At 41.5% G+C, this 72,089-nt stretch overlaps 1 protein-coding gene across 1 annotated transcript; it reads left to right on the top strand.

Annotated features, from left to right (window-relative positions):
* Window positions 1–33,748: 33,748 nt before the first annotated feature.
* Morc2 (MORC family CW-type zinc finger 2) lies at window positions 33,749–71,869 on the top strand. Its single transcript, XM_005068912.4, has 26 exons — window positions 33,749–34,746; window positions 41,395–41,448; window positions 43,829–43,863; window positions 50,493–50,561; window positions 51,064–51,154; window positions 54,159–54,267; window positions 56,602–56,761; window positions 56,873–56,984; window positions 57,456–57,581; window positions 58,112–58,191; window positions 59,370–59,452; window positions 59,651–59,736; window positions 60,949–61,089; window positions 61,178–61,332; window positions 61,472–61,600; window positions 62,110–62,215; window positions 62,766–62,898; window positions 64,818–64,892; window positions 64,979–65,359; window positions 65,815–65,946; window positions 66,310–66,364; window positions 66,869–67,010; window positions 67,137–67,388; window positions 67,486–67,579; window positions 69,428–69,616; window positions 70,368–71,869. Exons 1-26 carry the CDS (start codon window positions 34,679–34,681, stop codon window positions 70,434–70,436), a joined length of 3,126 nt encoding a protein of 1,041 aa, XP_005068969.1. The 5' UTR covers window positions 33,749–34,678; the 3' UTR covers window positions 70,437–71,869.
* Window positions 71,870–72,089: the final 220 nt, after the last annotated feature.

Raw genomic sequence — 72,089 nt, 5'->3', positions numbered from 1 at the left:
CCATTTCATATTTGTTCAAACAACAAAATCCTTGAAAACTCCGAACATACATGCTCCATCACTTCTGCTGATACCCAAGGCCTGGTGAGTCCTTTAGCTCTCATCACAGACCCTGTGTGAGGGACACAGACCTCGAGTCCCCCAGGCACCACACTCAGGCCGAGCCTTGGTCGGTATGCTTCTTTGCCCGCCCCCCCAACCAGCCTTTATCTATCTACAAACTTTTTGTCTGGACACAGCTCTCCCTTACCGAGAAGACAGGGTGGCAGCTTTGTTTTAGACTGCTACATGGCTATCTCTGCTTCTTATCCCTGGCTGTCTCACTCAAATCATGTGCATATCAGCTTGACCCTGACTTTCTTTCTTTTTTTCTTTTTTTCTTTTTTGGTTTTTCGAGACAGGATTTCTCTGTGGCTTTGGAGGCTGTCCTGGAACTCGCTTGGTAGTCCAGGCTGGTCTCGAACTCACAGAGATCCTCCTGCCTCTGCCTCCCGAGTGCTGGGATTAAAGGCGTGCACCACCAACGTCCGGTTTTGACCCTAACTTTCTATCACAATTTTCTCTCCGAGACTTTGCAAGTTTGCTCTTTTCTGGTAGTAAAAGTTCTGTCTTTATGTCATTTAAAGAATGGCTCGATGTAAACTGAATTTGTATAATCCTATTTACTGCCTTGAAGTTTTGGTCCTAGACCCTTCTAATTTCCAGGTGCAGTTTTGATAGATTTTAGTCTGTGTCTGCTGTACCACTGCAGGAGTTTTAGTTTAACAAAGGTTCTCACTATCCTGCCCAATTAGCCAGGAACTCTCAAACCTCTTGCATCTCCCTTCCCAGATTCCGAGGTTACAGGCAGGCATCACTGTGCTGTCTGTCCTCATCCTCTCCTCCTTTCGTTTTGATGCTTCGTATTTCCCACACCTTTTTTTTCTGGCTGCTTTTATCAGTTTTCTGGAGGACACACACCTCCCCCATTTGTTAGAGAAAATGCGGAGAAAGTTCTAGGGTTCCTGTTTACCTTCAAACGTCTTCTTTTGCCCCATAGCTGCTTGGCAGCATTTCTGGGATGGAATTTTTATTCAAACCTACTTTGTAAACAAAAAGCTTATGTGACTGCTCAAAACCAGGGACTTGTCTAAAGGATGCGGAGGATGCAGGGCTTGCTCTCATGGGCAGAAGGGCAGGGGAGAGATGAAGGGAGATGGGGAATCAATGGTTTTGGGGGAACAGAGGACTAGAGGTATAGCCATTGTTCCATAGGAAATAGATAATGTTGTTTTAAGTGTTTTTTAAAAAGTTCCCAAATTCTTTTAACACTACTCTTCAAATTAGAGCTGAATTCCTCATTTTTGGAATACAGACTTGGTGACTTATTTCTAATGAACAGAATAAAGCAGAAGTAATAATGTGTGACTTTGGGGACTAGGTCATACAAAGGTACCATGGCTTCCCTCTTGGTTGCCTTTAAGAGGTGTACTAGCTAGTTTTATGTCAACTTGACAGAAACTCAAATAAGAAAATACCTCCATAAGATGGGCTGTGGGCAGGTCTGTAGGGGTTTTCTTAATTAGTGACTAATGGGGTAGGGTCCAGCCCATTGGGCTGGTGGTCCTGGGTTCTATAAGAAAGCAGGTTGAGTAAGCCTAGAAAGAAAGCCAGTAAGCAGCACCCCTCCATGTCCTCCTGCCTCCAGGCACCTGCCCTGTTTGAGTTTCTGTTCCAACTTCCTTTGATGATGAACTGTGATGTAGAAGCATAAATTGAATGAACCCTTTCATCTCCAAGTTGCTTTGGTCATGGGGTTTCATCACAACAATAGAAACCCTAACTAAGACAAGTTGGTACCAGGAGTGGGCTATTGCTGTGACAGGCCTGACTTTGTGTTTTGAGGATTGTGAAAGGTCTCTGGAACTTTGGGCTAGAAAAGCCACTGAGTGTTGAGAGCTCAGTGGGGTTTTCTGTAAGAACTTGAAAGATACCACTGTTGAGGGCAATACAGATGATGGAGGTCTGGTTTATGAAGTTCCAGAAGGAAATTTAAAATCAGGACCATTTATTTTGAATTAAGATTCTATGGTTCTAGTCAGTTGGGATTGAAGAATCAGCTGTGATTAACAAGAGATCAGAACCACTAAAGTGAAACCATTGCTTTGCTGGGATACTTGACCCTGGTCATAGTTATCAGTTTCTATCTAGAGATACTAGCCATGTGGGGGTTCCAAAGACTTGCGAGACAGGTGGATAGGAAGTAGGTCAGATTACAATATAATTATGGTATAAAAAAGACAGTTAAAGGAAATTTCACAGAGCTCCAGACAGACACCGTGAAGTTGAGAAATTAGCAGCGATTTAGAAAAGACTAGTATCATTGAGGTGAAATCTTCCGGAAGTTGGGTTCCAGAGGCAATCAAGGTTGTATCTCATGCTGGCATCTGGACTTGCTAATGTGTAATCGTCACCCAGATGGTACTGGTTTTGAAGGCATTAAGGGGTCATGGAGAGCAGTTGATGCTTGTTCCTGTGAGAGGTCAGGGCATGCCATTGGTGAAGGTGCAGCCTTAGTGGCAGTTGAGGGCCCAGGATTGAAGGGGACAGGAAGAGAAGTTGAGGCTTGCCACCATGAGGAGAGCCTAGGTGTGGCCGTTAGTGAAGGTGCAGCCCGGTTGCAGCAGAAGCCCCCAGTATTTTGAAGATGCCAGTACCATGGGACAACCGCTAAGAAGAGCAGCAGCAGGGGAGAGGAATCGACCCAGCTTAGGAGAGGGCAGAGCCAGAGAAGTGACCCTTCAGAGGAGTCCAGAAGGTTGTGCATGAACCCTGGTATTGGACACGGAATCATTCACACTGTTGATTTGGCTTTGATCAATGTGTGGCTGTATGTTGGTGGTTTCTCCTCTTGAAGCAAGAAAGTATTTAACTTCATTTCTGTTTTTATGGGAGCCCACAGAGGAGAGAGACTTCGAACTTTTAAAAGAGATTTTGAGTTTTTAAAGAGACAGGATATTTTTAAAAGACTAAACTCTTTTCTTCTTCTTCTTTTTTTTTTTTTTTGAGATAGGGTTTCACTGTGTAGCTCTGGCTGTCCTATAACTCTCTCTGTAGACCAGGCTGGCCTGGAACTCACAGAGATCCTCTTGCTTTTTGCCTCCTGAGTGCTGAGATTAAACACATGCACCACCACAGCCAAGCTTGTAGGGCATTTTCTTAATTAGTGACTTATGAGGAAGGGCTCAGCCCATTGTGAGTGGTGCCATCCTTGGTCTGGTGATTCTGGGTTCTATAAGAAAGCAAACTGTGCCTGGCGTTGGTGGTGCACGCCTTTAATCCCAGCACTTGGGAGGCAGAGACAGGTGGAGCTCTGTGAGTTCGAGGCCAGTCTGGTCTACAGAGCGAGTTCCAGAGTTCCAGGACAGGTTCAAAGCTACACAGAGAAACCCAGTCTCAGGAAACCAAAAAAGGAAAAAAAAAGAAAGAAAAGAAAAAAGGAAGAAAGGAAGAGAGAAGGAAAGAAAGCAGGCTGAGCAAGCTCTCCGTGGCTTCTGCGTCAGCTCCTGCCTCCAGGTTCCCGCCCTGCTTGAGTTCCTGTCCTGACTTCCTTTGTTGATGAACTGTGATGTGGAAGCGTAAACTGAATAAACCCTTTCCTTCTCAACCTGCTTTGGTCATGATATTTCATCACAGCAGTACTAACCCTAAGACAGGATGTCTGATGGTTTCCATTTTTATTTTCTGGGGATAATTGCTTTAAGGGACAGTGCCATATAGAAGTCTGACCTTTTATTTTCAACTGAAAAACAGACTATTTGTGTGTGTACAAGCCTGGGTATTGGCACTTGAGTGCAGTTGCTGTGGGGCATTGGATCTCCTAGAGCTGGAGCTAGAGTTGCTATGAGCTGTGCGATGTGGATGCTCAGAACCAAGCTCAGGTCCTCTGTACGAGCAACACAGACTCAAACACTGAGCCATCTCTCTAGCTTCAAAGTCTGACTTCTTTGAGGCTACCATGTTTACTAGGAAGCCCATGCCAGCCATGTGGAAAAACAGAATCAGACACACTCAATCTGCGTCTGAAACCAACAATACCCAGCTACCCACAGACAGGGTGCCAGACAAAGAAGCGAGGGAACTATCTTGGTCAGTCTGTCCCGGGATTCATACTGGGAAGACATGTGGCCCCAGTGGTGCTCCCTGGTCACTCCATTGATGTCTTATTTGTTTATGCATGGAGATGAGTAATCCATACTGTGCTGTAACCAATGTCTGACTCACAGAATCCTAAGTATATGCTGCAGTTTATGTCTTGACTGTCATCAAAGGCTTGCATTATAGCCTTAGTACCTAACGTGGCAATATAGGGAGTGGCAGAAATCCTTAAGAGATGGGGCCTAGTAGGAGATCTTAGGCCCTACAAGTGGATAATGGGGTTCTAGTCCCTCTCCTATTCCCTGTTCCCTTCTATGAGGTGAACAGACCTCTACTGCCTGTTACTATGCCACCACAGACCCAAGAAACAGAACCTTTCAGCTATGGACTGAAACCTTCAGAATGGAGAGCCAAACAGAACCTTTCCCATGTGCAAGGCGATTCATCTCAGGTATCTGTTACAGTAAAGGAAAGCTTACACAGTCCATTAAATGGTTGTTACTTTATGCTAAGTTTTTGGAGTAGCTTTATATGTAGCTGTAGACAATTGCAACATACACACAGTTAAGTGTTTAACTCAAACATCTTTTTAAATTTTTATTTATTAGCATGCGCCTGCGTATGTACACATGCATGTGCATATGCTATGGTGTTGTATATGGAGGTCTGAGGACAACTTTTGGGAGTTGGTTCTCTCCTTCTACCATAGGTTCTGGGGATTGAACTCAGGTATAAAAAGCCCTTTGACATGCTGAACCATCTCTCCAGTCCTCAAACACCTTTTAAAAGTCTTTGCTAGACATATTTTAATTGCAAAAATAACATCTGTATATTGTATCTTATTCAGCATAGAAGTATTGTTTGACTGTTTGAACTGGGGCCTTCTCTCCCTATGTCTGTCTGTCTCTCTTCTGAGACAAGGTTTCCCTGTGCAGCCCTTGCTGTCCTTGAACTCACTCTGTAGCCTCAAACTCAGAGATCTGCCTGCCTCTTGAGTCCTGGGGTTAAAGGTATATGCCACCACCACCCAGCATCTTTCGTTTCTTTTTTTCCCTTCCCCTCTTCTCTCCCCTACCTCCCTGTCCTGTGCCTGTCTCTCTCATCTCAGCCCTTAGCCCACAGTAGCCTTGAACTCATGGCATCCCTCCTGCCCCAGCCTCAGAGTGCTGAGATCATAGGTGTGAGCCAGCAATGCCCTGTCTATCTTTTGCTATAGCTCCCCTAACAACCATAACTGTTCATAGACTTAGTGAAAATGTATTGAATAAATGATTCCTTCCTCCTTTCTTCCTTTACTTCCCTGATTGTCTATCCATTCACATTTCAACCCTAAACGTGCTGGTATGATGCTATAAGTCAGCAAACTTCTGCTTCTCTGGAGGCCAGGGAGAACAGGGCCTCGTGGATGGAGGGCTGGACAGGTCTCAGGCAAAAGGGCACTGGCTTCCTCTGGCCTCAAGTCCCTCAATTGAAGAAAGGCTGTGGCTTTATAAAAACCAAACTCCGAGAATAGCTCCAAGGCTAACAGCTTCAGGGCACTGTGTGGGCTTTGGGAACACAGCAGGTAAGCCACATGGTTAGGAGGAATTTGGAGAGGGAGAACCCTCTGGAAGCCAGCAGGTTATCTAGCTTTATGCATGCCCTCCCTTTCTTGCTCAGCATCCTTATGAGTCTCTTTAGCCAAAGCCCACAGTGGGAAACCTGAGGTCGTCAAAAGAGAGGTCTGGCAATGCCTCACAATGTCAGCAGTGAATGCACACCCCTCTCCCAATGCTTTAGATTCTTTAGAAAATGTGGGCTGACATTATGGAAAGAGCAAGTTACAAAACAGTCTGCACAGAGTGTTCCCTGTGTGTAACCTTATCCTACCTCTCTGCATGGACCAAGTTGGGGAAGGCTGTTTGCCAATGCATTATCTGTGGTTATCTGAGGGGGCAGGAAGAAATTATTCCCTGTAATTTTAATTTTCTTTCTGGTGTGTTTCCAAATTTGCTACAATGAACATCTATTACTTTTTATGAGCAAGAAATGAAGAAACTCTTTTTAAAAACAGGCAGTTTGACACATGCCCCTTGTCACACTTGGTAAGCATGTAAGCTATTTCTAGATAGTTTAAAAATCAGAACTCATCCAAGCAGCTCTGTAAATGGAGGCTATAGGGTTGTAGAACAAATCATAATTTATTAGCTTAAATCAGCACTCATTATCTCAGACTTAGCTGAATCTTCTGATTAGAATCTCACAGGGTATATCAAGGTGTTGGCCAGGGTGTATTCACATCTGGATTTCTAATAGTGTTTTTGTTTCTGTGGTGGTTTGAGTAAGAATGGCCCCCATCAGTTCATATATTTAAATGCTTAGTTATCACGAGTGAGTGGCACTAATTGAGAAGGATTTGGAGGTGTGGTCTTGTTGGAGTAAGCATGTCACTGGGGGCAGGCTTTGAGGTTTCCAAAGCCTAAGCCAGGCCTAGTGTTTCTCTCTTCCGACTGCCTGCAGATCTAGATGTAGAACTCTCAGCTACTGCTTCAGCACTGTGCCTGTGTGCCCCCATGCTCCCTGCCACGGTAATGGTGTAAGTCTCTTTAACTGTAAGTAAGTCCCCACTAAATGCTTTCTTTTATAGGAGTTGCTGTGGTCATGGCATCTTTCACATTAATAGAATGGTGACTAAGACGAAGTTGCTATCAGGAGCAGGGTATTGCTGTGTCAGGCCTAACCATACTATTTGTGGCAGAATGTAGACTTTGAGACTTTGGGTTAGGAAAGCAGTTGGACATTTTAAGTGGGGTTTAAAGGACCATACTAGTAGAAGTGTGGAATACAGTTCTGAGAGGAACATTGTTGATGATGGCCCAATTCAAGATGTTTCAAGACAGGGAGAATATTAATATATGGCCTAGGAACCACTCTTGTGATATTTTGGCAAAGAATGTGGCTGCCTTTTACCACTGTTTAAAACAATCTGCTTGAGGCTAAATTGAAGAGGCATTAGCAGAGGATATTTCAAAACAGCCTAGTATCGACAATGTCTTCTGGTTATTAGTTGTCATTGTTATGCAGATGTGTAATGAAAAAGAGCAAGCTAAGCCAAGAAAAAATACAAAATGTACAGTTTGAGGAGGAAAGGAGCACCAGGAAGTATAAAGGAACTAAATCATGTGTTCAAGGAGATAAAAAGTTTGAAGAAAAGCCTGTTGCTAAATGGAATAAAGGGAGTGGTGATTTCAGGGCAAGATCCCACCCAGATAAACTTCCAGCTTGTGTCTGCCTGTGTGCTGCCATGCTTCCTGCAATGATGATAATGGACTAAAAACTCCTGAAACTATAAGCCAGCCCCCATTAAATGCTTTCCTTTGTAAGCTTTGTTGTGGTCATGCTGTCTCTTCACAGCAATAGAACAATGACTAATACAGTTTCCATGCATTCCCCCAAAACATCCCACACTGGAAATTTAATTCACCAAGTCACAGGTTATTTAGAGATCATGCCTTTATAATGCAATGAAAGTTATATGAGGTGGGGACCCTCTGATGTATTAGTGATTTTATGATCTGAGACAGTATGATGTCCATGTAATACCCTCTGCCATACTCTGATGCATCAATTAGGTCCTGGCACCTTGCTCTTGGACTCTATAGTTTCCAGAACTAAAAGAAGTTTATTTTTTCCATATATATTACCTAGTCTCAGGTATTTTGTTATAGCACTAAGAAACAGACTAAGACAAATGGGGAAGAATCTACCCCATGTTCAGTCATCCCCAGTTTCTTGATGTCCATTGGTAGGAAGGTACTGTAAGCTCTTTGAAGCCACCCATTTCTTTTCCAACATGACCACTTTCTTCAATAAACAATCAAAGAAAACTTCTAGAGCAAGTATGCTAGTAAGATGTACTATAGAATAGAATGTGGTGACTTGTGATTATATGACTCACAAGAATGCTTCATATATATGGTCTGACATACTCATAGGGTGACATCTGATCACCTTCGCCAGACACTATTGGGTAAAACTAGCAGTGGCAAGTACCACTGTTCTTTTTTCTCTGGCACAGCGGCTACAGCTTAATTTATGGCTGTTTTAGCCAGCAATTGTGGCTTCGTAGTCACTGGCCCACTTCTTCAGTAGTGGCCCAGTAGGTCTTTTATGTCCTGCCAGATCTGCCTTCTGCCCTTGCCACCAGATGTAGGTTTAACTAAATCTCTATTATTCTATTTATCAATAAGACTCAGGAGCCTCTGGGTGGTAGTGACAGATGCCTTTAATCCCAGCACTCAGGGAGGCAGAGGCAGGAGAATCTCTGTGAACCTGGTCTACAGAGTGAGTTCCAGGACAGCCAGAGCCACACAGAGAAACCCTGTCTCAAAAAACAAAACAAAACAAAAAACAAAAGACTCAGTAGTCAGAGGCAGGGGTGAAAACCTGCTATCTCCGAGAGGTTGGGGAGGAACCAGCTGACCTTCTCTCTTCACTGCATCTTAAAGTGTGTGTCCTTCTGTTCTGCCAAACCAAAGAAAGACCACTGCTGTTTGCTGCAGCCGCCGCAGGGCGATGAAACAGGAGCCACAAAACTCAACAAAACCCACACAGAGTTTATTGGGAAAGGGAGTTTATTGGGAAAGGGGTAGATGTTGGCCATCCAGGAAAAGAGATGGAAGGGGGAAGGGAAGAGAAAAGAGGTAAAGAGACACAGAGACAGAGAGAGAGGACAGGAGAGAAGAGGGAGACAGGAAAAGTCTGGTCTGCCCCAGGGGAACAGTAAGAAAGAGGAATGCGGGAAAGAGAGAGTGGAAAGAGAGGAGTGGGAAAGAGAAGAGAAAGAGAAGAGAACGGAAAGAGAAGAGCAGGCAGAAAGACCGTTAAGTGGGCGGGGTCTTTTTCTTAAAGGGGTCCTTTGCACATCCATGGACAGACCAGGGTGCTGCCTGAGTGAATTCTGCCAGGTGACAGGGGTAGGCCAGCATAATGCCAGAATCCTTATAGCCACCACACTCAAAGTCCTTCCTTTCTACTTCCTGTGTCTCTCTAGCCACCTCCCAGACTCCCTCTGACTTTTTATGGCCTCTTTCTGTTAACTAGTTGCTAGCTCCACCTCCTGGCCCAATGCTGATTTTATTTAATGCAAACACAAACTTAGGGTTCACAGTGTTATCATATATTCTTTAACATACCACTTCAACAGAACAAGGATATTGTAAACTGCATGATTCCCAACATTCATGATGAAGGTCTAGTCCAGAATGACTGGATTTGAAGATGGTGCTTCAAGGAAGTAATAAAGGTTAACTGAGGAAGGTAGCGGTGAGGTCCTGATCCAGTAAGATTAGTGTCATTATAAAGAGAAGATGCCAAACAAGTCTTTCTTCATTTACATACACCAAGGAAAGTCACATTGAGATGGCAGTCCTCCACAAGCCAGGAAGAATATTTTTCCAGAAACCAAAGTGGCTTGGTCATCATCATCACAGGACTCCAGGCTCCAGAAATGTGAGAAATGAATTTCTGTTGTTTACACCATCCAGTGTGTATAATCTGTGCCATGACAAGTCTGAACAACAGAAAACACAGATGACTGGAGAGGAGACGGAACCTGTCTGCCACACTCAGTATTATGAGGTTGTTGGAATTCCACACAGAAATTCTAGAAGCTTCTGTGTAACATGCAATATTTGAAGTATGCAGATGCTCTGTATCATTCTGTAGGTCAGTGTGGGCCTGGGAATTGTTGAGTGTATTCTCCCACAGCGATTCTAAAAATGGTGTCTGATGGCCCATGAGGGAGGAATACGAGATAGGACCAGGCACATCTGAATCCTAACCTGGCCACTTCCTAGCTAGAGGACTTTAGGTTGGTGCCTCCTTTTCCCAGTCAGAATTTCTTTATCTACTGTAACAGAGAAAATATTAAAAGAAAATATAAGCCATACATAGTGGTGCATGCTTCTAATTCCAGCACTCAAGAAACGGAGGCAGGTGGATCTCTGTATTTCAAGGCCAGTCTAGTCTACAGAGCTAGCTCCAGGCCAGCCTTGGCTACACAGTAAGACCATGTCTCAAAAAATACTAAATACCCTCTGGCATTGGCAGCTTCTGTTTCCAGCCCCAGCAGAGGAGGTCAATATTGCTGCCTCCCATCCAGCCCAAGTCTTCAAGTGTTTAGTGTTTTAGGACAGTGGGAAAGCTTTAAATAAGAAGGGGGCAGAGACTGGGAGATATTAAGTATAAAAAGATTTGGGTCATGATTGTCTATATGGCTAGAGAAGATGAGGGTCCAGGTATAGATCTCAGGTCAATTGTAAGACTGAGGGAAGGGGGCAGTGAATTTTGACACCCAAAAGAAGAAGTAGTCATGGTGCCTAGGAACATGTAAAGCAGCCTCTACATGGTGGCCCTCATGGCAAGACACTTTTATGGCTTGGAGTTAGGAGAGTGAAGGATGCTATGTGAAGAAGTTGACCCTGAGTAGCATTAAATGACCTATAAATACAAATATGAGACTATGAGAAGCTTCCTATGATGTAGAAGAAAATCCACCCCAGAGACACAGAGAATGAGATGATGCATGGAAATTGCAGAGCACGGGGTCTGCATTGGAAGCTACTCATCAGAATCTCCTACTCATAGGGGCTAAAATGTCTTGTTCTTATTCATCCATCTTGATGGGTCCATCAACTTCCAGGGTGAAAGTGATCAATGACTCATTGAGAAATTTTGGCTAGAATCCTGGCAGATGATACATAAACAAGTCAATGGACTCCTTTCTTTTTTCTTGCAATACATTATTTTCATGTCCTTTTTTTGGAGATGATATAATTTATCCCTTCCATTTCCTCCCTCCAAACCCTCCCATTTACTCCTTGCTCTACTCCAATTTCATGGCCTCTTTTTACATAAATAATAATAATTATTATTTTGATTTTTGAGACAGAGTTTCTCTCTGTAGCTCTGGTTGTCCCAGAACTTGGTCTGTAAACCAGGCTGGCCTCAAACTCACAGAGATTCATCTGCCATTGCTTCCCAAGTACTGGGATTAAAGACATGCCACCACTACCTGGTTCATTAATAATTATTACACGCATGTGTATACACATATACTCCTAAATATAACCTACTCAGTCTGTATAATTGTCCCTGTGTGTGTTTTCAGTGCTGATCATCTGGAATTGTATAACCAATTGTGTGCTCTTCCTCAGGAAGGTTATTTCTCCTGCTCTCAGCATTCTTAAGTTGCCTGTAGTTCTTTGCACAGGGTTAGGCCACATGGGTTTCTGTGATCCACTCTGGTGTGTTTACTGTAATTGCTTCTGTTCGGCTCATGAGTAGGCTGTCATGTTGGTGAGACTTTATGGGTGTGGCTTCTGACACTACTAAGAGACAGTCTCACAGAAAACTACCTGGTTTGGCTCTTACAATCTTTCTGCCACCTCTTCCACAATACTCCCTAAGCCTTAGATGAGGGAATGTTTTGTAAATGTATTCAGTGGGACTTGGGGACTCATTTTCTTCCTCTAGAGTACTCTGAGTATTATCTGAGGTTAGCACATAGCCTTTGCCTAGCTTCAATGAGACTCATCTTCACATATTATAGTTATGACACCAAATGCTGGCCAGAAATAAAAGACTGGATCTCATGAGTGTGTTTTAAGTTGTTAGTCTTCAAGGGATAGCAGAGCAAAACATATAACTAGGGTTCGTTCCTGGACACTGGACCTGTGCACCTGTCTACCTAGACATGAGGAAGGGCCTCGTGTCTAGAAAGCACTTACATTTGGCTTAATTAATAATTTTTGAATAAAAAATCTTTTAAGTTTTCAGTGGGCTTCCCAACTTATGTATACATACAGTACAGCTTATTTTTATTTCAATTCTTAGTACTCTGCAAGTGGAGTCTTCAAATTCCTACAACTTTTGGGAGCCAGATCTCTCCTTCCATCTTGTTGAGGCATGGTCTCTCTTTTTATTGTTGCATTGCATATTGCAGGCTAGTAGGAGATTCCAGGAGATTCTCCTGTTTGTGCCTCCCACCCTGCACTAGGAATGCCAAGAGTGCTGATGTGTGCCACCACACTCAGCTTTTTATATAGTCCCAGCTGTCAATCTCAGGCCTCAAGTGCGTAAAACAGGTACTGTTATCTGCTGAGCCATCTCACTGGCCCTGTCTTTTGAGCTTTGGTGGATCTTGAATGCTTTTCCTTCATATGAAATTTCACTGGTCATGGGTATGAAACAGTGGACACTATAGGATTTGAGAAAAGAGCCAACAAAGGAGTATCCCCTCTGTGTAGACCTAGTACATAAATATATAGAAATGGCTTCTTGTCCCATGTAGGAGGCACATGGATGCTTAGCTCCAGTTTTGTAAGTAGAAGAAATATGAGGGAATGAGAGGGGCAAGCATTCTGTCCAATGGTTTGGACAGAAATGGATCCCAAAGCTTATGTTGAAAGTTTGATCCCCAGACAGGTGTTTTTTAAGAGATGATTGGATCATGAAGATTGCAACACCATTGATGAGTTCATAGCTCATGGGCTAATAGGAAATGGGGCTTAGCAGAAAGACATGGAGGGGGTCATCTTCTTGCTTCAGGCTAAGTGTGATGGGGGTCAAGGGACTATAGACTAAAACAAACATTTCTTCCTCATCTCTTTTGATTGATTTTAGTTTGAAGTCTAATTTGTCTGATACTAGGATAGCTACACCAGCTTGTTTCTTGGGACCATTTGATTGGAAAATCTTATCCCAACCTTTTATTCTGAGGTAATGTCTGTCTTTGAAGTTGAGGTATGTTTTTTGTATGCAGAAGAAGGATGGATTCTGTCTTTGTATCCATTCTGTTAGTCTTTGTCTTTTTATAGGCAAATTAAGACCATTAATATTGAGGGAGATTAAGGACCATTGAGTGTTAATTCTTGTTTGTTTTTGATTTATTGTTGGTGGTGTTATTGTTTGTGGATTCACCCCGCAGTTTCTTTTGGCTTTTGGTAAGGTTGGAGTATCTAGTGCCTGCTTTTGTGAACGTCATTACCTTCCTTATGTTGAAGTTTTCCTTCCAGTACTTTCTACAGGGCTAGATTAGTGGATATGTATTGTTTAAATCTGGTTTTGTCATGAGATATCTTGTTTCCTCCATCCATAGTGATTGAAAGCTTTGCTGGGTATAATAGTCTGGGCTGGCATCCATGGTCTCTTAGTGTTGGTAGGATATCTATCCAGGACCTTCTGGCTTTCAGAGTTTCCATGGAGAAGTCAGGTGTGATTCTGATAGGTTTGCCTTTATATGTTACTTGGCCTTTTTCCTTTGCTGCTCTTAATATTCCTTCTTTATTCTGTATGTTTGGGGTCTTTATTATTATGTGGCGAGGGGACTTTTTTTGTGGTCCACTCTATTCTGTAGGCTTCTTGTACTTTCATTGGCATGTCTTTCTTTAGGTTGGGAAAGTTTTCTTCTATGATTTTGTTGAATATGTTTTCTGCACTTTTGAGCGGGGTGTCTTCACCTTCTTCTATCCCTATTAGTCTTAGGTTTGGCCTTTTCACGGTGTCCCATATTTCCTGAATATTTTGTGTTAGGGATTTATTGGATTTAAGATTTTCTTTGGTCGATGAATCTATTTCTCCTAGTGAATGTTCAAGGCCTGAGATTCTCTCTCCTAACTCCTGTATTCTGTTAGTTAGGCTTGCATCTGTAGATCTTGATAGCTTACCCAGCTTTTCTACTTCCAGCATTCCCTCAGACTGTGGTTTTTTTCTTTTTGTTTCTATTTCAACTTTCAAACCTTGCACTGTTTGAATTGTTTCCTGTAATTTTTGGTTTGTCTTTTCCTCCATTTCTTGAATTTTTTGTTTTTTTTCCTTCCATTTCTTTAAAGGTTTTTCTCATTTCTTCTTTTAGGGTCTCTATCATCTTCATGAAGTTGTTTTTAAGTTCATTCTCTTCTGCTTCATCTGTGTTGTGATGTTCAGATCTTGCTGGTGTACAGTCCCTAGATTCTGGTGGTATCATATTGGTTTTTCTGTCGTTGATTTTGTTCTTACATTGTCCTCTTCCCATCCCTTCTTTCAGTAGGTACAGGTGGGGTCTCTTCCTTTCCTGGTGAGTACAGGTCCAAGGTTCTCTTCTGGTGGGTGCAAGCAGGTCCAATACACTGATGGTAGGTGCAGACAGGTCTGAGGCACTCACTCTCCCGGTGGATGGGAGCTCTGTCCTCTGCACTCTGCCTTGAGTGGGGGCGGGGTTAAATCTGCTCTCTCAGCAGACTCCTGGTCACTCAGTCCTCCCAGGGTGAGTCGAGCTGGCTGCAGTCTGCAGGCCCGGAGATCCCAGAGAGGGCAAGCAGAAGGAAGTAGGAACCAAGATCCATTTCTTCCTTTAGATTGTTTTTCTCATATTTTGTCACAGGGACAGAGAGCTAACACAGAGGCACAGGTGGACTCTGCCTGTCTCCTGTCTTCTCTTTCTTGAGATACAGTGTGTATTAGACATGGGTTCTCACAAATGCTAGACCTTGCATATGCTAGGCAAGTGTTCTCCTGAGCTGTATCCTCACTCTTTTATAACTTTGATTTTGTGACAGGGTCTCCCTAAGTTGCCTGCCCAAGCTGGTCTAGAACTCATGATCCTCCAGCCTCAGCCTCCCTAGTCATGAGTTTCAGGTCTGCCCTATTAGACTCTGCTTCTGAAAGTAACGCAAGAGTATCCAGCTATCATGGAATAAATAGGTGCACACTGGTGAGATGAGGTTCTGGGAGCCTGTTGGACAGAGTGCTTTTTGACTGGTGTTTGCCTTAAAAGATGGTCCTGGGAGAGGTCTCTAGTCTCCAGGCAGAGATATAAACACAGCCTGAGTCCGTGTTCCCTTTTTGGGTGTCCCAGTCATGAGGAAATAGCAATGCATTTGGCAAGGAGCTAAGAACAATTTGGTATCAATTTACTTTTCAGCAGAAGCTAAAGTTGCCTGCCATTGCAGACTTGAGGTTTTGTAAGACCTTTTCACATTCATTTTGTATCATTGTAAGTTTCCCATAGTTAGATGAATTGGAGAATCCCAAAGTGCCTGGGGACTGGGGGTGGGAGTGAACTCTTTGAGGCAGGAAAAACTGAGAGGCCATGTGACTCAACCCATTTTCTCTAGAGTGTGTGCATGATCTCTTCCTCTCACTACAGGCTGCCTTCTTCAAAACCCCAAGCTGATCCTGCAGCTGTCTTAGATTAGTGGTGTGTGACATGTGCATGCACATACGAGCATGTTTATATAGTACACCTTAAATGATCACATTGGAAAATGAATGATGTAGAGTCTACAGAGAACACGCTGAAGTGTAATTATGCTAGTCGCATGGCAATTTGATTTTAAATGCTGATTCGGGGTACCTCAGATGTGGTTCTAAAGACCATCATCATCTTTTAGCATGTCAGCGAGTACTTGTGACTGAAGTCATTTTATGTGGCCTCAGCATGGAGAGAATGAGCCTATGCATCTCTGTGCTCTCAATGTTTGACACTTGATGAGATCAGTGGTGTGTCATCATCCCTTTTCCTGGATCAATGACTAGATCTAATTTCATCTACTGCAGTGGTCATCAATTTGTGGACTGCAACCCCTCAACACGCCTCTATCTTCAAAAATTTTACATTACGATTCATAACAGTAGCAAAATTACAGTTATGAAGCAGTAGCAAAAATATTCTTATGGTTGGGGGTCACCATAAAATGAAAAACTGTAAAAGGGTCACAGCATTAGGAAGATTGAGAACCATTGATCTGTGTCTAAAATTTGAGGCCTGATGGATCAGGATGACAAGCAGAGTTAAAGCTGTAGGTCTAGTGGGCTATTCTAATAGTTTAGAATTATAACTAAGCACACACACATATATACATACATATATGTATACATATACATGCACACACACATACACACACATCCTTGATTCTTGTTGCTGTAAAAGTTCAGGATGTTGTTTTCAAGACAGGGTGTTGTGGGAACTCATTTAGCCAATAGTCTTTGAGGTACTGGCCCCTTTGGGGTGGGGTCTCAGGTGTTATATGTGGAGACTGAGAGCAAGCTCGTTTTCTCTCTGTCTCTCTGTCTCTGTCTCTGTCTCTGTCTCTGTCTCTGGTGATGGTCTTGGAGCAGATGGCAGCTTCCAGCACCTAAGGGCAGAAGACCTTGGTGGTTCTCTACCTTGCTTTGTCATTTGTGAGTGATTCCCCAATAAATACCTGACTTCCCTTTATCCAGGCTTTTGTGGACTCTACTACAATCATCCATTACAACAGGGTTTCTCTGTGTTATCCCTGGCTGTCTTGGAACTTGATCTGTAGATCAGATTGGCTGAGAACTCAGAGATCCACCTGCCTCTGCCTCCAAGTGCTAGGATTAAAGGTGTGTGTCACCACGCCCTGAAAAGATTTTTTTTTGAGATAGGTTCTTAATATGTTGCTTAGTCTGGCTTTTAACTCACAATCCTCTTTTAACTTTTTAAAACAAGATTTATGTGCATGACTGTTTTGTCTGCATGTATGTATGTATGTATGTGCACATGTGTGTGAGCCTGGTGCCATGGAGGTCAAAAAAGAGTCTACAAGAGTGCTGGGAACTGAACCCCAGTCCTATACAAGAACAACCAGTGCTCTTAATTTCTGAACCATGTCTTCTTCACAATCCTCAGTCTCCCAAGTACCTGGGGTCACAGGTGTGTGTCAATGCAGCAGGTTCTACCTGTAACATTTTTGTTTATTCCATGCAGTCAGAGAAACTGGGAGCCATTGTTTGTGTGGGGTGTGCCAACCTGTTCTGATACAGAAGAGCATTGAGCCTCCTTAATCAAGGTCTCTTACCCCATTTGCTAAAAGGCCAACAGGCACCAGCATTCCTGGGTAGTAGGGAGTTTAAAAGATACTGAATGTGAAATCGGGTGCACGTCACAGATACTAATGATCCAGGCTGAGGTTAAAAAGATGGCCAGCAGGGACTGGAGAGGTGGCTCAGTGTTGAAGAATGCTTGCTGCTCTTGCAGAGCACCCAGGTTCAGTTCCAGCACCCCAGCACCCACAAGATTCACACCTAGAATTCCAGTTCCAGAAAACTTGACGCGCTTTTCTGGCCTTTGCAAACACCAGGTATGAATATGGTGCACATACATACATATATGCAGGTGAAACACACACACACACACACACACACACACACACACCCCTTAAACCGAAGACAAGGAAATGGTTATTGGCTATCCTGAGCCTTACAGGGTGTCACCTTAGTGACATTACCAACAGTTGCCATTTACTGAGTGCTTACTATGTGCCAGTCGTGGCGTGTGTGTCCAGAGTTCTGCTTTCTAACTGGCAGTGTCTGAGGGAGGGATTTCTACTTTTTAAAAAAATGAACAAACAGAGTCAGAGAGGCCAAGGTGCTTGTCAGCACCCTCAGCTTTAATAGTGTAGAATCCCTTGGCTAAATTTACTAGGGAACAGTTTCTGCCTCTTACAAACATGTTTTACATACTTCCTCATACCTATCACTACATGTCAGGTGCCAGTAAGTTGAAATGGGGGTGTGACTGAGTGAGGATCCTGTCCATTTCATGAAAAGAAGACAACCTATATTAAATATGAAAAACTGAGATCTGTTGGCTTTCCAAGTATCTTGGGTTATACTCCCTTCAGGCATGGGCTGGAACTAGTGGTGCAATTTTTGGGAATATCTTAGCCCTCCCCACAGGTTCCATTTTCAGAAGGACAATCACTGTGTGGTGGTAAGATAGCGGTCAATAGTGTTAGATCTACAACCTGGTAATTCTAAATTTAAGGTATTAAAAACACGCCCAGCTCTATTTGTATAAAACTGGTTTGGCTTAGTCACCCCTTACCCAATTATCCTGACCAAGTTTCCCAAGTGCTTGATTAGTCAGAGCTCTGCCCTTATTTCTGGGGACAGAGATAGATAGCATATGTTCAGATAGTGGAGAATTGGAAATAACAAAAGCAACTGATATGACCTCATTAAAAGAAGGAAGGGGTAGATAGTGGGCAGATGAAAGCAGCAGATATCCATTTCCAGGGCTCTCATGGAATAGAAGAGGGCCACCTGGATAATAAACAAAAGGACCAATTTGTTAATTTTCAATGGGAGATAAGTCAAGGGTACAGTCCTGTCTTGACTGTGAGTCCAGCTACGGGCATGTTGATTCTGTAGTACAAAATTAAAACAAATGGAATGAGATGTTCCTAAGAACATCAAACTATTTGTGGGCAGATTAAGGTTCGTCTGAGGGAGAGATAATTCTCAAATATGATGTGAAAAGGACCGACAGTTCTGCCTTATTGCTCTACCATCACTCACAAAGAGGTCTCTCTTCCTCATGGTCCAGCAGCAGCATGGCTCAAGACTCAGACACTGGGTCCACCTTCTATCTGACAAGTAGAAGAAGAGGGGATGGGTACACTTTAAGTTGCTCATCTCTGGCTACAAAGACCTAGTAATGAACCTAGTATGGGTTAATTTTGTGTCATCTGTACAAGATTAGGAAGGAAAAACCAACAAAGCAGTATTTTAGTGTCAAGATTAGTGTGTGAGGACCAAGTAGAGGAAGATCTACTTCCAATGTGGGTGGAGTCCAGATAGAACAAGCAACGGAGGTTATCAGACCTTTGTATCTGCACTGAATTGTTTTCCCAGCAACCCAGTTGTTGCTGGCCTATTGTGAGATTCTTGATCCTCCATAATAAAATTAATTTCCCTAATAAGTCCCTACCATGTATCTGTACCAGTATCTTCTACATACATACATACATACATACATACACACACATGAAGGTGAGTGATAATGAATTCACTAGACTAGATAAATGGGTGTTTTATTGGGGAACAACTTACACAGATAATAGTAAAGAACCACCGCAGTCTTTCTCTGCCCTTCCATCCAATCCATAACCCGAGAGAGCGAGTGTACGTGAGAGCACGAGCCTCTGCTTCATGTTTCCCTCTATCTGGTTCCATCTGCACCTGAAGCCACATCCAAAGGAGTGTGGCCACTAGCACAAATACACTGGCAAGGATAGATGCCACAACATACTTACATACATACATACATACGTACATACATATTGCCTCTTTGGAGAACCTGGATTTAGTGGGGGTTACATTTGCCAAACAGGATGAGAAATGTGTTTATTTAGAGAACAGATACAGTGGCTCTCACTATTCCTAATGCTGTGACACTTAATATACAGTACCTCATGTTGTTCTGACTCCAACCATAAAATTATTTCATTGCTACTTCATAACTGTAATTTTGTTTCTGCTATGAACTGTAAATATCTGATATGTGACCCTTCTGAGGGTCATCACCCCCAGCTTGAGAACCAGTCTTCTGCTAGAATGTGGTACTCTAATGATCAGCCCTTTCTTGCTGTAGGAAGAGGACTAGCCAAAGGTTGAGCATCTGTCATCTGAACTGCAAGCATCCTCAGAGACAGCTATGAGGGATGTCATCCTTATCCTACTACTCCTTCTTTTAGAGCTGGGAATCCAATCCAGACCTTCAACATAAGAGGCAGGTGCTCTACCCCGACTTTCAGTTTGTTGCTTTTTTCCTCATCCTGAAACTAACCATGTACTAGGATGACTTCAAATACACAGCAGTCTTCCTGCCTCAGCCTCTTCAATGCTGTGCTGCCTGTTTGATTGGTACATTCTGATTTGAAACAGTCCAGGCTCAATTTAACAATTTTAAAGTTATATTCAAATTATTTAATTTAGAACCAGCATTCTTTTTAATATAAAGGGCATATTCTTTGTATAACCACAAAGCCATTCTAACAAATGTTTTAAATACTGAGTTTCACTGAACTGAATTTTCAATAACTGCTTCATTCATTTTCTAATTTTAATTGCTCAAATCACCTTTGTGGTAATATCTTGTTTGTATTCTAACAAATAAAGCTTGCTTGAAGATCAGAGGGCAGAGCTAGCCACTAGATAACCATAGAGGTCTGAAGTGAGATGGCTGGGCAGAGGGAGGATACAGGCAGGAGGAGACAGGAAGTCTCCTTTTGGTTGGCAAGTTGAGGAGGTAAGGTGTGACTGTAGTTTGTTCCTTTATCTCTCAGATCTTTCAGCATTTAACCCTATATCTGATTCTTGGCTTTTATTAAGACCTATGAGAACTTATGTTACATACCATCGAGAAAGATTGGTATGATGTACATTCCCACCATTAATGTAAAAAATGTTCTCATTGATCCTAATTTTTGCTACCACTATAGGTAATTGATATTTTTGATTTTGTATCTTGTTGCTTTTCTTTAAGGTATTTATGTGTATGAGTGTTTGCCTGCATGTATGTATGCACAGGGTATTCGGTCAGAATAAGGCATCAGACCCACTGGAGTTACGGGTGAGTGTGAGCTGCCATGTGGGTGCTAGGAACTGCACCTGAGTCCTCTCCAAGAGCAGCGAGTGCTCTTAACCTCTAAGACATCTCTCTAACCTCCTTTTCTATCATTTTCACTAGACACTTTTTTCTTGTGTTCATAAACATTGACTGTTATAATTTTTTTTAACTTTTGTTTTTTTGCTTAAAAAATCCACTATGAACACATCACAATTGAATAAGAGATCTGACTTCCATGTTTAACTTTTTAAAAAAGTGTTTTTTCTTACTTTTGAGACAAGGTTTCTCTGTGTAGTCCTGGAACTTACTCTTTAGAGTAGGTTGTCCTCAAACTCACAGAGAGCCACCTGCCTCTGTTTCCTGAGTGTTGGTATTAAAAGCATATGCCACCATGGCCCATTATAAGTAAAGTTCTTATACCAGTATCTTTATGTCTTATTATTTTTAGCTTTTTGAGTCAATTTTCTAAGGACTGCTGGCAAACAAACAAACAAAACAACAACAACAAACCCCAAACATACATTTAATTTTGTCAAGATGCCTTTAAGAAGACTGGTTCAATCTACATTCCCATCAAGAATGTTAAACAAAAATCATGTGTCCTAATTTCTGGTAGCACTGTGGGCGATCGCTGTTTTGCCATCTGATCGATGTGATTGATGCAAACGGTACCTTTTTGTGGCTGATTTATGTTTTGGATATTTTCATGTTTACAGAGATACAGAAGAACATAGTCTTTCAAGCAGATTGAATTAGGCTCCCCGAGGGAGTCACAGCTCTATTACCTTGTGACATGGGCAAGTTACTTCATTCCTTTAAAAGCTGTCTCTTTTGCAGGAGTTATTTCCTTTCTCTTAAGGCAGACTGTGAAGGTCTGAAGCAATACCTAGCATAAAACAGCACCAGATGACTAACAATTGCCTGCATGTGCCACATTTTGATCAACAATGAATCACCTATTCTACAGTGGTCCCATAACAGATTCTGCTCTAGTGGCATTGGTTTGTATTAACTATACTCTGACATTCACAAAACAAAACCGCCTAAATACACTTCTCGGGATACATGCCTGTAGTTACGACATATAACTGTTAGTGTAATATATAGGAATTCTGTATATCTGAGATAGTAACCCTAAGTTTGTTACTTATGTTGGAGATACTTCGTCCAACATCTTTTTATACATTTGTTTTATATAGAGAAATACATCTATCATACTCTTTATGGCTTCTAGGGTCCATTTTATGAAAATTTATCGGATTCTCTTTTGGTCAATCATGTTACTTTTAGGAGATTTTAGTAATACTATAAATTTACCTTTAACTTAGCAATTTAGGAACTCATGTTTAAGTGCTAGTTTGGATTCAAGTTCTAGGGACCAGGATTTTATTTCTTGTAAGTTTGGATTGAAGCTGTTCTTTTCAACTTAAGTTACCCAATGAACAACTAACTATCTCTGCCTAATGGTTTTGGTCTTGGATGCCCAACATTTGCTCTTGTTATACATGATTCCAAACATCAAGGGAGGATACTGCTATTAGTCTTCCTCCCTGCTGTGGTGTATTCCTTTACACTGCATGAATATATGTCATTGTGATTGGTTTAATAAAGAAGTGGGCTGGCCAATAGCTGAACAAACTAAGGTTAGGCAGAAGAGCCAAAAAGAAAGAGAATGCTGGAAGAAGGGTGGAGTCTGGAGTCATCAAGCCAGATCCAGAGGAAGCAGAAGAATGTGCCATGTTAATAAAAGTACTGCTATGTGGCAGATTGTAAATAAAGGAATATGTAAGAAGTAGTTAGTAATAAGCCTGAGCTATTGGCTGAGCATTTGGAATATAAGCCTCAGGTCAGTTCCTTGGCAACTGGCAGATAGGACAGAAACTTCCACTTACACCTGGGGGGTGGGGGGAAGCTGTCCCTCTAGGACTTCGTTACCACTACCTTTAATTCGGTTTCATGGGAATAATCAATTGTTTTCATGAGGGTCTGAAGTTTACTATTTTATTCTCTGGTTCCTTCAAGTCATTTGGTTACCACAAATAGAAACCCATTTTAAGATTACATTTATTTGTATGTATGTATCCAGCACAAAAGTAGATGGAGGTCAGAGGACAATTACTGGAACTGGTTCTCTCCTAGTATGTGGGTACTGGGAACCAAAAACAGCTTGTCAGCAAATACATTTATCAGCTGAGCCATCTTGCTAATCTGAGAATTTCATTTTTTTCTTTACAAAAGGTAAACTTGTAAAGAGGATGTATAATAGTCTACAAGTAAAGGAAAAATTGAGTAACAGGCCTGGAAAAAGGTATAAGGATTCTTTAGGGGATTTTGTATCATTGCCTGTATTGTTTCTTTGGGACACTTGCAACAGAATGATTCAATTCCTGCCACTTCACTTTGCCTCTGTCCTCTTTAAGACCCAAAGTCCTGGTGGGAGAACAATTTTGACAGGATATGCTTGGGCTGCTCAAATTTTGCCCAGGAGTATGAAGTCAGTGTATTGTCATGCACTGTTCCAGTAAAACAGAAAGGCAAGGAATAGCTTTTCAAAGAAGAGTGGAGCTGTCAGAGAAGGAAGTGATTTGGGGCAGGCTAAGGCAATGGATGTCCATTATACCAAGTTAGTGGAGAATCTTCAGTGGACCAGTAGCCAGCATGCAAATGTCACACTGTCAACACTCTTGAGTGCTTCAAGACACTCATAGGAGTTTGTGTAAGCTGAATAGCCAAGGTACATATGTAAGCCAAAAGGCCTTACTGATCTTTATTGCAGTGACTTCTTTGCCTAATGTGAGCAATGCAATCAGGATTTAGTAGTTTAGCCATCACTTTTAAATCTGGAATCTTTTATGTAGAATGAAACAACAAGCTATGGTAGTTTTGATGACTCAAGATGTTTTAAAGGATGCTTTAAAAACTAAGGAACAATTACCAAACTCTAAGCTTCCTAAAGTGTAGCAGTCTGCTAGCTTGCACAGTGTTAAGAATGTATGTGTTAGATTTGATAGAGGGTGTATTTTTAATCATTTGACAAATAGGCTCAAGGTTAAGTGATTTGCCGAGGTCAAACTGTTAGGGTTTAAGGTTTTTTAGTTTTTAAATAACGTTTAAAAGTAATGTGGTAATGTAGTCAAATAAAGAAGGTGAATCTCATGTAATCTACACTGCTCAAAGAAAGTCAGTGGTACACTAGGTCTCATGGCTGTTTTTTGATATTCACTCAGAATAAATTACCTTATTGATGTTAGCAACTGTGTAGACTTTTTTTTGTGGCTCAACCATATTGAATTCAACCAATCTTTGCAGACTCTACCAGTAATTTTATGTTTATGTTTCTGTAGTATATTATTGTTTTTCTTCTATAAATAATTTCAGTGTGGCCTTGACCTCTAGCTTAATACCTAACCTGAACATGTCAAGTTTCATTGCTGGTAAATAGTTATTAAGTCAGGACTCAAAGTAATAGAAATCCAACTCAAAGTAACTTCAACAAAAAAAAGGGTATTTATTGGTTCACATAACTGCAAAGTCCAAGGGATATACCACTAGCTTCAGGCACAGTTGGATCCAGGGGCATAAACGTTGTCATCAGAACTCAAGTCTTTCAGTCTTTTGGCTCTGTTCCCCTCTGCACGGGCTTCATTTTTCTGCCTGGCTCATTCAACATAGTAGGCCCTGTTGGGTTGAGTTTTTCTCCTACAAAGCTACAGCATTTAAGTAAAGAGAACTTCTCCACAACTGAGTAAAACACCTAGGGTTGATTATCATTGGACAAACTTGAATCATGCATCCATTCTGGAACCAATCACTAGAGTCAAGACGGACTTTGTTGATTGACGAGGTTTGAATAACATGTCCAGCACAAGATTCAACAAGACTGTCTAAATTCCATGAACTGAAAATTGGAAGAGAGGGTTCCAAAAAACTCCAGGAAGTTGTTATAGTGAGATGGAATGGACCCTGGGCAATTAAAAAATAATGTCAGGTTTAAGACAAGGTACAAAGAGCTTAATCTTTGCCCCTAAGGTTGATATTTCTTCCTTGGTAATCAAATTCTAAAAAAAAAAAAAAAAAAAAAAAAAAAATCACTAGGAGTAATATGTCCTGTCCTCAGGAAACCCACAATTTGCTTGAATGAACAATAATTTCCATTAGCATCATACTCTGGGATTCACCACAGTGTTTCCATTCAAGTCAGATTTGTCAGTGCCTCACTACATTGGTGATGTGGTGAATGAAACAGGAAAACCAGCCTCCTACTTGGCAAACAGGTCTGTGAGGCTATTTAAGTTAGAGGCAAATTAAGTTCCATGGTAAAGTTCTGTTGCTTTATGTCTTGTCAAGGTGAACTTATAATTTCTGAGTCCTGGTCAATCATATTTATTTCTTAGTTATCACAGGAAAAAAGCAATGTGCTCTGCTTTCAACCTGCTATACTCCTGTTAGATCAAACAGATGATTTGGGTGTTGGAAATAAGCAGGTTTATTCTCTACTTAAAGTTGCTGGTCTAAGAGTATACAGCATGGTCCTTCCTTTTGGAATATTAAGTTCTGGCGGGTTGAGGTACAGGTTCCTTCTATTCAAAATTCCTTGGTGGAACTGGGCACAAGAGAGGCTGAAACTGTAGTCTTCTCAGGGACAGTTAGTATGATTGCAGCAGCATGTCAAAATAGGCAGGTTAAGAGCTGAAGACAGGTAAACAGATGAGTAACTTTAGCAGGGCCAGCCATACCAATAGTTAAGCTATAATCTGGAAAACAGGCAGATTAATAATGAAGCTCTATAAATTAGTTTTTGTCTTGGGTACTCCAGAGTTAATCCACAGGGTTTACTCCAGACATAATTTTTTGGATCTTAAAGGGCCAGTTGGGTATAGCAGCTTTCATTTTCCTGCTCATATATGCAAGAACTGTCAGCTTAGGCTATATCCTCAATGCAGACTTGAGATTCTAGTTAAGAGTCTATGCTACATCTGGGAGCAACAGGATAGTAGAGGCAGGTTTGTGGTAGTTGGCTCTACTGTCTTTGGTAATCAAGTCTTCACCTTCTGTAATACAGCCCATCTCCAAGAATCTTAAAGGCAAGTCAAGGCCTCAGATAGGTTGGGTGACACTGCTGTAAGATTTAGATAAGCTCCGGCATTTACCTTAAGTTTTAGTTTTTTTCTACTTAACCAATTACTGATTAGGATCAGAGGGAATGACTGGCAGTGTAGATTTTTATTTTTTCTTGCAAATACAGTTAAAAGAAAAGGCTAATGTAGAGGTAATAGAAAAGTGAATCTGTAATTTCTTCTTTACAAATAACAGCTGCATGTACAAGCAGAAGTCATCCAAATTTTGAATTGCTGTCTGTGAGCAGTTTAGTGTAAAACTGATTTGCTGATTTATGTTGAGAATCACATAACCATGGTTACAGGATAAGAAATGAGGATATAAAGAAGGCAGTTCCGATGTTTACCCAATGCACTCAAGAGTAGCTGATGATAGTTGGCCCTTAATGTAGTTGAGGGATGAAATTTTCTCAGGTCACAAATTAAAGTCTTGTTCACTATGACATGATTTCAATATTGAGGAATTTAATCTGTTCTACAAAAAAAATAATCTTAATGTCTTAAGAGTACTTCATAGTAAGGAATAAAGTCAGCCATTCTAGTGTAAAGTAATAGTATGAGACAGATGTTATTCCATTAAAATATTCACAAGGACAGAAACTCAAGAACACTGAAAAAATCCTTAGCTGCCATTTATAGATTTTCTTTCCAAGTTAGTCTACTTTTCCAGCAAAAAGATTGACAACATGCTACTTGAACTGCCTAGCAAGCTATCATGGCCTAGAGTTAAAGAATCTGTGTTCAACTATGCCCATCACATACAGCTGATGGTACCAGGCATGAAGAATAACCATTAAGGAATAGCTCACTGGGTAGAGGAAAAATTTCCAGGTATATTTTAAGTCACATATATGACAAAGGATGTTCAGAGTGTGTCTTCAGGGTCATCTGTTCCATGTAGAGGTGAGTAGTTCAATTAATTTTGAATAGGCAGAAATACAAGTGTTGGGAGAAATTTAATTTTTTTAAGCCTTGGAAACAGTAGTTGTCAAATAACAGAAAACCATGGAGCAGTTTAATTACTAGTTGAATCACATGACTTGAAATTTGAGACAGTGAATGATAACCAGGTTGCAAGCCCCTTTAGGAAAAACTATATTTGGATTTTGCTTCATAGTTAATGGCTATCCTTTATACATGGAGTACCATAGTTAATGAGGAGAGGTCCAATGAACAACTTGGTCTAAGATGGCCTCGATGAGGCATCAGCTTCAATACCAGCTTTCAGGCAATTCGTACATCCACATTCCAAGATTTCTAAATCACGTACTTTCACAGTTAATGATACATGAATTGCTCTCTGGCTATATCCAACTCCAGGAAGTCCGCTTTGGATGGAATGCTATTAATAAAATTTCACTTGACAACGCTGTATGATCGTTCTCTGGACAAAGGCATACCCATCTCCAAACATGTTCGTCAGCATCAACTGAATACAAATATATAGTTGGAAGTACATTAAAAGGTCAGAATGTCCTTCTGGTCAAACGTCATCTAGGGCAGTGGTTTCAAGCAGTATTTTCTGAAGAATTTTACGTAAGGAAGTCCCTTTAGGTGTCATCATGGTGGTAAAGGACAACAGCTGTGGCAGGCTGCAGACCTCTACTTCTGCTTCACTTCACTCTGAACTTCCACATGGCTATCCTTCAAAGGCCTTCATGAGCACAAAGCCTTTGGAAAACCAGTGATAAGTTGTTCACAAATGCTGAAATACAAAAAATAGGTCATGGGAACCAGGATATGGGTAAGCAAGCTCCATGCTAAGACAAAATACACAACATGCTTATCTATTCTTTCCCTAATGTTAACCATGTGATTGATGGAAGTAAAACTTAATTCTAGTGTAAATTCTGATTATTTAATAGTTGAGCTTTTAGTGACTAAAATGACAGACCATGCTCTGCTAGTGGATGGCCCCATGAGTATCAGGGCAACAGAAACTGGGGGAGAGGGGACACGACACATTAAGTTGAAAGAGGGCACGAAGTAGTTTTTGGAAAGCTGGAGTGAGTATGATCAAAATACATGAAGTTCCCAAAGGATTGATAAAAAAATGACTACTGGGGCCAGGCACTGGTGGCTCACACCTTTAATCCCAGCTCTCGGGAGGCAGAGGCAGGTGGATCTCTGTGAGTTCAAGACCAGCCTGGTCTACAGAGCAAATTCCAGGACAGCCTCCAAAACAATACAGAGAAACCCTGTCTTGAAACCCCCCCCAAAAAAAATTTTCTACTGGGAAACTATTGTTTTTAAATTGTAATAGCACTGGGAATTTACAAGTAATACTTTTGAGAAGTCCAAGGTTGGATGACTTCACTTAGATCTCACTGGGCCACAACTCTAATTCTAAGACTATCTCTTCCTTTTCCCTTCTTACTTGAGAAGCAATTCCTTTAAAAGTTACAACATGACTACTGAGAAGTGACTGATAACTTGACTGACACAAAAGTCAATTTCCCCCATTGTCTCACATTTTAGAGGTTCCCTTGACAAAAAGGTAATAATCAAAAGGTGAAGCCCTTACATGTAATATAATAATTCAAGCAGTTAATGACAAAATATGAGAAAGGGCAGTTTCAAAAACAGTGATTTATTATGGGGTCTCCAGGCCAATCTGCTGATAATTAACAGCTCTAGCAGTTTCCCATTCTGTTAAAAGGAATACTGGGAAAACAAAACAAAAACAAAACCCCCATGGCTATCTGTTTGAATGATGTATGGCACATTGGGCTAAAATAGCTACATGAAGCTTTGCTGCATATCTTGAGACCCTAATACACTACACTGCACTGTTTGTGTGGGAAACATATATTACATATTTCACCACCTCACTGGACAACAAAAACTACAAATTATATACATATATAAAAACAAATGGCTCATTCTACCTATTAATTTGGGGACAGGCCATAAAGTTTTCTGTGTCCAGGAATATTAATATACAACTTAAAGCAGTAACAAAAACAAGTACAGCTCTGTAGTTAGTTAGGCTGTTCTTGGGAAGACCATAAAAATGAATAAGATAATCTAAAAATTGTTTTCTAACAATCTTTCTTTCTTTCTTTTTTTTTTTTAAAGCAAACTGCCAACCACCATGGAGACTGCGTGTTTCTACACCTCAGGGACATCATCAAGGGATTTTGGTCTAAATAGTTACCATGATTAAACTTTAAACATCTTGCTCTAATATAGGCCATATAAATTGGAAACATGAACACTTTCAGTCTCCAGCCATTTTAATACTGTGAATAAAGTGAAGGCTAAGATAGTAATACTGGACTGGGAGTCAGAAGGACTACTACCTTGGATAATTGCTTAAATTCTTAAAATTTTGTTCCCTCATTTCAAACAGGGGCATGACTGTAATTAACATAAATGTATATGAAAGTGCTTTGAACCTGTAAAGTGCTATATAAACAGAGGAGATTACCATATAGGTTCTATTTGATGTGTCAAGAGGTCCTTTCCGGAATCTGGTTGAAGCCTTGTCAGATGGTTAGGTAAAGGGATTCCTTAGTAGAATTTCTTAAATTGGCGTGAAAAGTTTTGGTTCCTGAGTAGCCCAAAGATGGTACTATGAGGAATTCAATGTGCCTTGGTTTTGATCCCAGTGGGCCAGAATGTTTTCTCATTCAGTAGACAGCTACAAATTTGAAGTAGGAACAAAAACAAGAGTCCAGTGACCTTGACAGGATCCTAGACAGTTCATTAAACTTCAGTCATTTGAGATTGTGGAGCATGTTTCAATGCTGTTCTCAGAGATGATGCCATTTTCAGACAGTGTTGACAATTTAAGAACAAAACAAAACACAAAATCCCCCGGTCCAAGTTTACTATGTGTCTCTGAAGACTTTTAACTGCAGAAATGAACTGTACATTTATGGAATAAACTTGGCCTTTGTTATGATAAAATAGCTTCAGTTATTTGGCTTGAAGACTCTTGACTGCACTAAAAAGGGCTGTGCTGAATCTGAGCAGAGTAGAGCAGGAGTGGAGGTAAAGGTCACACCATGATGGCTGAATGCTTCTTGGGTCACAGTGGTCCACTGGAATGGAGTCTTCTTCAGTAGTAAGGTGGTAGGAATCACCATGGACAAAAATCCAGGTACCAGGTCTGCAGGCTGATGGATTAGCAGAAGGAAGGTCATCAGAGGGTCCAGGTGAGCACTCAGCAATCAGGAGGCACAGGACTAAAATGGGCAGGGAAAAACAGGTAAGGTAACAAGCACACAGAATTATAATCACAGGAGGCTAACATTGGGGTGGGGGCTACTGTCAGCGTATCAATTGTCTGATAGGTATTCGTAAGTCTGGTTTACATGGTAATAGAGAAATTACTAGAGGCAGGTCAGCAAAATAGAAAAGCTAGATGAGCAAATACTGATAGCTCTTTAGCAAAGGTAATTTTCTGACTGTCTCAGGAATCAACAAATAGGAAGTACCTTAAAACTCCTACTCTGGGGCAGTAATTTAATTGTTTTCAGGCTGCTGGGCATTAGGTAATAGGGAGGAAAAGTGGTTTTACAACTGGCACAAAAGAAATGAGATTTTAGGTCACACACAATTTTACCCCTACTTTTTCAGTATTGTCCCAATGCTGTCTTATGCTTCTGCCCTCTAACCTTCACTTTAGCAAGTTCTGTCTCAACCTAGACAGTATATGGTCTTGATTGGTCAACATGCTTATCTTCAACAACCCCATTCAACTCTTGATTCCTTTTTGGGTCTTTTTGGTTCCCTAATTATATTTTTGAATATAGAATTAAGAACTAAAGCATGAAAAAATTCATTATATCAAATGAATCCTTTTTATCAAGAGTAATGTTATAATGTAGCAATTATGCTCCCTGCTTTAAAAAAAGGGCTTCATTAGAAGCGGTGGTATGTTTGGGTAAACATGCATAAAACCAAGGCTTTTACTTTCAGCATTTGCTATATGGATAAAGAACATATGCATGCAAATAACTTTTACCAGACTTAGCACATAAAAGATTGAAGTTATCCTAAAGATGTGCTTTTTAAAGGTAAGAGTCACAGGGAAGAGAGCATTTCAGTTGTAAATGAGGAGGGAATGGCAGAGCTGTGCCAGGTGATGGACCACAGAAGGGTGAAAGGAGAATGAACAAAAAAAAAAAAAAAAAAAAAAGCGCAGAAACGGAAAGTAAGGGCATTTTGGTAAATAGCAAGTACCGTAGTTCACTTTGGGTGGAGTGTTGTCAGTCTGCACTGAAGGTCTGGACAGAAATCCAGGTCTTCAAGTTCCCAGTGACAGTGCTGGTGGCAGTGCTTGGTGACTTGTAGCCTCCTTACTCACAGCAAGATCTACAGTTCCAAAATAGAAAACCACAAAACTTCTACCTCCAGAGTTCCTGCCACATCTTGACAAGCTCTTCTGGGTCACAGTTCCAGTTCTTGAAAATCTGGAAACCTGGAGTCCACAGTGGCAGCTACACCGAAAAGTGTATCCGCTCCAACTACTGCAAACACCTCATGAACCTCCAATCCTGGACATCTGTGTTTTGTCATGGAATTTCAAGCTTGTAAGTTCCAGTTGATTTTTCTTTTTCTTTTCTCCTTTCTCCTCAGGAAAGCCTTTTAACACCACAGTCTAAAAGAGTCTTTTGAGGTACATCCAGATTTAATTACAAAAGAACTAAGACCAACACATTTTCTCCAAACAGTCATTTCTCTTGAAGGGAAAGCATCTGTCTCTGGCCCTTTGGTAAAGGGAATAGTCAACTTATTTTTTTAGACTTCTGAATAAAATACCAGAATTGGTACCCTCTAATAATACAAAACACACTTAAATATGTCTGTGTTCACTTGCTTCCAGAGCTGTACCACTTGATAAGCACCACTCCACAAAAACGAAAATGTTTGAAATGCAACTGTTCAAACATTTTTATAGTGTTTGCTGGATAATGGCCTGGAATCTGAGAAAAGCAGCTGACAATTAACAGAGAAATAAACAAAAAAAATGGCACTTAGGCCATTTCAGTCTCACAAGCAATTAGAATACAAGGCTGGCCAGGAAAAAGTTAAAACTTCAAATTTCTTTCAAATGTATTGATTTTGTGGTTTAGCCAGAGTCCAACAAAACTTTTCAGAGACTGTTAACCTTCAATTAATAAGAAGAACCAAACCAAACAAACCAAAGCAAGAAAAAATAACCCCAAACATCGTCAGGAATCCAATGCCTGGCTCAGTCTGTTCCAGGGAGCCCACTTACTAAAAATCCACCTGCACCATTAGCTGGGTTTGGCAGCACCATTTGAAAATACGCCTGTTCACTATCAACCACGCAAACCAGGGATACAAAATAGGAGCAAACGACGGATGTCAATCATGGTCGTAGAAAATAGTCAATGAAAGGAAAGTAGTCAGGCACCAGTACAAGCAGCAGAAAAACAATCCCTGGGCCAAAGATTCCATTTCTTAATACTACAGAACACATTCACTCCTTACTGTAGCTGGTTTACATTGGGTGCCATGGTACCATGTGTATCAGCCACCCTTCAGGCACCCTACGGTGAAAGGAAAGGGCTTAGAAGCCAAGCAGTGAAATGATGTTACCCAAAATAGCCATTATGCATTAAGAAGCAGCTCACATATACCAGGGACTCAAATGGGGGCTTCAAATTGGTTGTGAAGGGTCCCAAACGACATGTAGGCCTCAGTTTCCTCCCGCTGGCATAAAATTGTTTTAAACTCTTCCTGGTCACAGCCCCCTTGGAAAACTTTGCTATTGATGGATACGCTCATTCCACTAGAATGCACTTCCCCACATGTTTCTGCACACGAATTCAAGGAGCCTGCCGATCTCCAACTCCAACAAAAGGTTCCCGGATTTAATTTCAGGGAATGAGCACTTGCTAAGTCTTCTTGCAATTCAAAGAAAAAATACAAACAATAATCATCCTTTATGTAAACTGACGCTTTTGTAAAGCGCTTTCAATCCCATACACACACGGATAGGCAGAGGAGGAAACTGAGGCGCAGACGAATTACAGAGTGACTTGCCTAAGGTCACTCGGCCAGCGGGTGGCTAGGCCCGGAAGCAAACCCAGATCTTCCGACTCCGGGGCTCGAATCCCCACCCCGGAGCTGCCGCCAGAGCTCCCGCTCCCGCACTAAGGTGGCATAAGCAGGAAAAGGCAAAGGAGAAAGCCCACCACCAACCATCCTCCAGCTCCCTCCTGTGCCTCCAACTGGGTCCTAGCAGGCCCGGAAGGGTGGCGCCAGGCCTCCAGGCCGGCCCCGGCCACCCCAGCCTCCCCCGCCGCCTCCCCGGGAGCGGGGCGGAGCAGCTGCCCGCCGCCGCCAACCACCCGGACGACTCCTCGTCGAATCGCAAAAGCATAGGCCGCCGCCCGAGTTCTGCGTACGAGAAGAAAGACGCGGCGCGAGCGCCAACGGCCACCGGGCGCGCGCCGCGGCGGCCGGGCCTGCGCCCCAAGAGCTGGATGCCAGAGCAGGAGAAAGAGCCGCCAACCGATCGCTCGATCGACCGCACGCCCGCTCCTTCGCCCTACCAGACCGGGAAGGGGGGGAGGGCGCGCCAGGGCTTCTTCGAGTTAGGGGCCTGACTCCCCGGCGACAAGACAAGATGGCTCCTCCGCTCTGCGCTGCAGCCACCGTCCCGGCTGCGTCGCTCGGCCCGCCCCCGGTACTGTTTCTTTAAATGGCGGAGAGGGGTCAGGAAAGCAGGAAGAGAGGCGCGCGCCCTCACGTGACGGGGGCGGGCCGGCCCAAGCGGGATCCGGTCACGTGGGGCAAACGCCGCCCGCCAATCAGAAGGCGGGATCTCGGGGCGGGGGGCGGGAAGACTCGCGGCTCTGTGATTGGCCGAAGGCGCGGCGGAGGCCTTGGAGGCACAGGCCGTCGGGAGAGAGCGCGGTGGCTCGCGCTGCGTGCGCTGACGGAGACAAAGCGGTGGCCGAGGCGGCCGTGGCGGCGGCGGCGGCCGAGTCCTCAACGCTGAGTTTCGTGGCGTCCGTCCTGTCGTCATCTGCTCAGGCACGGCGTGTCGCGCGCGCGCGGGCGGCGGCGGCGGAGGCAGCGGCAGCACATGGTTCCAAGCGCGCGCTGCGGTGGTTGAGTTCCAATTCCGCGGGGAGGGACAAAGGCATCTGCGAGCTGCAGGCAACGCCCGGTCGCATCTGGTGGTGCGCTCGCCACTGCCCTCCGTCCTCTGCCTCGGATCTAGCGCCAGCTCCTCCGTCAGGAGCCAGGAGGTGGCCACAAGGACCCAGGCCTGGGAAGGCCTGAGCGCCCGAGGCCGTCTCCTGAAGGGAGTGGGGGAAGGGCGCGCCTGAGGTGATTCGGGGGAGGGCGCATTGTTGCGAGGGATGGTGTTTCTGTGGGCCACCGTGAGTAATTTCACTCGCCAGCTGTGGTGACTGTGGCCAAACAGCAGGCTGTGTGGGGACGGGCGTGGGAAAGAAATCGTCAGTCAGCACCAAGGACCTTCCAGTTGGGAAGCGGTGAAGGGGGAAGCAGCATCCACTCCCCCCGCACTGTCCAGTGGAACACCTGTTTGAGGAGCCTGGTGTCGTCGGTGGTGATGAAGTCTCTGGTGGTAATGACGTAGGTGAGCCGTCAGCTTTATGACAGAAGTAGGCCGTTTCCTGATTCTTTTCAGGAAACTTAGGAGAACAGAGAAGGACTCGAAGAACGTGAAGATGAAGCTGTAATAAACTGCCAACTTTGAAGACCGTACATTGCCGTTCACTTTTGACGCATAGGAATTGCATGAAGAAGCTTGGCCCTCACCTCCCTTAAGGACTGTAGGTTTAGGATGTAGTTCTTTCCAAAATATTACACATAGTCATTGAAATACTTAAATACTTAAATACTTAAATCACTTGCAATTTCAAATATCTGACTATATTTTGGATAGCTATTAGGGAAATTTTATGTATCACTAAGAAGCACAAATTTACCCTGTACTGGACAGAACCCTGGGGAAATCTATTCTGATATATGTACTTCCCTGTTAACGATTAAAGACTGGAGACTCATTGCAGTCATGGCCTTCACCAATTACAGCAGTCTCAACAGAGCTCAACTAACCTTTGAATATCTGCACACAAATTCGTAAGTATCCTGTAGATGCCACTGAGGTAACCAGTAACTCCTCCTTGATGTTAATAAGGAAATCCTTTCTCCAGAAAATTTTGCTTTTTTATTCTTTGGCATGTGTCATTCGAGTGAGATGTATCACTGGATGTCTTGAGCGCTATTGAAGAACTGAGATCAGTGAAATATTTGTTGCTAATCTAGAAGAAAATGATTTTCACTTACTGGATCAAAATTTTCTAAATGCAGACTTTATATGGAGTCAGTATATTGAGTTGTTTCATCCAAGTGTTTAGTAGGAATCCAACATGGGATCGCCAAATTTTGGATCATCTAGTATCAACTGTTGCACATCTTTAGTGATAGCCTAGACAATTGGGTTTATAACAAGTGTTTCTCACAACAACAACAACAAGATGATGATGACATGTAAATGCCCAACTTGGAAGAAGAAAGCTGTTATTTTTCAGCAAACAATTGGTTGTATCTTTTTGGCAAATTGTTAGTCTATCCAATACAGTTTTCATATGCTAAGCAGGAGTAGAGATTTCTTTAAAACCCTTGATTTATATAGTCTTTCCCCAAAATATGTGAAATCACAGAAACATGCTATGTTCATGGTTCTTGAGTAAGTGAAGAAATTAACATTACAATTTAGTGTGGAATAGTTTAGGGCTGTTTATTTACTTGTTTATTTTTAAGACAGGGTCTCTATATAGCCTTGGCTGTCCTGAAACTGACTTTATAGACAAGGTTGACCTGGAACTCAACAGAGATCTGCCTCCCAAGTGCTGGGATTAAAGGAGTGCTCCACCACACCCAGCTAGGGTCAATTCTTAAAACCTTTCATTAAGTTACCCAGCGGAGCAAAAAAAATCTAGTCAAAAACGTTCACCTGTCACTTTTGAGCTCAAAGTGAAGTATCCTGTTGGAGTGCTGGGATGAGGAGTTAATGGAGACCTAAATAAGTAAACGGTGCAGTTAGTGGAAGACCATCTGCAGATTAGAGAGCATGGACTTCAGTTATCCAGTAATAGTGCAGTGATTTCTGGCCTTTTGTGATTCCATAATACTTTAAAAAATCTTTTCTGAGATGGGTAGTGGTGGTGCACGCCTGTAGTCCCAGCACTCTCGGGAGGCAGAAGCAGAAGGATCTCTGCAAGTATGAGGCCAGCCTAGTCTACAGACTGAGTTCCAAAACACCCAGGGCTACAATCTTGTCTCAAAAAACCAAAACAAAAAATCAACACCCCCCCCCCCGAAAAAAACCTGCAATCAACAACAACAACAACAAAACCAAAAAAGCAGGAAAAAAAAAACTTCTGAAAAGGAAGTAATTTCTTTTTCTGAGCAGTGATTTGTCTAATGCTGAGAGGTTTGGTTTTTCATTATTTAGGAAGTGTTTTTTTGTGTGTTTTTTATTGAAGTAGATCAGTTTACAGATGGTACCATAGAGATTACCTAGGTCACTAATTAAGGATTTGGCTACACTCTCAGAGTTACTTGTATTTGAACTACATATTACCAAGCAGGTGGAGGATACTTAAATGTTCATGGCTGATTGTAATGTCAGCACAGGTCAGTTTTGGACTGACAAGACAAATTTGGAATTACAGATTTTCTGAAACTTGGAAGACCTTTGAAGACTGCTTCAAAACCTTCTTGTTCTAAAATCACTACAAACTTTATGCAATAACAGTATCAGCAATTCATTGCTTAAACCTATACATGGACAGTTACTCTTGTTTTGCATTTGAGAAAACTGAGACTAAGAAATTAGGTTGTTTTAAGGCTTACATTGAGGCTGCAGAGGCAAATTAGTGGTACCCAGATTTGGCTATAGTCCTTCGTATTTTTAACCATTATGCAATGCTGACTGTTACCTTGAAGGGTTTGTTTTCTTGTCTGTAAGGCAGAGGACTTAACTTCCCAATTTATAAGTCTTCCATTTTGGTTTATTAAGTTTCTGAGGATTATGCATTATTTCTCCTTTTTTATTGTATGCATTAACAGTATGTGGATACTGCCAAAGCAAAGAAGTAAACTGAGTTCCTTGAATAAGGTGATGTTGGAGAATTTTCTATGAATTTTATGTGTTGAATTGGAACTTTGTGCTTGCTTGAACGTAGGATTGCCATATCATTTGGAAACTCCGGAATTTCTTATCTGGATCGCAGATAAGATCTTTGAAACGATTCTACTTTGAATGTGTCTAGTCTTACCAGAAGAAAATATTAACTGTACAACACCACACACAATGAAGATGTTTTTTCTTTTACTTAGGCCTTTACTGTGTGGCTTGATCCTCATGCCTTAGCCTCTTGAGTGCTGGGATTTCTGGTATGAGCTGCCACCACACTGGGCCTTCAACTTCAATTTTTTTGTTTGTAACTAATTTTAAGAAGGTTTTCTTTTTCTTTCTTTTTTTTTTTTTTTTGGTCATTATGACTTGATTGAAAGTTCATTCTTAAAGAAAACTAAAATTAAAAAAAATTACATGTAATAGTAGAATGGTTCAATAAATCAACTTCAGAGAAGGAAAAGATTGGATTTTGGTACCTTCTTTGTTCTGTTAAAATCTTAAAAATGCCAGACAATTTCAGATGTTATTAACCAGCAATATTAACCATATTTTGAGTTGTGAAATAAACAGCATTTTATTTATTTTCCTTTTTAAGTAGACTTGAAGCAGTGCCCAGGCGAGAGGTGTAGAAATTTTTGTGGTTTTTGTGAAAAGCCTGTATTTAGAAACTTGCAAACCCTGTATTTGAATGCTTATTTTCTGTGCTTATGCACAAGACAGCTTTTTTGAGCCTCAGTTTCTTCATTTGTAAGATGGAGCTAATATGATAGTGTTTGAGGATTATGCCAAATAACAGTCAAGTGGTGTTTATTATTTTCTTTATACTGTTTTATATAGACTAAAACCTTATGCAGCCTGCTCATTGGTGTTAGACATTAGAGAAGTTTTTAAAAAATATTCTTTATGTATAGGAGTGTTTTACTGTATGTGTGCATGTGTACCATGTATATGCCTGATACCCACTGAGTTCAGAAGAGGGCATCAGATTCCCTGTAACTGGAGTTAGGGGCTATTGTGAGCCACCTTGTGGTAACTAGGAATTGAACCTGAGTCTCTCTGCAAGAGCAACATACGCTCTCAACCACTGAGCCATCTTCAGTCCTTAGGCAGATACATTCAGAAGTATATGTTGGAGAGGGCAAATAGGTCTTAACTTTTGTGAAAATTAGATCATATTATACTTGCTATTGATGGTTGGTCATTCTTGGTTATAGCTTCGTCAACGCTGGAAACAGGCTTGCAGATTCTCATGATAGCCTGGGGGGGGGAAATCTAGTTTCTTTTTCTTTTTTCTTTTTTTGGTTTTATGAGACAGGGTTTCTCTATTGTTTTGGAGGCTGTCGGTCCAGCCCTGCCTTGAACTCACAGAGATCCGCCTGCCTCTCCCTCCCGAGTGCTGGGATTAAAGGCATGCGACACCACCGCCCGGCCAGTCTAGTTTCTTTTAATAGTATATGCTGCTTTTTAGGGGTTTATACAGGTTAGGGTTTTCACATTAAAGGAGTTTTAAACTCTTTGGTGGTTGGTTTTATGGCTGCTGTTTTTATAGAAGTGGCTCCTTTGGCATAAGATGCGTATCTTTTTTTAAAGATTTGTATCTTAAGTTATTTCATTTGTTTTGTTATACTTTTATGTAGTCAGGTGATCATAATGCTGAAGTGTAAGGTGACTATTTTTTGTCTGTTAACCCCTGGAACGTTCTGGAACACCTTACCAACTGAGTTATATCCCCAGCCTAGAAACGTCATTTTGTTTTTAAGCCAGAAGAATTTGATCTCTGTTTTTTAAAGTGAATTGATAATTGATAGAACATTCTGATACAATTATACTCATATTCTTAGCTAGTATGCTCTTATTACCATATGCCATGAACAAATTTTTTTGAGATTCATTGACAGGTTAAATACATGTTCATAAGCCAGGCAGTGGTGGTGCATGTCTTTAATCCTACCACTCGGGAGGCAGAGACAGGCAGATCTCCAAGTTCAAGGCCAGTCTGGTCTACAGAGTGAGTTCCAGGCCAGCCAGAGCTACTCAGAGAAACCCTGTCTCGAAAAACCAAAAGAAAAGAAAAGAAAACAAAACAATTCATGTTTAAATAAATGAAAATTATTAAAAATAGAGTTGGCTATTTTATGTTTTTACATACCAGTCTGGAGTGTATAGAAAATTAATTTGTTGTGATTTTCTGACTTACATTAGACAGGAAGATGACTGAAAGCTTGAGAACAAATATTAGATTCAACTAGCAGTAATTGCCCTTCAGATAAACCTTATTGGCTATGATGAGCCACTGCTCAAAGCTACATTCCCCTCTTAATAATTTTGTTTTAAAGATGATCTAGCTGTATAGCCAAGGCTTGCCTAAAACTTGTTTATTGTCCTCTCTTGGCCTTATGGAATTACAGTTGTGTCCTATCATGTCTAGCTGTAGATTGACATTTTTGTCTTCTTGTAGGGATCTAACTTAGGCCTTGATAGGGATCTAACTAGGAAGTGCTCAGGCACTGAGCTACAGTCTCTGTCTCTAGATTGACTTTGGTTGTTTTTGTTGTTTTATTTTGGAGACAGGGTTTCTCTATAACAGCTCCGGCGGTCCTAGAAGTCACTTTGTAGGCCAGGCTGTCCTTAAACTCAGAAATCTGCCTCTGCCTCCCAAGTGCAAGAATGAAAGGTGTATGCCAACAGTCTGGATTGACTTTTATTTTACATTTTCTTTTAACAGTTCACCTTAATTTTCCAACCTGTCTCTCAGTGTCTGTCTGTGTGTCTATGGTGAGGATTAATCTAAGACCTATGCATGATAGACAAACACTGTGCCACACACCTATATTCCTAGCCCTCTTCCTATGCCAGTGGTTCTCAACTTCCCTAATGCTATGATTCTTTAATACAGTTCTTCATGTTGTGGTAACCCTCAACCATAAAATGATTTCTGTTGCTACTTCATAATTGTAACTTTGCTACTGTTTTGAATTGTAATGTAAATATTTTTGGAGATAGAGGCTTATCAAAGGAATTGTGACCCACAGATTGAGAACCACTGCCCTATGCAAATACAGAGTGGAATATACAGAGCATTGTATATCCAATTGATAGTTTGGCAAATTTAAAGTAATAGTTTTGAAATTTACTTAGTTGTTTTTGATAGTATCTTGCTTACATAGTCCAGGCAGGCCTTGAGTTCTTCATCCTCTACTTCTTAAATGATGTCATTACAGGCTCTTAGAATTACAGGCATTGCTACCATAATTGTGAACACTTAAATATTTATAATAGATGACTTTTCGAGGCAAGGTTTCTTTTAGAAGTTTGATTCTTCTATGTGAAGTACTTAACATTTGGATTTTAGCCCAAAGAATTTGAGTTCCGTTCCTTAAATGAATTGGTAATTAAAAAAAAAAAGTCTACGTCTTGCTGCAACATATTTCTTGAGTTAGCAACAGATATATTCACTGATCTCGTGGGAGAATATTTCTTCCTAAAATTCTAGGAAGAGGTAGTTGTACTGTTAAAAGTTTTTAGTAAAAAAGAAAAAATTTTTTGAAGAGTAAGTTCAGTTAGGAGTTTTTAATAAACAAATAGATTACAGTTTGTTTAAAACAATGTGATAAGTGGCCAGAGATCTTAAATGTTATTAGTGTTGTATTTCGATCTAAATGTTTAGAAAATGTCATTTTGATTATTGACTAAAACTGGAAACGCAAGAATAATTTACGAAAGTTGATTATAGTTTGTGTCTGTTGTAACTGTATTTCCTTTAAAAGTCAAGCTGATTTTCTGGATGGTCTGTGTGGACCTACTCTACTTTATATTTAATGAAGACTGTTATAGAAAATTTTGCAAATTAAGAAGGTGTAAATTGAGCACACCTTTTAGCATTTTGCCTGTGTGTGATCTGTACCAGTGAAAAGAGGAAACTCATAGGCTTTTGTGCACCTCGTAAACAAAACTACTTATTTTCAAAGATGGAGATATTACAGATAATTTTAGCTTTCTCAGATGTTGACTAAAACCAGGTCTTTGTCTAGGATCCTTTTTGTAAAAATTCTCCTGCAAGGCTAAGAGTTTGTATAGTTTTCTGGGTATACAGGGCAAATTAACTTTTTAAGTAGAGGTTTCAGTGGTTACCTTCTGGAAGCTTCTGAAGGTTTGTGTTTAGTGAACATACCTGTCATATTATTCAGACCTTAAGATATTTGCTTATAAGATGTATGTTTATAATTCCTCCAGTGTAGAAACTGACATCTGATTAAATCAATGAAAGAAAAATACAGACTTTTTTTTTCTAGGCAGGCCATCATTACTTTTAATAGTACATATTGTAGAAATTTAAAGATTCTTTAGGGTGGGTTTTTCATACAAATAGGAAGAATAAACATTTCTGAGTAAATGACAGGACTTGATTTGTGGGGAATTAGATCTAGAAAAGCTTGTGTTACAAAAAAGTTTACATTTAGTTGTTACAACAGTAATATGCATGAGGATTTTAGATGTTTTCTAACCCTTTTAATGTTTATAATCTTAAGACTCATAGTTCACTTCATAATCCTTTTGATGACTCTTAAAATTTATTATTTCAGAACCACTCATGAATTCTTGTTTGGTGCTCTTGCTGAACTGGTTGACAATGCAAGGTAGGTAGTCTTCCAGCCTGTAATTGCTTGCAGTGGGAACTTCCTGGATCACCATGACCTTTGCTCTCTGATGACTTGAGAGAAAGATGTTTTTGTTGCATTTGTTACAACTCCTAAGAGACTTGTTAGTAAGAAATATTTTTATTATCACAGTAATTGACAATTTCCTTGACTACCTTAAATTCATCCATTGCTCTTTGTGTTCCAGCCTAAAGATAGGAAACTTACTCCTTCCAAACCACCTTCCCTTGTGTATCAAAGCGTGATAATTGTGGAAAGTAGGGAATTAAGATAGGAACGTAAGAGTCACACTAATGGGATACATAGGTTATAGTATTAATTTGTGCTGCAAAGACACTGTACCACTGAATGTTTTTAAAACTAGACCAGACTTTTGCATCTTCTCCCAAATACATATTTTATTGCAAGTGAATACTCTTTAATCAGTATCGTCCATTATGAGTTTTGTTTGGGTTTTGTTTTTTTGTTTGTTTGTTGTTGTGAGACAGGACCTCACTGTGTAACTTTGGTACTCACTGTGTAGACCAGACTGATGTTGAATTTACAGAGATCCTCTGGTCTCTGCCTCTCTTGTGCTGTGTGCTATGTGCTACTATGCCTGGTCTAGTGTCTTCCATTGTTAGCAGCAATGTTTGGAAGCAATCATGTTTCAGCACTCTCGTGTTGTGTTTTTAGTGTTGGAAGAATGTATGTATTTACTTGTAAGACCAAGTAAAAGTAAAAATTCTATTTATATTTATATTAAGAAAATTTTGGTTTTATTCAGATATTTATTGACTAGTGTTGATAACTAATGAAGGAAGAAGAGGGCAGGAGTTGATAGTAGAATTTGAAACTTCCTCAGTTCATGAATTTACTTGCAATTTCTAATGTTTGTACAGATGACTTATACTGTTAGTACTTTTTGTTTGTGTTTTTGAGACAGACCTTACTAATGTCTCAGTCTCTTGAGTATTGGCATTATAGATTTATGTTAATATACTTGACTTTTATTATTGCTTTTATTACTATATGCTTGTTACCTGTTCATGAAAATCTACTAGATGATACATTGTTTCCTATAAAATTTCCATTCTTTCTCTTTGTCTGTAGTTGATAAATTATACTAATATAATTCCAGGCCTTTAAAGAAGTTATTATTTGTGATCAAATTTGTATGATTTCAACTGATTGCTGAAATCTAAAGAGATTTCTTTCAAGATTAGGGAACATGAGATTATGGGCTCAGGAATTGATTTGTACATTATGGTGCTTATGCCTAATTTTTTTATAGGTTTATAATGGATTTTACCTTTTCAAATGTTGGTAAGAAGGAAAAATAGACAAGTTGGAATACCTTTTTATGATTTCAGTAAAGTGAGTAAAGAGACAAATATTTGATCTCTTTTTGTGTGTATAAAGGGAAATGTTCTGTGTTGTAGGAGTGGCTGCCATTCAAATTTGAGAATCTGAGTCCCCAGCACTCATAAAAGCCTGACCTGAGAGTGCAAGCTTGTAATTTTGTCTGTAGTTGATAAAATGCTGAGGATAGGAAAGGAGACAAGAAAATTCCTGGTATTTGTTGGCTAGCCAGTTAAGCTGAATCTTCAGGGTCCAGGTTCAGTAAACATAAGGTAGAAGGTCCAGCCAGATGGCTCATTGGTCTCCTGCTAAGCTGATGACCATTTTGAACATACATAGTAGAAGGAGAGAACCAACTCTTCCAAATTGTCCTCTGGACGCATATGCTTCATGACTATGTACACTAGCATACGATACATTAAGTAAATGGAAAAAGAAGAAAAACTGGAGAGCAATGTTAATCTTTGGTTTCTGCATGCATACTTGCCCAGGTACACTCATACATATATGAACATGTACATGTACACACAAAAAGCAACATTCTTATTGAACCTTGAACAATTTTTATAGTGAAGCCATTATTTAAAGGGAGGTTGAACATGTAGCTCAGTTTGTAGAATATGTACCTAAGATGCACAAATCCTACATTCCATTCCTAGCAGTGTGTAAACTGAGTATGGTGGTTCACACTTGTATTCCCTGTGTTTAGGAGGTATAAGCAGGATGATCTGAAGTTCAAGGTCATCCATGGCTACGTAGTGAGTATGGAGATAACAGGATGTATAACACTCCTAGAACTATTATTCAAAACTATGTGTCATGTGTCTTAATAAATTTGGAGTGCTTGAATGTCAGAGAAATTGTGTGGTCAAGTATAAAAACAAAACTTTAATATATAGTTTTTTCACAGCTTGAACAATTAAAAGTAATATGTGTTGCACTTAAAATACTATGCATTTTGCTGATTGATAATTCATATTCTCATTTGTATCTCAGATTTTTTCCTTTAATTTTGCAGAGATGCTGATGCCACCAGAATAGACATTTATGCTGGTAAGCCAGAGTTTAGACTTTCTATTGTCTAAGAAGTGAGTGGGAGCCTGGAGATAGCAGAATTTCTTCATGCTATAGGTAGAAAGGGGCAGCTCTGATCACATAAGTCTTAGAACCCAGAATCTTGAAGAGGGTGGTGGAACAGAGCAGTGGGAAGTAAAATGATCCAGTATTAGTCATCTTTTTGAGAAGGCAAGATCTTGTTGGAATTAATCCTTCCCTACACCTGGTAGCAGAGGTTCTACCCTGGAAAGTTGCTAGTGTCAATTGCAGAAAATAGCTGGTAATTAATTTGTAGAGATGTTGAGACCATGTGTTAATCAGGGTTCTCTAGAGTAACAGAACTTATAGAATGGATCTCTATATATATTTAGAAAAGGATTTTTTTAGAGTGACTTACAGGCTGCTTATCTAACAATGGCTGGCTGTGAATGGAAAGTTCAAGAATCCAGTAGTTGGTCAGTTCGCAAGACTGCACGTCTCAGCTAGTCTTCATTGTGTGCTGGAATCCCAAAGAAGTAGGCTCTAATGGCAGTGAAGGAATGGATGTGTTAGCAAGATGAGAGCAAGCAGGCAAAGAGCAAAAGCTTCCATCGTCCATGTCCTTCTATGGGCTACAGCAGAAAGTGTGGCCAGATTAAAGGTGGATCTTCCTGCCTTGAGATCCATATCAAGGCATGTGTCTTCCTTCCTCAGAGGTCCAGACAAGAAGTGAATCCACCACTTCAAACTGAGCAGAAAATATTCTCACAGGTTTGCCCTTCATTTCTGGATTCCAGTTAATTCCAGATGTAGTTGACTTGACAACCAAGAATAACCATCACAAGTTCACCCCTTGTCAACTCGACACACAGTCTTATCTCTTTATGTTGTGATTAGTTCTAAATGAAAGCAATAACCAGGTCATAGTAATGCCTAAATATAATTATCCCACATGCAATTATAAACACATTATATATTTAACCAGGTCATAATTATGCCTAACATGATATAACTATCCCTTGTATAACCACAAATGCATTATAAATTTAGAATAGGTGGCAATGTCCCTCGGGAGACTTTCTTTTAGTTTGTCAAACCTAAATATGATAACCATTGGTGTTCTCGTAATTGATGTTACATCTCATGATAAGGTAATTAAAAGAAAACACAAATATCTGTACAAATGCATTTTTAAAAAAATACCATATTCATGTCAGCTATAATCCTTGTTTCTGTAACTGGTCTTAGCTGGTATTTATAACTACTTTTCCTCTACTACCCATTCTGTATTTCCTCCACCCTTGGTAAGCACCTCAGCAGGTCTTGTTTCTTTTCCTGGAGGAGGAAAGGCAGGAAAGAATAAGTGTCTACTCCAGTAAGAACAAGTGTTCTTTCCATGGAGGATATGGTTCATTGTAGTCAATTTGCCACCAGGTCACTCTCTGGTCACCCTGGGGAATGGTTCCTTATCTGGAGCTCAGTGTTTGTCTCTGCTACTAGCATATCTGGGTGCTCAGTACTAGCTGTAGCCAGGTCACTTGGTGAATTGCAGTCCATGTTGTTGAGCCCATGCATAACCCCTATCTCTGCCACTATGACCACTTTGTTCATGGGTCCCATTAATCAGTGACAGAAATGGCTGGAAAAAGAGGCTGACTGTCCACAGAATGAGTCATCCAGTCTACTTGATTATTGAGCTTTTCAGCAGAGGTTACCTTTTGATGAGCATTTATATGGGACACAAGTATCTTCACATTCTTTGCCCATTTGGAGAGATCTATCCAATACTTCTTCCCCAGATGTCTTTCTCACCAATTTTCCAATCATGTTGTTTCGAAGTCCCTGACCATGTAGCCAGTCCATTGGCTACAGCCCATGAGTCAGCCATTTCTCCTTCAGAGAAAGTCACTGCTGATTTAGCAGACAGTGAAGAATGAAGGATTAATTTCCTCAGTCAAAAGTGAAAAAAACAACATTTTTTCACGGGGTGGGGCTGAGGGTACTACCTCCTCAGGTGAGAAAACCCCTTGAGAATCCAAGGATTCAACATTCTCGGCTTCAGTAGATTCCTCCCACACATTACTCCTACTCCAAGTTACAGAATCCCATTCTTTACCAACTAATGCCCTTACTTTAACTGTGGACCCCACCTGAGACTGGGACTTGAATTTTCTCTCTAATTCAGCAAGCCTTATAATGAGGGCTTTGGTTTGATTTTCTGCAACTTCAGCTCTATGGCTGCTGGAGAGAAGATTCTCTTCTGGGGCATGCTTAGAAACTTTGATTGTTTATGTGCATCTGTAGCTGGTAGGTTTTTAAAAATTATTTATTTTGTGTGTGCACTGGTGTTTTGCCTGCATGTAACTCTGTGTGAGGGCAGTGGATCCTGGAGTTACAGATAGTTGTAAGATGTCATGTGGGTGCTGGGAATTGAACACGGGTCCTCTGGAAAGAGCAGTCAGTGCTCTTAACCACTTAGCCATGTTTCCAACCCCAGAACTGGTAGGTTTTATCACTCTTTTTTGTTGTCCTCCGTATTCTGAGATGCCAGAAGTTGGTTGACTACTTTTTTTTTTTTATCACAGAGCTCATCCCTATCCTTTTCTTTATTTTTCCCCACTGTCTAAAGTTTCACATACAGAGTCACCAAATCCCTTCCCACTCACAATTGGTGAATCAGGATAATCTAATGCATTTATTTCATCATATGGTTCACACCATGGTCTTTCAGTACTCTCTGAATTCCCAGGAGAGGCAATAAGTGAGGAGACTTCAGTAACTGTAGGTATTGGCAAATTGAAAATCTTGTTACAGTCACTTAAAAGGATTCATCCTTGTACTTCAGTTCTAGAGCCAGTTTTGGTACTAAAATTTGTATTCAAGGTTCTCTAGAGTAACAGAACTTATAGAATGAATCTCTGTGTATAGAAAGGGAATTTATTAGAATGACTTACAGGCTTCAGTGCAGCTAATCCAACAGTGGCTGGCTGTGAATGGAAAGTTCAAGAATCAGTAGTTGGTCAGTTCGCAAGACTGTATCTCAGATAGTCTTCAGTGTGTGCTGGAATCCCAAAGAAGTAGGTTCTAATGACAGTGAAGTGCTAGCAAGGTGAGAGCAAGCAGGCAAAGACAAAAGCTTCCATCGTCCATGTCCTTCTATTGGCTACAGCAGAAAGTGTGGCCAGATTAAAGGTGGATCCAGATCAAGGCATATGTCTTCCTTCCTCAGAGGCCCAGACAAGAAGTGAATCCACCCACTTCAAACCAAGCAAAAAATATTCTCACAGATCTGCCCTTCATTTCTGGATTCCAATTAATTCCAGATGTAGTCGACTTGATAACCAAGAATAACCATCACAGACCATCTCTTTGAAATGTTAGGCTTAAAAGTGGATGCTGTGGGAGCCTCCACTGTTTTGCTTAATTGGCTCTACTGTTATAGTATAAGGTCATCTTTGTCCTAGAGTTATGGTACCAGTGAGTTTTTAGTTATTGCCATTGATCTTTTATTTCCTTTTTAAAAGTTTGTTTTCTGTCTGTTCAATCAATACCTTTTCATCATTTTGATACTAAAAAACTTGAACAATGGAGAAGACCATTCTTAAACCCAATTTGGCTAATGTGATATATTTTGACATTCTTTTCTGAAATCTGAAAGATTTTTTGATCATATTTTGAGCAACATGCCTAGCTTTTGAAAGTCTTTGTTTATGTGGAATATACAGTTATTAGATATCCCTCTTCATAAAATCATTTGATAAATGGGAATAAATATAGACCCCTTAGTGTTAAATTGTGAGGAAGACTCTAGATAAGACGAAGTACTTAGGCTAAATTTTTTTGGAGTAAAGGAAAAAAGGCATTCATAACCCCTACATATCAGCTCTCCTGCCAAAATTCTGAAAGCCTTCTGTTGAAAAGGCTGCCAAAGTGGTAGAAATACTTTGAAGCTGTTGTTTTGGGAGTTTTAGACAGGGCCATACTATGTAACTTTCTAGACTTAGAAGAAATGAAAGTAGTATTGTAAGAGACTTCAAGATGATGATTGCTAAATCTCCTAGATGGTGCCACCTTTCCAAGCCATAGCTGAGTGTGCATGCAGGAGTGCTGACAGTTACCTCTCAAAGAAACCACGACTATTCAAACCATTACCCAGAAGATAAAGAAAAATGACTGTCTACTTCAAATGATGTTGAAGGAACACATCCTCATAGTTGAGTCTTTGTAAGAAGCTATAAGAAAAGATCATCTTTGTTCCCTTCTACCATCTTCATTGGGTAAATTTTAGCAAGGAAATTTAGGAAAATTAGATTATAAATGGAGTGTTCAGTGTGCTTTCTATTTGCTTTGGGGAAAGTTCAGAGGGTGAGATGAGGCCTTTGCTCTAAGAAGCTAATTTCTAATTAAGAAGTGGCACACTGCAAGTGGTTACAGATAGATAACTAGACTTTGAAGGAACAGTCAAAACAGTAAGAAGCTGGATATTGTAGTACATGCTCAGGAATAGAGGCAAGAGAATCAGTTCAATCATCTCTGTTGCTTGGGGAGTTCAAGGCCAACCTGGGCTCTATAGTTTTACAATATTTTAAACTGGATGAAAAAACTTTAAAAAAGATTCCCTCCACCCCCTTGTCCCCTTATGTGTGTGTGTGCCCCACATGTGGGGGTTCACATTGGAGGCAAGAAGAAAGCATTAGATCCTCTAGAGCTGAAGTTATGGGCCACCCAATATGGTTTCTGGGAACAGAACTTGCGTCTTCTGCAAGAGCTTTATTCTGAATCTCTGAATCATCTCTCTAGCCCCATTTGAAAAACAAAAATAAAAAATGCAACCAAAAATCCAAGGAGACCTTTGAGATAAATCGTTGAATTAGGGGAACTTGAACCCACAGTTGAAGTGATAACTGTGTTGAAATAGCCTAGCAACCTTACCCTAACACAAAGGCCTAGAAAGTAATTTCCTGGGTATTTTTCAAGGAATTTCAGTGGTACTTTTCAAATGCATTTGGCTCAAAACAATTTTTAGATCCCAAATCTTCATATAATTCTGTGGCATAGCATACAGCAAGTATCTCTGGGCAGGTGCTAGGACACTGCTGCCATCATGCTCTGTACCTCACCCAGTTTGAGTCTCCATGTGTTTCTTATGGATGGAAACAAAACTTTTAATACTTTAAAAACAAGAACAAAAAACCTTGTTCCTGCTTGCCACATTTCACTTGGATTACCTAGATCTTGATAAGTGGTACTTCCTTAGGGAGAAATGTTCTCATGTACTAGGATCTTCCAGGAAGAACCTCACTCTGGAACTTTGAGGAGACATTTGTAATGAAGTGTCAGCCTCTTGAATATTGAGAGATACTTAAAAATCTCTGTGGTTTATGGTCCATCTAAAATAGTATTTTAATCTACATTAGTTTGTCTATTTAGTAGAAGGCAGTTATGACTCACTTAGTTTTACCCTGAGGGAAAACAAAGCATTTAAAACAGATTTGTCAGGATAGATAATTGTACAAAGTGAACTGAAGCTTAGATTCTCCTCTAGGGATTAGGGTTCTTTGGGACTCACTCTAGATTATTTTATACTGACTTTCTTCTTTTTAATAGACAAGTTACTTTTATTCTTGTGCTGAGTAGTGGACCATGAATAGCATGGGGAGGTTGATGTAAGTGGTTATTTATATGGTTTATTTGGGTCCCCTGCTTCAGTTTCTGCCTCACTCTCTTCTGTTTTATATCTATATATCTGTTCTAAGACTAGCTTTGCCATTGTTTACATAGTCTTCATTGAATTAAAAGGCACCTTGAAAATTAGTATAGCCTTTTTCCTCATTTGATAATCTTTTCTATTGTTACTGCCTGCTGTGAGTTGGCATTTGGTCCTGCATAACACAGCTACTAAGATTTCTTCATGTACTTACTGAAATGGCAGCCACAGTCTGTTGTGTCCCCCTCCTGTTGACTAGGAAGCTCTGCCCCAGCTGTGCTATATCTTATTGCGAGAGGACTGTAATTCTGATCAGGCAGGTCTATCCCAGAACTAAGAACCATTGCTGCATCTTGTGCCATTTCGCTTCTTTTTAGGAGGGGATATGACAGTGAATACAGATAGCTCACAATTTCCATTTAGTCTAGAGGTGATCATGTATAAACATAGTAATTAATCTTTTAGGTATCAGCTGCCAACATTGAGTTTATACTACTACATCTGGCATCATTTGAATGATACCTCAGGTTAAATCACAAAGGAAGGTACCCTGTTGAATTTGAACAGCTGATAAGGTGTAGTACAAAATAGACTACTTAAATGATTTGGGATCCGTGGCGTTGGGCAGATGTAATAGTAAATCATAAGGTATGATATATAAGAAAAAAAGATATATAAAAGATATGCATATTCAGTGGTCTTGAATGTTAAGTACTGATCTCTTCTAGTAGATTATCTGAAGACTTGTGAAAAAAGCACTAGAGAAGCTTCACATCTTCAAGGACTCTGAAGTTTAACTCATGCTGGCTTAAAACTATTAGATGAAACTAGACTTGACGTAACCCTTTTGTACCAGGCTTTACTTTGATTCACCTTCTGTACCCAGGTTGCCACCCCGTAAGTAGTAACAGCCCAGTAATGGCAACTGTTTGTTTTACAGAGAGACGAGAAGACCTTCGAGGAGGATTTATGCTTTGCTTTTTGGATGATGGAGCAGGAATGGATCCGAGTAAGTTGTTTATGATTGTTTCTTTTGAGCTTAACAATTTACTATTAAAGTTGCTTTTCTGTGGCCTCACTGTTGTGGCTGGAAGATCCACCTGGGGAATAAGAAGCCTGTTGCAACATCTCAGGCTTAATTACACTGTGTTTGCCAGGTCTTGTCCTAACATAGGAGATGTTTAGACAACACGAATGTCAAGCTGAAATCAGTTTGGTTACCTGTCTCCCAACAATGTATTTATCAGCTTGACCAACATCCTGGAGCCATAACTAATGAGGCTTCTTTCCCTGAGACTGTTTACCATGTTCTAGTAACAACACAGGTCACTGTGGTGGTATTGATGGACTAAGGAAGGATTACCCTCCTGTACCTCATGACTGAATGTCTTTGGAGAGAGGTTTTGCTGGCACGGAGCCATGCTTGTGTTTAACATGACTCATATCTCTTAACTTTGAGAAGGCTGGGGGGGAAATGCTAACTTTTTACTTTCTCTTTTCTACCACTTGAGGTGATGCTGCCAGCGTGATCCAGTTTGGGAAGTCAGCCAAACGAACTCCTGAGTCCACACAAATTGGGCAGTATGGCAATGGATTAAAATCGTACGTATACTGAAAGCCTGTTGTAGGGCTGGGTACAAAATCACATGATATGTTCTTGCTGTTCATCTTTTTGTCCCTCCAGGACTATAACTCTGGAGCAGTAGGAGAGTCAGAAAGATATGATGATCGGGGGTAGTTTACCAACTGTCTAGCTGAGTTTTCCCAGTAGATTGAGTAGTATGAATATCTAAAACATTGTTCTCTAGAACTGTCTTTTTCTTCTTATTGAATGATATTTTTATCTCGTGTTTAAGAATATGGGTGGCTCGTGGTGCACGCCTTTAATCCCAGCACTCGGGAGGCAGAGGCAGGCGGATCTCTGTGAGTTCGAGACCAGCCTGGACTACCAAGCGAGTTCCAGGACAGCCTCCAAAGCCACAGAGAAACCCTGTCTCAAAAAAACCAAAAAAAAAAAAAAAAAAAAAAAGAATATGGGTGGTTCTATTCTGGGCCTGGGGCGTATCTGAGATGGCAAAGGAGTCATTTCACAATGTATCAGTATGCTTGTTCCAGACACTGGGGATCCAGAGTGAATAAAAGAAACACAGTTGCCTGGAGTACCCTATGTGGACCTTCTGTAAGGCCATATAGCAGGAGACCCATCTTATACCTTCAGTCTATTGGGATTAATCCCTTAGGTCTTGGTTACCACTTGTTTAGTGCTTAGAATGTGTTTTGTTTTGAATGAAGAGAAAGGTTTCTATTTCTGAAATGCTCACTTCCAGCTGTGCATACCTTTGGATGGAATAAGATTTAGTGGAATTGGAGTTTGTGCAAATGGAATTATGAGTCATGTTCTAGTTTTGCTGTGGAAACGTGTTTTTTTATTTGAGAAAGGGTGGTGGTTTGATCTGTCAACAGTCTTGATTGGACCTCATGTGCATTGTGCTTCAGGTGAGAAGAGAGTGCTTCCAAAGAAACTTGGAGCCTGGTCCTGGGCTTTGATTTCTTCTCAGGGCAGGAACCAAATAATAATAATAAACATTGCCCATGTGCTAAAAACTTTGTATGGATGATATCATTTAAACTACACTTTAGCCTATGATAGGTAGGTTTTGTTAACATTCTCAAATGAAGAAGTTGGGATATACAGGAGTGAAGTGACTTGCCTAATGGTATAAAGGTATTTATGTGAAGAGTAAATATATGAACCAGGTCTTTCTGATTAAAAAATGGGGGTGAGTGTCCATTGCACTTTGGTCTAAGTTCAGATCTCAATCTAGCCATTTAATCACTAGAGTTGGGGCTTCTTGAAAATTGATCCTATTTGCAAAGTATGATCAAAGCTTTGAGAGTCCCTAGTCTGTGATCACAGTGGGAACCTTCCCTAGAGAATTCTGAAAAGGTAATCTAAGACCTGTAAAAACCAAAGTCTCCAATAGAGCCAATTCCTGTCTAGTCCTATCAGTTCTGCAGACCCAGCTTTACCTCTCTGATGGTTTCCTAACCTAGAAAATGAGGTTCTAACTTCTGATATTCTCAGAAACCAGTAAAATGTGACTCAAAAAGTACTTAGAATCCTGAGCAGAAACGGTATAGGGCTAGAATGTGGTTGTCAACAAGTTTAGGAGGCTTTTATGAAGAGCCTGTTGAACTGGAGCCATCTAGTGTTCAAAGTTCAGAAGTTATATGAGGTAATTTGTGGTGAGCATAGGGTATAGCAAAGAAGTTGGTGTTTTGGAGTTTCTGCTAACCAGACCCTGTAGTCAGGGACAAAAAACAGAAGCCAAAAAAAGATGTATAAAGAAAGTCTTGCCAAATTTGAGTAAGGGCAATGCTGTCCACAAGCCTCAGGAAAAAGATTTAAGAGAAAGGAACCCTGTCTTCAGGAAAATGAGAATTGATAGCCCTCAGGGTATCTGTGTAGTGTCTTGGGAGTTTTCCTGAGTGCTTGGGAAATGGGACATGGCATTCATTTGTGTGCCTGCTATGCCATTCTGGATTGTATATAGAAATTAATGAGGCTTCCTACCATTGTCTTCTCCCAGGGGTATTGTAAGGACTAATGAGATAATAGCTATAAAGCCAAGAAGCTACTCAGAAAAAAGGAGCTAAACAGCCTCACTGTTGAGTGGATAGTTCTTCTACTGCCGTTTCATACTTCTGCCCTGTCCTGTGTTGTCTGGAAAAGCCTGTCTTTGCCTGTTCCATAGGGGATTAACATGGCCAAACAGGAAGGAAGCCATTGATTCCATTTAGACGTTCAGTTTTGTTTTCCATTGATTCTGGGGATTGAGCCCAGGCCCTTGCACATGCTAGGCAAGTGCTCTTCTTCTCTGCTGTATGCCAAGCTCCAAACTGCCTTGTAGAAGACAAGCTCAAGGCTGTATCAGAATTAGCTCAAAGTAGCAAAGCAATTCTGAGACTGAGAATGTCTAGAGTTACTGGACATAGATATAGGCCTCCTTGAACTAAGTTCAGAGATCAAATTTTGAGCTGGGCCTGATTGCTTGATCAAAAATAAGTCGTGTTTTGATAAATGTTGCATTCGTGCTGGTTTTTGAAAGACTTGTGAGACTGTCTTTTGACTCTTCTCTTGACAGTGGACAGGAGGGGATTCTGTGTTAGTGAAAGGACAGGATAGGAACAGGATGTTGCTCAAAAAGAAGATGTGTTCAAGGTGTCTACTACTAGAGTTAAACTCGACGGTGTCATAGAGGACCCCTTGAACCTAGAGCTCAAGCAGGTTCACTTGTTATGGCTGTGACAGTAAGCTGGGAGAGAAACTAACCTGGGGCTTGTGGTCTGAGTAAATATATTCTTGGAGGATGGTGAGAAACCCTTGTATGGAAGGGAAGTTTGCTCAAGGAGGCTATAGGTTATAGACTAAGGAATTAGAGACTATTAGGAGGGGACAAGGGCTGTGGGACTCCCCAGGACTGGGGTGTTGGTGGCCTTGAGGAGAGCCCTCTGGTCATGCTCAGTTGTGCCCAGAATGTGTTCTCCATTTTCAGATGAGCTTTGAGTCCTTGGGAAAATGATCTGTTTCCTGTTTCCCTTTCAGGGGCTCAATGCGCATTGGGAAGGATTTTATCCTCTTCACTAAGAAGGAAGACACCATGACCTGCCTCTTCCTGTCTCGTACCTTTCATGAGGAAGAAGGCATTGATGAAGTAGGTTTTATCCTTGTGGCTTGAGTTGCCACATGCCATTTACTGGATTTATCTATGGTTCTGAACTCCTTGGAGTTGTAAAATTGGAGCACTTTCCTGCTCTTATGGGTTGAGATGGGTGGGATGTATATGTTGGAAGGTGGTAAGGCAGATAATACTTTTATGACAGGGGAAGTGATATCTCAAAGTACTTCAGAGAACAGCTGTTCTGTTTCTGAGAATGAGACTAGAGCATGAGGTGGGGATCTGGGATGAGTAGAAAGAAATTCATAGCTGTTCCATAAGTAGATTATCCAATTGAGAATTTCAATCTATTCTGTGTTGGTTAGCAGTGATTGAATTTGTTGAGATCTGAGCATAGATTTGTGGTAAACTAACTGAAGTTAAAACTGGTACCTTTTCCTACCATTTTTATTTATCCACTCAGTTGTTTTGTTCATCTACTAGATGCTATTTGTTACCCTATTCAGCATATTTGGAGAGAGATACACAGAGGCTATAACTTCTAGAAGATAGGACAGGAGACAGCCTGGGCCGAGATATTCAGAAATGTTGCCTGGTGAAGGAGTCTTGAGTCAGTGAGAACATCCTTCTTAAGCTCCTGAGGTTAGTGCTAGGGAGAGAAGTGGTCTTTGGAGAACAGAGTGTGACCAGGTTGGGCTAATGCTCAGGGCCTTGTTTGAGTGAATGGGATTTTAATCAAGCAGTTCCTAGTATGATTATTAGAGCGGTAAAGGAAAGGATGAAAGAGACCTGTGAGTTCTGTGTGGCAGTTGGAGATAATGGGCCATTATCTGGGGAATGAATGGAAGAGGAGCAATGTGGAGAGAAGACACTGTAAACTATTTTGGGGCATGCAAGTGAAGTCTGTGTCTGGAGTTTGGGGACAGTATCTCTTTTCCTTTTTTTTTTTTTTGCTACATCCCCAGTCCTAGGCTCTGGGATTGTTGGTAGCAGATAAGATCACTTTAAAAAACAGTTGAGCAAGAAAAGGACTTGAGATCCAAGCAGGCCAACATTGAAAAGTATGTGTGAGGAGAAAGTCTAGGAAGAAAACTGGGAAATTTGTGACATAAAAGCTGAAGAAGTGCCAAGTAGGAGCAGTAGTGAAAGTTGATGCCTACAATTTAAAGTGGTGCTGTCCTCACTCACCTGGGTATAGATACACATTCACAGAAAACAACTAGAACTTGATTCCCTTGGTTGAAAAGCTAGATGAAATTTTTTCCTTACTTGGAGGTAGAAGGTCACTGTTTTGGATTGTACTCTAGTGCAGACTCTGCCAAGATTTCAAAATAAGATCATTTTCAGCCTAGGAGGAATGTGTCCAAACCAGCCCTTGTGGCTGAATGATTTCAGCATGAAGCTTAGAAAACCAGCAGTGTTGGCACTCCTAACAAGTTATCACCCAGGCAGCGTTAAGATACTGAATTCCTTTGTCTAATGTGGGGGCGGTTGGCTTGAACCTCTTGCTTCTTTTGGTTTGCTGCACAGAGTGAATCCCTTCAGCCAGCCCCCTCTTGGGCTCTGCAAGGGCTGCTGACTTTGATCAAGGGATGAGGACATGATGAAGCCACTAGGGAAAATTTTTAAAGAAAGGGGATTTTTTTTAATTAGACATAAAATCAAATTCCATATATATTGAGGAATTATTACAATAAAGCACATAGTAGCCATAATTATAAACCAGAGTTCGAAACCCCCATCAACACCTGACCTTTGTAGTCCTCAGTGTACCCCTGGGGGAAGTCACCTTCTGGTAACTTTTAGAGTGATCACTTCCTTTTTGGGGAGTAGGAGTCATTGTTTGTCACTAGTATTAGTTTTTGTATGTGTACACATGAACTGACAATATAGAAATTCACTTGTATATCTTTCAGATAATACTGTGTTTGTGAGATCCATCCATGTTGATGTTTATAGCTGTGCCTTTGTTCATTTTTATTACCATAGTGAATATTTGGGTTATTCCTTTATGTATATGTTGGGAAATATGTGCAGAAGTTCCTTTGGGGGTATTAAACCAGAAGTAGAATTCTGAGTTGTAGGTTATATTTTGTATCTCTAGATTCACTAGATAATTGCAAATTTATTTTCCCTTAATGGTTAAAGTAGAATTTTTACCAAATTAATGAAATGGCCAAAGATATCCCAGATAGGCACAGAGATCTCCAAAGCACAGACTAGCATAGTGATAGGAGTTTGGGGAAGGACCGGAAGCCGCAGACTTGATGCCAGACTACACATCTGAAGAGACAAGAAAGCTGCATGTTTGGGGGAAGATGGCTCTGGAGCACCAATCACAGTGTCTGTCTGTGCTCACCCAAAACAAAGGTGATAGTCCCATTGCCTACCTGGAATGCTCGAACACGGGAACCTGTCACAGACAATGTGGAGAAGTTTGCCATTGAGACAGAACTCGTCTACAAGTACTCTCCCTTCCACACCGAGGAGCAAGTGATGGCCCAGTTCATGAAGATTCCCGGAAATAGTGGTGAGTAGGCTTTGGACATGTAGCCCAGAGAACCCAGGAGCTCTAGAGCCTCTGGTAGCATAGGAGTGAGCCAGGGCGGGCTGGCAGAGAGAAAGGATTTCTGTTCCCCAGGAACACTGGTGATCATCTTTAATCTCAAGCTCATGGACAATGGAGAGCCGGAACTAGACATAATCTCAAATCCAAAAGATATCCAGATGGCAGAGACCTCCCCAGAGGGCACGTGAGTATGGCTGGAAGGGTGGCAGGCCCTGGACTGGTCTTTACTCCCTTAGGAGATGACTTCAGGGAAAAATGAAAGTCCCTTTCCTGGCTTTCTCTTGTGGCAGTATTGATAGAGCTGAGAGCTCCTCCTACCTGCTTAATAGCAGACGGTGGCTCCTCAGCGAAACTAAAGCAAAGATTAATGATTCCCTGTTCAACTCTTTCATTTGACAGAAGAAACTGAGGCCTGGATCTAGTGGTGGTTAAATTTCACTAGGTTCTCTGTAAGGGCCAGATGAGGTGTCTGTGAGGCACCTGTGCTAGGGAAATGACAGGGCGGGAACTAGTACCTATGATGAGGGACCATCCTGGTGTCACGAGAAGCCAGGATATGAAATGAAAGGTGAGGGACTGCAGAGAGGTGGTCAGTCCGTAGCTTTGGGCTTACTGTGGTATGGAGACAGTACTTCTCAGTTCCTGCTATCTCCAGGAAGCCAGAGCGACGCTCCTTCCGAGCCTATGCTGCTGTGCTCTATATTGATCCTCGGATGAGGATCTTTATTCATGGACACAAGGTGCAGACCAAGAGACTCTCCTGCTGCCTGTATAAGCCCAGGTAAGTGCTTAGCTATCATGACTTGGGCTGGGAAATGGGGCCTGGCTGCAGCTCTCTGGAGTGATGTGAGGGTGGCGCAGTGAGAGGGCTCTTAACACTGCTGATTGCACCTGTTCACAGAGAGTCATCTCCCTGGTAAGGACAGAAGTGACGGCAGGCTGCTGGGTTGGCTGGCCAGACCCGTTGAGGGAAGTGCCTTCTGAGATGTGGGGAGTGGCACAGGGAGCTGTCTTGTCTCAAGTTCAGGGCCTATAGACCCTTAACAGGAAAGGAAAAGCCGTGGCTTATTACCAAGGTTTGCTCCTGCTATGAGATTAGTGATGCCTGCTGAACACCAAAGACACATCAGGAGACCAGGGGTAAATTGAGTAAGGAACTGAATCATTTTACTAAAGTAAGCTTGGATTTGTTTCATCAGGAGGAGCCAGGGTAGCACCGCATAGGGGGAAACCAGGTGCTTCCTGAGCTGTTCAAGTTGGTTGTCTGCCCCACTGCTGCTTGTTGCTCAGGTTGCTTTTTCTACTCTTCAGAATGTACAAGTATACATCAAGCCGTTTCAAGACGCGAGCAGAACAGGAAGTGAAGAAAGCAGAGCATGTAGCACGAATTGGTAATGCTACTCCCTGTGTTAGGAGGAGGAATGGAGTTGGGGGCACTGCTTGCATCCAAAGCCTGGACTATTCTACCTGAATCCAGTTCTTCTCTAACTCTCCCTATATCTAATCCCATCTGCCCTGTCTCTCAGACTAGACTCTCCTCCCAGTGCTTACAGGGCTTTATGCAGAGCTGAAGTGGCATAAAGCACACATATAGATTCTTATTTAAGTCAGATACCAAGTCAGATACAGATTCAAGACCAGTTGAAATATTTCATACTGCCGGGCATTGGTGGCGCACGCCTTTAATCCCAGCACTCGGGAGGCAGAGGCAGGCGGATCTCTGTGAGTTCGAGGCCAGCCTGGTCTACAGAGTGAGTTCCAGGACAGCCTCCAAAACAATACAGAGAAACCCTATCTCTAAAAACCAAAAAAAAAAAAAAAAAAAAAAAAAAAGAAAGAAAGAAATATTTCATACTACATACAAGGTTTCTCTCCAGGAATAACTACAATTTTCTCAGCTGTGTGGTGGGGGTAAGTGTCTAAAGCATTCTTCAGGTTCAAGTTCGTGTTGAAAGTTGAGTTTCCATTGGGTAATTTTTTTTTAACTATTGTAATTCATTTGTGAAGCTTAGAAACTATGAAGTATAAGTAATCTCAGCCAGGCGTTGGTAGCGCACGCCTTTAATCCCAGCACTTGGGAGGCAGAGGCAGGTGGATCTCTGTGAGTTTGAGGCCAGCCTGGTCTACAGAACGAGCTCCAGGACAGCCTCCAAAACAATACAGAGAAACCCTGTCTCGAATAACAAAACAAAACAAAAAAACCTCTCTCTGGGGTTATGATTTTATTTGAGATAGACTTACTTTATATCTCATGTTGGCCTCAAACTCAATGATCCTTCTGCCTTAGCCTGCAGAGTGCTGGAATTATAACCATGTGCCATATTGTCTGTGACCGTTTTGAATGTCAACTGGGTTTTTTGTTTTTTTGTTTTTTGTTTTTTGTTTTTTTTTTTGTTACTGTTTTTTCTGAAACAGTTGTGTAGTTCAGGCCCAGAGGCTGCCCCTTGTGGCCATTGCTTCTCTAGGTGGCTTTTTCCTTGTTAGCATACACTTCATGTGCAGCAGGGACGGCTCTGTGGATCAAGGAAGGATGACAGAGTTCTGAACTTTTGATTTCTTCTGAGTTTAGCTGAAGAGAAGGCCCGGGAGGCAGAGAGCAAAGCTCGGACATTAGAAGTTCGCATGGGTGGAGACCTGACACGGGACTCTAGGGTAAGTCCTAACATATATGGCATTGGGATCTAGTATCCTGACCTTAGTAAAATGAAAAACAGTAAGGTCACTTTTCTGTATAAAGAAATAACCTTCAGGTATGTTTTAGCATCTAGGTGTTATCAGTGTGGAAATCTATTACTTATGTAGGTAGCATAAAGCACCTCTTCCCCTCTCCTGATGGGCATGTATTTGCAGGTGATGTTGCGGCAGGTCCAGAATACAGCCATCACCCTGCGTAGAGAAGCTGATGTCAAGAAGAGGATCAAGGATGCCAAGCAGCGGTGAGTACTTGTACAACCCTTTGGTCTTTTAAAATCATGTAGCATTTGTACCAACAGGTTGCCATTTGGTGCCAAGTTTATTTTGAGAAAACCATCACTGCTGTGATTGAAAATGCTTAGAAGGCAGGCAGAGCCAACACTTCATTCACACTGCTGTCCTTTTCTTACTCTGTTCTGTTAACGTTGTATAAAATGCCCCATTGTGCAAAACTTGAAATATATAAACATTTAAATAAAAAATGTAAAACTCCCTTATTCTTCTGAAAATTATGTGTTCTTATTATATGTTCATAATTCATTCTGTCCACTGGTTATAAATGTAGAATAATACAATTGAGTTTTGTGCCTTTTCATTTAGAATATATTGTTTTGGGTCTAAATCATCAAGTCCCTAACTCTGTAGAGCTTCTCAGGCTCTAGGGCATAGGTTCCTAGCTAGACTCCAGGTTGCTTCCTTGCCACAGGAGGAAGTTTCAGATCACTTCACTCTAACTTGTCCCAAGATTTCCTTGACATGTCATTTGAGTGTCTTCTCTCACGTATTCTTGTTAATTTTTTGTCCTTAAAACTATTACCTGTAGGCCAGGTGTTGGTGGCTCATACCTTCAATCCCAGCACTCAGGAGGCAGAGGCAGGCGGATCTCTGTGAGTTAGAGGCCAGCCTGATCTACAGAGCGAGTTCCAGGACAACCTCCAAACCAATACAGAGAAACCTTATCTTATAAAACAAACAAACAAAAAAATAACTATTATATAAACCAGGCATAGTGGTGAACACCTTTAATCCCAGTACTTGGGAGGTAGAGACATGTGGCTCTCTGCTGGTCTACAGAGGGAGTTCTGAGACTCTTGTCTTGGAAAAACAACAAAACAAAACAAACTAAACTATTGCTGTTACATAATTGAGATTTTTAAGGAAGGTATGATTATAATGTTATATTTATTCTGTCTAACTCTGCAGAGATTTGCAGCAGTTTCACAGTAATACATTCATATTTAAATCCATCCCTCTTTTGCTATATTAAAAAAAAACCAGAATTCTGTGTTTATATGGAGGGTCACTGAACAGTATAGATACTTATCAAGTCTAACATCACATATTGAATGGGAATGGAAAATTTTAATATGTCTCAGAAAGCTTAACACTATCACCATGTTGTTTTTGTGCTAATAAGTTAATAGGCATAATCTTTTTTTTCTTCTCTTTACTAGAGCACTCAAAGAACCCAAGGAACTGAATTTTGTTTTTGGAGTCAATATTGAACATCGGGACCTAGATGGCATGTTTATCTACAATTGTAGCCGTCTGATCAAGATGTATGAGAAAGTGGGCCCACAGCTGGAAGGGGGCATGTGAGTACTGCTCTAGGAGAGAGTTTTCCAGCCCAGGGTGAATGACAGAAGAGTTTTGGTTACAGCTATGACCTCTTTGTCCTTGCAGGGCATGTGGTGGGGTTGTTGGGGTTGTTGATGTACCCTACTTGGTTCTGGAGCCTACACATAACAAGCAGGACTTCGCTGATGCTAAGGAGTACCGGCATCTACTTCGAGCAATGGGGGAACACTTGGCACAGTACTGGAAGGACATCGCCATTGGTAATGGGGCCAGCCACCAGGCCTCAGCCTCTCTTTTATCTTGAGCCTTAGGATGCTTTTATGACTTGAGAAGAGTGAGTTTAGTTAGGAAAATGGTGAAGCTTGCTTCTAATGTAATATGTTGGCATTTGCCTTCTAGCCCAGCGTGGAATCATTAAGTTTTGGGATGAATTTGGTTATCTTTCTGCCAACTGGAACCAACCCCCATCCAGTGAGCTTCGTTTCAAACGCCGGAGGGCAATGGAAATCCCAACCACTATCCAGTGTGGTGAGTTGAGTGGTGGGAATTCTTCTCTAGACTGCTATAGTGATACTCTTCTCTTCAGCCTCATGCCGGCCTTCTGATTTGACTTAATATTCATAAACTTGGGTTCTGCCAGGAATAAGATCTGCTGGCAGTGGCTCTGTGAGCACAGTCTTGAGGCTGTGCTAGTTCCTCCAGTTTCTCTTAATGAGGTAGACAGTCAGCCTACCTTGGAGACAATTCACACCCCAGCTGGGCCAGGCTCAGTAGGTTTGGTACCATGTCATATCTAGTATGTATAAATGACTGAGCATAGAGGAAGGAAGGGCTGATGGCATTAAGATTCCATGATATTTTTAATCCTTGTTGCAGTCTGTCCATAAAAAGTGAATGAATCAGTTTTGTAATAATAGATTAAGAGTGTTAAAAGTCCAGGACATATTTGCTGAGGGCCTAGCTATGAGGAGCCTGGATTCCAGTAATTGTTGATAGGTGTGGCTAACCTGTAGGGAGGGGTATTTTTTCTCTTGCAGATTTGTGTCTAAAATGGAGGACCCTCCCCTTCCAGCTGAGCTCAGTAGAAAAAGACTATCCTGATACTTGGGTTTGCTCCATGAACCCCGACCCTGAGCAGGACCGGTGAGCCTTTCTTTAACAAGGACTGTGATTACTCTTCCCTCCATGCTGTGGTAGACATCAGGACTAGAAGCAGTTTGGCTTATACTTCCAAGTACCCTCCATCATTTAGAGAAGTCAGGCAGGCTAGCTCAGTAACTCAGGCTCAGGGTTAGCCAGCTTTTGTATACAGCCCAAGACTGCCTTGGGATATTACCATCCATAATGGACTTGGCTCCCCTATGTCGCTTAGCAAGGCAGCCCCTGACAAGCATGGCATGCCCACAGGCCAGTCTGATCTAGGTCATTCAGGCTTTCTTCTCAGATGACTCTAGGCGGTGTCTAGTTGACAGTTGAAGCTAACAAAACATTCACTAGTCCCACCACTGTTGCCTTCACTCTTAGGGTAGTTCTTGAGGTCAGTGTTTTCATAGCTTACATCTTTGGTTGCTGCCCAAGAAGGAAGAAGAGATGCTGTCCATTTTTATACATTGGAAGCTCTGTGGTGGTTGCAAGACAGCAAGTCTCTGTCCTATTGGAACATTGTTTTGCCACCAGTTTCTTCTCTTTATAGCTGTGAAGCTTCTGAACAGAAGCAGAAGGTTCCCTTGGGGACGTTAAAAAAGGACCTAAAGACACAGGAAGAAAAGCAGAAGCAGCTGACAGAGAAAATTCGCCAGCAACAGGAAAAGCTAGAAGCTCTTCAGGTATATGGTCATGGGCAAGTAGGTGTGTGTGTCAGCAGTCTGTCCAGGATAGAAGCCTTCAGTGACTTTCTTGTCCCTTCCACTCAGCATATGTTCCCACCAAGGTTTTCCAAACACTTCTCCAGTGCACCTTACTGATTATTTAGCTAACAAACTATTTTGTTTATATATCCAAATTGGTCTGATGTATTTAGAATGTATAAGCATTCCAGGAAATAAATATCCTATCATAGAAGAAAACACTATTAACTCAATAGTTTTGTAACTTTTTTTCCTTCCTCCTCCCATCAGGAATTAAACTAGGGATTTGTATGTATTAGACAAGTTATACCACTGAGCTATATAACTAGCCCTTTCCTTGTTTGTTTGTTTGTTTATTTGGTTTTTCGGGGCAGGGTTTCTCTGGGAGGCCTAGCTATCCTGGAACTCACTCTATAGAGTGCCTTTGACTTCCTGCCTATTTTATTTTATTTTACTTTTATTTTTATTTTACCTATTTTTATATTATATTTAAGTCTCACTGAATTCAACTCAAGTTCAGGCTGGTCTTAGACTTAAGATTCTTTGGAGTAGCTCTTTCCAATTTTACATGAATGCCAACACTTAAAAATCTCTAAGGCAGGGCGGTGGTGGCGCATGCCTTTAATCCCAGCACTCGGGAGGCAGAAGCAGACTGATCTCTGTGAGTTCAAGACCAGACTGGTCTATAACACCTAGTTCCAGGACAGCCTCCAAAGCCACAGAGGAACTCTATCTCGAAAAACCAAAAAAGAAAAAAAAAAAACTATAATTTTTAGTAGTCACAGAGAACCATCCCATGTATATTTAATATATGCATATATTATTTTAGTGCATAATAAATTTCTTGATAATTTTTAAGAAGAGTCTGAAAAATGTTAAAGCTTTAAAAGAATTCTCAAATTACCTTGCAAAAGATATATTGTTTTGCATTTTTTTATTTATCACTTCTCTCATATATCCCAATTGGAGTTGTTCCTCCCTCTTCTCCTCCCAGTCATGTTTCCCCCACCCCCCCCATTTTGTACTTTTTACCAGTGTGCAGAGTATTATCTTTATATTACAAATTTGATAAGCAAAAATTAATTTTATTTTTTATTCTTAAGGTTGACCAAATTTTCATGTGTACTTAATGTTAAGTATTTCATGGTTTCATTTTTTTTGGGGAGGTTCGAGACAGGGTTTCTCTGTGGCTTTGGAGACTGTCCTGGAACTAGCTCTTATAGACTAGGCTGGTCTCAAACTCACATAGATCTGAATGCCTCTGCCTCCTGAGTGCTAGGATTAAAGGCATTCACCACCAATGCCCAGCTGATTTCATTTTTTTTAATGATTTATTTTTATTATTTTAAAATCGTGTCTGTCTCTATGTGCATGAGTTCATGCATGGAATGTGTACAGGTGCCTGTGGATTCCAGAAGGGGGCATCAATACTAGTTGAGGGTGATGGGATCTGAACTCTGGTGCCCTACAAGACCATCCTGCCCCTTTAACCAATAAACCTTCTCTACAGCCCCCAATGTCATATTTGTTACAAAAGTGTTTCCTTTCTCTGTGTCCTATACTTACTAACTGGAAATGTCTTCAGCATATTGAAGCCTACCTCATGTCACCAATCCCTCAACAGTCCTTTCATACCTTTTTTGGTTTCTTTTTTAGAAATTTTAAAGATTTCCCCATTCTTTCAGTTGCTAAATCAGTTACAAAGGACATGCATATTTATGAATGTGTACAAATGTATACACAATAATATATATGTATGTACTTACATACACACATATATTGCCCTTCTAGTGATAAAAGAAAGCTTTCAGAAATAGAACTGGTCACTGTCCCAGGCAAACAATGAGGGTCCAGAAAGAAAGATTACAAACAATTTCATCATTACATTTGTTTTGCAGAAAACCACACCCATCCGCTCACAAGCTGACCTGAAGAAATTGCCCTTAGAAGTGACTACCAGACCTTCCACTGAAGTAAAGCCCAGGGACATAAGGGAGGTGGGGCTCATCTGGTGTCTTAAGCAAGGATCAATGTTCCCACTGTCTGTGGGTTTTTTTAGGAACCTGTGAGGAGACCTCAGCGTCCTCGGTCACCTCCTTTACCTGCAGTGATCAAGAATGCTCCTAGCAGACCGCCTTCTATTCATGCTCCCAGACCAACCAACCAACTCCGAAAGGCTTCAGTTGTCAGCAGCCCCCCAAAGCTGCCTGCTCCAGCAGCCCGAGGAGAAACTAGTACTTCCAGGCTGCTCCAGCTAGCTGAGGCACCCCGAAAGCCTGCAAACCCTCCCATCAAGACTTCACCCCGACCTACTCCTCCTATACAGCCTTCATCACCCTCTCTACTCCCCAACTCCAAGAACCTTCGGGAGGTCCCTGCTCAAAAAGCCATCAAGTCTCCAGTGGTCAAGAAACCAGAGCCACCTGCTAAACATTCTGTGGTGAGATGCTTTGCCTCCTTCATGTTCTAGGATCACTAAATAAAGCTTTTCTGATGCCTTCAAAGAGGAGGAACCTACACAATGAGACTTGCTCAGAACTTACACAGTTTTTTACCCAGCAGTCCCAACCTTGGTCTGTTGTAAACTTGAGTCAGCTCCTCTGGTCTTATGGTATGGGTATAGTTTGTTAATGTGGTGACAGGGCTTTGGTAGATTATGGTGGTGGTCACTGTGTGTCAAGAAGGTCTCAACAGGTTAAACTGAGAAGCTTCTCTTGCAAGAGTTATTGTCAAAAGTCCATATAGTATGAGGACCAGGAGGTTGCTTATGTGTGTACTGAGTAATTCCAAGTAGGAATTGACATAAACTTCCAATAGTTCTATTGACTACACAAAATCTTCCTGCATTTTGGAGGCTGAACAGGGACCCTTTATGCTTCTACCCTTCTGCTCTAGGCAACTTCAGGTCGGAAGCGGAGTCTTGTAGTCTCTGATGAGGAAGAGGCTGAAGAAGAAGCTGAGAAGAGGAAAGAGAGATGCAAGCGGGGCAAGTTTTCTGTGAAGGAGGAAAAGAAGGAAGCAAGTGAGGTGAGTGGTCACATGAGGTTCTCAGGGATTGCCTCCCTGGACGTGTACCAGTCCCCATAGTGTTCATGACTCTCAAGGACTCTTGTTATCCAGATAATTAGAAACATGGGGCCAGGTAGGATCTTGAGACTTGTTCTAATTACAGGTCAGTATATACTGGTGTATACCTTACTGGTATACAACTAGGGGCCTAGAATCACTTGCGATGTGTCCCTTTCCTGCTGTTCTGTACATAAAGGTGGCAGATACCAGGGACAGCATAAGAAGATATGTTATAGCTGATGATCATGGGTGCGCAGTAACACAAAAGACTACTTTTTAGAGGCCATTGAAGAAACTTCTAATAGACTGTTCTCCTTGCAGCTCTCAGACAGTGCTGGGGAAGATGACCCAGCTGAACTCAAGAAGGCTCAAAAAGGCAAGTTTGGGGAGGTCCCTGTTGGCCAGTGGTGGAAATGGAAATAGAGCCTTCACTGTCAGCAGCTTCCCGGGCTTGGTCTCTGTCTGTAGTTGGCTCATCTATCCCTTCATGATGTTTTGCTTCATTTATGATGCTTGAGATTTTTGAGTAGACCTTCATTAGATAGTTCAGTTTGGCCTTGAATTTTTAATCCTCTGACTCAGTCTACCAGTGCTGGGTTTAAAGGCATGTGCCATCATGCTTGGCTTGAGATTCACGGGTTGGGGGATCTGGGGGGTTTGTTTTGTTTGCTTGTTTTGACACTAATCCTTTGGTGCTTGCTCTTGGTAAGTTGTTCATCCTTTGTCTTGGCTCTATGGCAGATGAAGAATCCCCATTGCTAAACTTCAGGGTGCATACCTAGGGAACTTCCACCTGGGACTACCTTTTACAGATACAGCGCTGGCTGAGTTGGGAACATTGGTGTAGTTCTCTGATTCTCACTTGTGTTTGAATTCTCAGATAAAGGACTGCATGTAGAGGTACGTGTGAACCGGGAGTGGTACACAGGCCGTGTCACAGCTGTAGAGATGGGCAAGAATGTGGTTCGATGGAAAGTGAAGTTTGACTACGTGCCCACAGACACAACACCAAGAGACCGCTGGTAATGCCCTCTTCTGGGAGATCAGAATAGCAGAAGTCAACTAGGGTTAAGGGAGAGATACCTTTATGTCCTTCTTAGTGTCCTTTTAGCTTAGGATAGACATGATAAGCCCTGTGTCCCCCCTAGGGTGGAGAAAGGCAGTGAAGATGTACGACTGATGAAGCCACCTTCTCCAGAGCATCAGAGTCCTGACACGCAGCAAGAAGGTGGAGAGGAGGAGGAAGAGGAAGAGGAGGAGGAAGAGGAGGAGGCTGTGGTGGCCCAGCAGGCTGTGGCCTTGCCAGAGCCCTCTACCTCTGATGGTCTCCCCATTGAGCCTGACACCACTGCCCCAAGTACCAGCCATGAGACTATTGATCTCCTAGTCCAGATTCTTCGGTTTGTGTTTCTTTAGCCTTTTTCTTAGGTCTGACAGTAGTTCTTCACTTTTTCCATGCTATTCTGAGTTCCTATCCCTCTCTTTTTTCCTACTTAGGAACTGCTTGCGATATTTCTTGCCTCCAAGTTTCCCCATCTCCAAGAAAGAACTGAGTGCTATGAATTCAGAAGAACTAATATCTTTTCCTCTGGTGAGTCTGGCCTGACTTGGTTTGTACACCCAGTTGCTCATTCATGCTTATTATTACCATCTCAACATCTCTTCTTATCAAGAGACGATTTGAGTAAATAGGACTGATGTGCAGAGAAGAAAGCCAGCTTCACCCCTTGAGGCTCCTTTACAGATTTAGGACAAGTACATCTATTTTCTTTTTCTTAAACCTGTCCTTGACAACATTAATGAGATTAAACTCAGTATACCTAGAACTTGAGACGTAGAGAGAGGAAGAGGGAAGATGGTGTTGTCTTGAGATGATAATGAGGACTTGTATAGCCCAGTGGATTCCACTGGCTTTCTGCTTCTGCCATCTTAAGATTTGCTAGAGGTGGAGTTGCTGCTACTAGGTAGCTGGCTATAAGTCTGAGAGAAATGAACATTGTGGCAGTGGCCAGAGAGTATTGACACTTGGTAGAGAGGGAAAACACCAAAAAACCCTAACCATAGAACCAAAAAACAATTAGGGTTTCAATAAGTGCCTGTTTTTGTAAGTGCAGGGGACTGTCTGAAGGGGAGAGAATAGACTTTTGTGAGCAGCAACAGGCTGAAAGGGCTAGGGATATGGTACATCTTTGGGTGCCAGTCTTAGCCTCGTTTTTATGTAGGAAATGGTTGGAGCTGAAGGAATTGTTGACCTGAACCATGCCCAGAGCCAGTTAGCAAATAATAATGGGTTTGTAGGTTATATAGTGTCTGATAACTACTCAGCTCTTCAATTATAGCTTGAAAGTATCCAGAGACAGTCCATCAAGAAATAAAGCTTTATTTACAGAAACGTAGAAGTTGATTTATGTCTGTTGCCCTGCCCTTTAAGGGGGCATCTTCAATAGCATGAGTCCTGTCACGTTCTTTCTTATCTTACAGTAAACCCAGCCCAGATTTTGGCTTTTGCCCTTGTTTAGACTGGGCTCTCCAGAGATCCTAGGAGAACAAACATCTTTGACTTGTTACTTTTGGCATCAACTTGTGAAATTGAAAGCAAAAGCCAGGGTACAGAAGGACCTCAGCAGTAGGCACTTCCACTCAGCCCAGAACAGAATCAAGTGTGACTGTCTGAGTCTAAAAATAACACCTAGTTTGTTTTTGTAAAAGTAGTTACCGGTAGTAGTACACAACTTTGATCTTCTGGTTGGAGTTTCTAAAACCAAACTTTCAGTTTTGTTCATTTTTTTCTTTAGTGTGTAAATGGTGTTCTCTAGTACTTTGACAATTAAAGGATATTTGCATTTGGCTTACAATTTATTTTGTGTAGTCAAGATATTTTTTAAGTAGAATGTGAAGTTTCTCTTGCCATCCTAGTGTGAGATCATAGTGTGGATTGTAAAGCAAAACAGCAGTCAGAAGCCCCTCCATGCAGCAACTCATGCAAAATTCATGGAAACAAGTAAGTGCTAGAGTAGACTGCAGTGGACAGCCAGGACCTGTGGTGGTTTTGCCCATGAAGATAACTTCCTCTTTCTCAGTGGCTGTTTCTGGGGTACGACTTAAATTGTTTTTAACTACCTTTAACTACTTCATAATAAAAGCCTCTGTTGCTGTACAACTATTTACTGTATAAATCTGGAGATAATTTCTGATGGTAGGTGCTTGGTAGATCTTTGGTCCTAACACTGTGTTGGATATAGAAGTCCTATTCTGGAGTTAGAAAGGTATGATTGAGCTAGGAAAATGACCCTGCCTTCCAGGTTATTTACTAAGCACTTGGCTGAGTGCATTGTGTCCTCATCCTTGCGGTATCCCAAAAGGGACTGTTTCCCCTTGTACTGAAATAAAACCAAGGGTACTTGTGAACTCTTGGCCCCTATCATGTTTCCTTCCACAGAAAGAGTACTTCAAGCAGTATGAAGTGGGCCTCCAGAACCTGTGCCATTCCTACCAAAGTCGTGCTGACTCACGGGCAAAAGCCTCAGAAGAGAGCTTGCGCACTTCTGAGAAAAAGCTTCGTGAGACAGAGGAGAAGTTACAGAAATTGAGGACCAACATTGTAGCACTCCTGCAGAAAGTACAGGAGGTGAGCCAGCAGCCCTCTCTTAGAAGCTAGACCAACTGGTCTCAGGGAGGAGGGGCTGGACTTCTTACAGGACTCTATCCAATCACAGGAGTCTGTGTTTCCAACCCTGACTGCTCAGGGTCCTGATGGGAGGGCTGAAGGGCTAGAACTGCTTGGGCTTCGTCCCAGCCAGACCCCACAGACCATACGGTTTGCTTTGAAAACCCTTTAAACCATAAGCAAGATGCTTCCTTATCTAATTGGTGTCTCAGGTGGAATCGAGTAGTGGAGAAGTGGGATATTGCCCTTTGGGGGTCTGGTAGAGACTGGGAGCCTGATCTCTGGAGACAGGCTGGTGGAGAAGCTAGAACTACAAATGGGGTGGTACTATGAAGTAAGTAATGAGAGACTGGGGGAAGCCACTTGACTTGGGGGCTCAGAGTGGACTCTGACAAGATACTTGCACTGAAGCTGATAAGAACCTCTAAGTATATGGTTTGAACCCACGGGCCGAAAATTACTGGAGGGGAGTAGCATAGTCAAATTTTCAATATAAGATACTAGTTAGTTGGAGGGATGCAGGTTAGAACCAGAGAATCCCATTCTTTCCTGGACCTGCACACTGAGTAATGACAGAGGATAACAGATTTAGAAGCAGGGCAGGAACAAGAAGCAGACAGTGTGGCAAGAGATAGCAGGATGGAATTCCTGCCCAGTCCCACCCCCAATCTGTTTTCTTGCCCCAGCTGACCCCCACCCCACTCTGTTCTAGGACATAGACATCAACACAGATGACGAGCTGGATGCCTACATTGAGGACCTCATCACCAAAGGGGACTGAGGAACTCGGAGGCAGATAACTCCTCTGAACACCTGCTCCTCAGCACAGCAGCTTCTGGGGAGGGCATTTCATTAGTGAGTTGGTGGGCTTAATCTTGGTTTGACTCATGTGAGACATTTGTGCTTTGGGAAGAAGATTCCTTGAATCTTCCTCCCTAAGTTTACATAAATATTTATTTTTTAAAAGAGAAGATGTTAATGCCTGCTGTGAGACCATTCTTCTTTTGTGTGACTCTCGAGGAAAGGGCACAGAGTCTGAGCCATTGAGCTCCTGGCACCTCAAGATAGGATGCAGCAAGTGCCATCCTGAGCTGGAGAGGCTCCAGGGGCAGGGTGATTTTTCTCCTAAAGGATCAAAAATGGGACATGAAAAAATATATGACCCCAGGGACTCAGATCTATAAGACCCATAAGGGGTCATCAAAGCAGGCCCAGACCAGAAGGACTCTCCTTACAACAGACCTTGTGTCCAGTAAGGGCTGTGAATGTCTGTAGGCTCCTGAGCAGCTGTCAGAGTCACCCTAACTGTGGCTGTATCCAGACAGCTTGGAGATGATTCTTGATGCTCACATTTCCCAACACACCACCTACTTTGTTGCTAAAGGAGCCATTGCCTGAATCAACCACACTGTCCAAGCTCAAGCGTAGACAGCTCTGACTGCTCAGATTGCTGGACTGGATAGCACTCTGAATGTTGACCTAAGAGTCTCAGGGTATGCAGGTGTAAAAGAGCTCTCTGGAAGAGGGGGCTTCCTCAGTGGTGCTAGTTCCTGAAGAGCCTTTGCTGCTGCTTTTCTACTGTGTCCTCTGTGGGTTCCAGAGAGCCCAGCACCTCCCATACTCTGAACAGTGAGGAGAAGGGACCATGTGCTTCAGGCAACTACTCAGAGCCGGAAGGGCAAGAGCTTCATTTGATGGCCATTGGGAGAATTCTGGTTCCAGTCCTGCCAACTCTTCACTACTGTTGAAGACCACTGAAGATAGAGCTGTGACTTTGTACTCTTGATCCAAACCACATTGGGATTTGTTTCCTCCATCTACCCAAGTCCCATGGTGTTTGCAGAAGATGGGGAAGTGGTGGTGAGGGAATTGTGCACATGTGTCTAGAAGCGCCTGCTTGGGCTCTAGGCTACCCCAGACTGTCTGAGAAGGCAATCTCTGATGCAGGGTTGTTGTGAGGGAGTATCATTCACAAGTAGTCCTCTTCTCTGCAGCGTTCTCCAATAGATGGGTTTCCTGAGTTGGTGCACATAAACCCCGATCCAACTTTCTGTTGACCCTATCCAGGCAGTGTGTGGTCCATTTTTGTCTGTAAACCTACTGTTTAAAAGAAAATCGGTCCTGCATTTTTATTGGCAGGTAATGCTTTTTTTTTTTAACCTACACATGTAATCAAAATGTGTTACCATAAATTTCTACTGGTGAAACTCCTGACTCCTGAGTTCAATACATTTCTTTTGTGAAATATAAGACCTTTCTCTTCATTCTGTTGCATCTCCACTCTCTTTTTAGTTTCACTTTCTTAATACTCACAGACACACAACTTCATTTCTTAGATGTTTTAGCTTTAACTTTCTGGGTGTACTGAATCCAACCTCAGCTTTTCTGAATGCTTCCTGTTCCTCAAGCAGAGGTCCTACTGTTCTGATGGCAA

Source organism: Mesocricetus auratus, unplaced genomic scaffold, assembly GCF_017639785.1.
Source record: "Mesocricetus auratus isolate SY011 unplaced genomic scaffold, BCM_Maur_2.0 Super-Scaffold_100006, whole genome shotgun sequence".
In the NCBI taxonomy this organism is placed as follows: domain Eukaryota; kingdom Metazoa; phylum Chordata; class Mammalia; order Rodentia; family Cricetidae; genus Mesocricetus; species Mesocricetus auratus.
Note: the sequence above shows the minus strand (reverse complement) of the source record. Positions and strands in the feature narration are given on the sequence as shown.

Coding starts and splice junctions, on each gene's coding strand:
- Morc2 (XM_005068912.4), top strand. CDS start 34,679: ATGGCCTTCACCAATTACAGCAGTCTCAACAGAGCTCAACTAACCTTT. Junction 43,864..50,492: donor CAGAATAGACATTTATGCTG/GTAAGCCAGAGT, acceptor TTTGTTTTACAG/AGAGACGAGAAGACCTTCGA. Junction 59,453..59,650: donor ACCTGACACGGGACTCTAGG/GTAAGTCCTAAC, acceptor ATGTATTTGCAG/GTGATGTTGCGGCAGGTCCA.